At 46.3% G+C, this 71,934-nt stretch overlaps 1 protein-coding gene, 1 long non-coding RNA gene, 6 other non-coding genes and 3 pseudogenes across 9 annotated transcripts; 1 reads left to right on the top strand and 10 right to left on the bottom strand.

Moving 5' to 3' along the window:
• The first annotated feature begins 35,353 nt into the window (after positions 1–35,353).
• LOC123106289 (uncharacterized) lies at positions 35,354–38,147 on the top strand. Its single transcript, XR_006451281.1, has 3 exons — positions 35,354–35,568; positions 36,116–36,199; positions 37,458–38,147. It is a non-coding gene; the product is annotated as an uncharacterized lncRNA (long non-coding RNA).
• A 7,138-nt stretch (positions 38,148–45,285) lies between these two features.
• On the bottom strand, positions 45,286–45,371 carry LOC123109385 (small nucleolar RNA snoR8a). Its single transcript, XR_006452619.1, has one exon. It is a non-coding gene; the product is annotated as a small nucleolar RNA snoR8a (small nucleolar RNA).
• Positions 45,372–45,984: 613 nt separating this feature from the next.
• LOC123109343 (uncharacterized) lies at positions 45,985–46,063 on the bottom strand (annotated as a pseudogene).
• Positions 46,064–46,269: 206 nt separating this feature from the next.
• Positions 46,270–46,364, bottom strand: LOC123109327 (small nucleolar RNA Z101). The gene has a single exon (XR_006452568.1). It is a non-coding gene; the product is annotated as a small nucleolar RNA Z101 (small nucleolar RNA).
• A 196-nt stretch (positions 46,365–46,560) lies between these two features.
• LOC123109326 (small nucleolar RNA Z101) lies at positions 46,561–46,656 on the bottom strand. The gene has a single exon (XR_006452567.1). It is a non-coding gene; the product is annotated as a small nucleolar RNA Z101 (small nucleolar RNA).
• Positions 46,657–47,085: 429 nt separating this feature from the next.
• LOC123109333 (small nucleolar RNA Z102/R77) lies at positions 47,086–47,172 on the bottom strand. Its single transcript, XR_006452571.1, has one exon. It is a non-coding gene; the product is annotated as a small nucleolar RNA Z102/R77 (small nucleolar RNA).
• A 72-nt stretch (positions 47,173–47,244) lies between these two features.
• LOC123109329 (uncharacterized) lies at positions 47,245–47,345 on the bottom strand (annotated as a pseudogene).
• Positions 47,346–47,539: 194 nt separating this feature from the next.
• On the bottom strand, positions 47,540–47,622 carry LOC123109342 (small nucleolar RNA Z102/R77). Its single transcript, XR_006452580.1, has one exon. It is a non-coding gene; the product is annotated as a small nucleolar RNA Z102/R77 (small nucleolar RNA).
• A 116-nt stretch (positions 47,623–47,738) lies between these two features.
• On the bottom strand, positions 47,739–47,824 carry LOC123109338 (small nucleolar RNA Z102/R77). The gene has a single exon (XR_006452576.1). It is a non-coding gene; the product is annotated as a small nucleolar RNA Z102/R77 (small nucleolar RNA).
• Positions 47,825–47,888: 64 nt separating this feature from the next.
• Positions 47,889–47,987, bottom strand: LOC123109330 (uncharacterized; annotated as a pseudogene).
• Positions 47,988–50,748: 2,761 nt separating this feature from the next.
• Positions 50,749–57,476, bottom strand: LOC123106288 (uncharacterized). Of its 2 annotated transcripts, none has more exons than XM_044528496.1 (3): positions 55,907–57,476; positions 55,595–55,813; positions 50,749–51,598 (listed from the first exon to the last, which is right to left on the bottom strand). In XM_044528496.1, exons 1-3 carry the CDS (start codon positions 56,043–56,045, stop codon positions 51,459–51,461), a joined length of 498 nt encoding a protein of 165 aa, XP_044384431.1. In that variant the 5' UTR covers positions 56,046–57,476; the 3' UTR covers positions 50,749–51,458. The 2 variants fall into 2 exon arrangements, with proteins under 2 accessions (XP_044384431.1, XP_044384430.1); XM_044528495.1 differs by having other exon boundaries at positions 56,979–57,476.
• Positions 57,477–71,934: the final 14,458 nt, after the last annotated feature.

The raw sequence follows: 71,934 nt of genomic DNA, 5'->3' as shown, positions 1-71,934 counted from the left end.
AAGTAAGGGCGCAACTAGCTACGAGTTGGTTCCTCCGCGCACAGGTTTTCCATACAAAGTACGGTCGTTCGAGGAAGATAACTTAAAAATTTAAAACTGATTGCTCAAACTTTGGCAACTTAGCTTTTCTGTCGTTTGCTTTCCGGTAAGGCGAAACTTCCTTGAACGATGCCTGGTCCACACCATTATCTTCTCCTTTCCCCCCGGCAAACTTGTGGGCGAGGGAACCTTCCTTTCCTTTTGAGAAAAAGAAAGAAGAGAAAATAAAGATATGGAGCCTTACGGCTCGTTATTGCTTACCGGGGGTAGGCGCTGCACAAAGTGTCAGATAACGCATGCAAAGATAGTAAAAGCATGAAATTGACAAGATGTGCGGAGCACATGAGCTTTACTTATGCACGGGGTCTGCGCCCGGCTTTGTACAAAGGATTACATGCAACATCGGCAAGACTTGTACAAAAGGTGGTTGCCGGAACAGGTTCCGGCAACCGCGCCCTACGGGTAAAACTTACGAAGATGCTCAATGTTCCAGGAGTTGCTCACCGGAATGCCATCTTCGGTCTCAAGGCGGACAGCGCCAGGCCTAGTGACTCGTTTCACCCGGTAAGGGCCTTCCCACTTCGGCGTCAACTTGTTGGAATTCTTGGCGGACTGAACACGCCGAAGAACAAGGTCGCCTTCCTCGAGACTTCTGGCATTAACTTTGCGGCTATGGTAGCGGCGCAAAGCTTGCTGGTATCGAGCAGCTCGTACAGCAGCCTGAAGACGGTCCTCCTCAAGGAGCAGCGCGTCATCTTGTCGCAGCTGCTCTTGCTCAAGCTCATCATAAGCGAGCACTCGAGGTGACCCGTATACGAGTTCCGTGGGGAGAACTGCCTCTGCTCCATAGACTAGAGCGAAAGGTGTCTGGCCAGTGGCTCGATTTGGCGTCGTCCTGATCGACCAAAGAACCACCGGCAGCTCCTCAATCCAGTTCCTTCCGCACTTGTGCAGCCTGTCGAAAGTCCTGGTCTTGAGCCCGCGCAGCACTTCAGCATTTGCCCTCTCCGCTTGACCGTTGCTTCTCGGATGAGCAACAGAAGCGAAGCAGACCTTGGCGCCAAGATCTTGGACGTACTGCATGAAGGTGCGGCTCGTGAATTGTGTGCCGTTGTCGGTGATGATCCTGTTAGGGATCCCGAAACGGCAAACAATCGACCTGAAGAACTTGACTGCTGACTGTGCTGTCACCTTCCTCACTGGTTCCACTTCCGGCCACTTTGTGAACTTGTCGATTGCAACGTACAAGTACTCAAAGCCCCCGACAGCTCGGGGAAAGGGCCGAGGATGTCGAGCCCCCAGACCAAAATGGCCAGGATAAAGGGATCGTCTGGAGAGCTTGAGCTGGCTGGTGTATCTGCTTGGAATGGAACTGGCACGCTTCACACTTGGTTACTTGTGCAGTTGCATCCTGGAGGGCTGTCGGCCAAAAGAAACCTTGCCGGAACGCTTTGCCGGCAAGTGCTCTTGCGCCAATGTGGTGACCACATATGCCTCCATGTATCTCTGCCAACAGCTTTTGTCCGTCTTCCCGGTGAATACACTTCAATTTCACACCGTTGAGTCTTCTTCTGTACAGTGTGTTGTCGACAAACTGGTACATACTTGACTGCCGGGCTACTCTTTCCGCTTCTTCTTGCTCTTCGGGAAGTTCTCCTGTCTGAAGGAAACGGACAATCTGCTGTGCCCATGCTGGAGCTTGCGGCTCGACAACAAGGACTAAAGGCACATCTGCTGCTGCGGGAACATCCGCTTCTACGGCGAGAACCTGCGGCTCAGCCGGAGCTTGACGTTCCCCGGCAAGCTTGCCGGAGCAAAACTTGTCGGGAGCGTCTGCTTCAACGGAACAAACCCTAGGGCTTGCCGGAGCAGACTGCTCCTCAGCACTCTTGGTGTTGATCTTGAGGACCTTCTTGGCGGCGGCTTCGGGGAGCTCTGCCGGAAAATAGTCACCAGAAATCAACTTCCTCTTCTTGCTCTGTCCAGTTGATGGCGTTACAGACGGTTGAGTCAGCTTGAGCACAAAGATCCCTGGTTCCACAGGTAACTTAAGTGCGGCGCACTTTGACAGGCCATCGGCAATGTCGTTCTGAGCTCTTGGAACATGTTCCATCTGTAGGCCGTCAAAGTGCTCTTCTAGCTTTCTCACTTCATCAACGTAGGCTTCCATCAACGGACTCTGATAATTCTTGTTCACTTGGCGGACGACAAGCTGTGAGTCACCCCTGACAATGAGCTTCTTGATCCCAAGGTCTGCTGTGATCCTGAGACCGGCAAGCAAACCTTCATACTCTGCAGTATTGTTCGTTGCTTGCTCCTTGGGAAAGTGCATCTGGACTACGTACTTGAGGTGCTCTCCGGTGGGTGCAACAAGTAGCACGCCCGCACCGGCGCCTTGCAGCGAGAAGGCACCATCAAAGTACATCAGCCACTCTTTGCTTGCTTCCTTGACGGGGATGCTCGTTTCTGGAACTTCTTCATCTTGTGTTGGCGTCCATTCTGCTATGAACTCTGCCAATGCTCTGCTTTGGATAGTTGAAGTGCTCTCAAACTTGAGGCCAAAGCTTGACAGTTCCAGTGCCCACTCGACAATCCTGCCTGTTGCTTCTGGATTTTGCAGTATCCTCTTCAGCGGAAAACGAGTGACGACTGTGATCTCATGTGCTTGGAAGTAATGGCGCAGCTTTCTCGAGGCCATGAGAAGGCCGAAAAGCAATTTCTGCACACCAGAGTACCTTGACCTAGCCCCCTGCAGAAGGGAACTGACAAAGTAAACTGGGCGCTGCACCATTCTTTTCTGCATCTTCTCATGCGCCTGCGCAGATCCATCTTTGTCGGGACCAGAGCTTGTCGGTGAAGTCTCCTGCTTGTCGCTGGATGCATCTGCCGTGGTTGCTGGCTCATCATCCGCCTCCCTCTCCGCTACTAACGCAGCACTAACCACTTGATTGGTTGCCGCTATATATAGCAGCAACTTCTCTTGTGGCTTAGGTGCGACAAGTGTTGGAGTGGAGGACAGGTATCTCTTTAAGTCCTGCAGCGCAGGCCTCCGCTTCCGGAGTCCATTTCATTGGACCTGCCTTTTTCAATATTTTGAAAAATGGCAGGGCGCGCTCAGCAGACCTAGAGATAAACCTGCTGAGAGCAGCTACGCAACCGGCAAGTCTTCGTACATCCTTGACGCGCTTTGGTGCTTCAATCTGCTCGATGGCCTTGATCTTGTCGGGATTGGCTTCAATTCCCCGCTGAGACACGAAGAACCCGAGAAGCTTGCCGGAGGGGACTCCAAACACACACTTCTCGGGGTTAAGCTTGAGGTTGATCTTGCGCAGATTCGCAAAGGTTTCATCTAAATCTTGAATCAGAGTTGCCTTGTCCTTGCTCTTGACCACTATGTCATCCATGTAGGCTTCCACATTTCTGTGTATTTGCGGCTCAAAAGCGTCATGGACTACCCTTGCAAATGTTGAACCAGCATTCTTTAAACCGAAAGGTATCCATACGAAACAGTAAGTGCCACATGGGGTGATGAATGCGGTCTTCTCCTCATCCTCTTCTGCCATGAAGATCTGATGGTATCCTGAGTATGCATCAAGAAATGAAAGCAAGTCACATCCGGCCGTGGAGTCAACAATCTGGTCGATGCGGGGGGTCTTTGGGACAAGCTTTATTAACATCGGTAAAGTCGATACAAAGCCTCCATTTCCCGTTTGCCTTGCGCACGACTACAGGGTTGGCCAACCACGTAGGATGGAGCACTCCTCTGACGAGGCCTGCTGCTTGCAATTTCTTGATTTCTTCTGCGATGAATTCTTGGCGCTCCACTGCCTGTTTCCTGACTTTCTGCTTGACGAGCCGCGCATGAGGACAGACGGCAAGATGGTGCTCGATTACTTTCCTGGGAACACTGGGGATGTCAGACGGTTGCCACGCAAACACGTCGATGTTCGCCCGCAGGAAAGCAACAAGCGCGCTTTCCTATTTAGGGTCGAGAGTGGCACTGATGGTGAAGGTACCACCAGTGCCATCCTCCTTGGCGGACACCTTCTTGGTCTCAAGTGGAGCTACCATTGTTTTCTTACACTTGCCGGTGGAGCTCGATGGTGCGTCCTCGATGGTAGCGCAGCACTCCGAAGAGGTGCGCTTGTCGGAGTGGGCATCAGAACTCTTGCCGGACTTGGTCTTCTTCTTCGCCTCGGGAGCTTCAACGGCAAGTGACTTGCAATCTGTTGCGGCTGTTGCTTCCCGGTAGATCTTGTCGGCGCAGATAAGAGCATCCTTCTTGTCGCCAGGGACAGAGATGACACTTATCGGGCCTGGCATCTCAGCATGTTGTATGCATAGTGAGAGGCTGCCATGAATTTGGCGAGTGCTGGACGGACGAGTATCCCATTGTAAGGCAATGGAAAGTCAGCAACGTCAAAAGTGACCCTCTCAGTCCTGAAGTTCAACTCGCTGCCAAATGTCACCGGCAACGTGATCTTTCCCTTCGGCTTGCTCCTTCCCGGATTGATTCCTTGGAATGTGCCGGTCTCTTCGAGCTCGCTATCAGGGATCTGGAGTTTCTGGAGTACCGCGGAGGAGATCAGGTTCAAGCCGGCCCCGCCGTCAACTAGCATCTTAGTGACCTTGAGGTTGCGGATAGTTGGTGAAACCAACATCGGCAAGCACCCGACCGCAGTTATGCGATCAGGGTGGTCCTCAATATCAAAGATGATAGGCGTGCTGGACCATTTCAGAGGCTTGCGTGACTCGACGGGTGGTTCTGCCGCATTGACTTCCCGCACCCACTGCTTGAGCTGGCGGTGTGAAGTATGCAGAGAAGCACCGCCGTCAACGCACAAAACCTCTGTGGCTTTCTGGAACTCCTGCTCATCGGTCTCGTCATCATCCATATCTTCATCGTCGTCGTCATCTTCATCCTTGTCGCGGCCGCGGGGAGGTCTGTCTCCTTGCCGCTGCTTGGCCTTGCCTCGGTGTCCTCCTCGGCCGGGACGTTTCTTGCCGGCTGCTCCAGCACCTTCCTGGGCTTTCTCCTTGTCGCGTCGCTCGTATTCAGCCTTTTGCTGCTCGACAAGCTGCTCGACCTTCTTGCAGCTCTGGAGGTCGTGGCCCTTGGTGCGGTGGATCTTACAGTACTGCTTGTTGGTGCCGTCTTGCTTGTCGGCGACCGCCGCAGCCTGGTAGTTGGTGCCCGCGGCAATCTCCTTGCCGGAGCTACCTGCTTTGGCTTTCTTGGCGCCCCCTTCATGGCCGGACTGCTCAACGACTAGCACATCTTTGCCTTTCTTCTTCCTGTTGTTCCGCCGCCGGTTTTTCTTTGCCGGGGCAGTCTCCTCACTATCAGATCCTCCTGCTCCTATATTCTCTCCGGGGAGTTTCCTCCCTTCCTCAGCACGTGCACACTTGTCGGCCAGGGCATATAGCTCACTGACGTCTCTGATCTTGCACATCGCCATCTCCTCCCGCATCCTGCGGTTTCGCACGTTCTGATGGAACGCGCTGATTACCGCGGCAGGGTGGACATCTGGGATGTTGTGCTGTACGCGGCTGAATCTCTGAATGTACTTGCGCAGGGGCTCTCCTTCCTTCTGGGCGAGCAGATGAAGGTCGCTCTCTTGGCCATGAGGCTTGTGGCCGCCTGTAAAGGCGCCGACAAACTGATGGCATAGGTCTGCCCAGGAGGATATGGAGTTGTCCGGCAAGTGCATGAGCCAGGATCTGACATTGGGCTTGAGCACCAGCGGGAAGTAGTTGGCCAGGATCTTGTCGTCCCGCCCCCCGGTAGCTTGCACCGCGATGGTGTAGATGTTGAGGAACTCAGACGGGTGCGACTTGCCGTCATACTTCTCTGGTACATCTGGCTTGAAATTCTTCGTGCTGGGCCACTGGACTTGCCGCAGCTCGCGAGTGAACGCAGGGCAACCTACCGCATACGGCAAGTCGCCTGGTTCCCCTGGTGCATGCATGTCAACAGAGGGCCCAGCGCGCTGGTCCGATTGACGCCGCGCTTCTCTTCGGCGCTCGATGCGAGTACGAGCGTCTTCTTGCTGTCGTTCGTGAAGAACTTGGCGCTGATCGCGACGAGCTCGTGGATCTGATGATGCGGTGGAGTCGCTGTCGAGGTGGATCCGGCGAGTCGGCGATCTTGGCCTTCAGGGTGGAGAGTGCATGGTGGTGCACCCCCACCGGTTTTGTCGCCACCGGCTCGTGCCTGGCAGTCCTGCTGCGGCAGCGAGGCACTCGGCTGCCGCGGAGTGTCGCCATTGGCGAAGCCGATGAGACTCTGAATGGTGGCCCTCCATCCATCGATCTTGTCTTCCGTTGGAGGGTAATCCAGGAGCAGTTGAGCTCGCGCCAAAGCTTCTGCTGGAGTGGTGGGTGGCAGTGGCGAACGGTGCGAGGAGCGGGATATGCCTGGACTTCTAACTACGTTAGAAGGAGCAGTATCCCGTCCAGGCGACCGTGTCTCGCTCATGCCAGCACGTTGGCATGCATGCTAGTCTTGAGCACCCCGAGATCCACCAGCTTGATCTTGGTCCAACAAACGTATGGCACTGCGAATACCATGACGCTGTCGATCCTGCGCCTCCTGAGATGGGCGCGGTACATGTACGGACGCTGAGGTCTGCGCGACCTTGTCCTTGGACCTGGCAGCACCGTGAGCTCCCTCGTCGATGTCTGTTCTTCCGTCGGCGTCTGCCCCACCACTCGTCTGCTCCGGTGGTGGTGGGACCAACGTGGACGGAGCAGCTGCCGCCGAAGTCTTCTTCTTTGGTGGCATGTCGATGAAGAAGATGAAGATCTAGCTCGTGTGAACGCCGAATCAGGTTCACACAACCTCGACGCCCCCTACCTGGCGCGCCAAAGATGTCGGGGAAACTGATCCATGAACACCTATGGGACCGGCGGACCGAGCCCCTTTCGGTTCGGCGGGGGGCAGAGATCGCACGAAGGGCGGATCGAGGCGAAGCACACGAGCAGTTTACCCAGCTTCGGAGCTCTCTGGAGAGATAAAACTCCTACTGCTACATGTCTGATTGTATTGAGTTCTTGCTCGAGAGCGCTGAGTGCTACAGTACACACGAGCTGCTAACGAGACCGAGCGTGAGTGTTTTCTGGCTTTTTCCCTCCTCCCCTACGTTGCGTATGGGCCTCCTTTTATATGCTCAAGGGGTCTCCGACAGGTGGCAACGTAGACAAGGGCAAAAATGGAAAAGGAGTTGCGGTTGGTACAACTACCTGCACAGTGTATCCTACCTAACCCTGACGGCAGGGGACAAAGGCATTAAATGCCCGTCTGCGTCACCTGAATAGTGCAAAAAGGACCGTCAAGGATGCCACCGCTCGCCACGATGGCAGTCTTGTCAGCGTCGCTTGCCACCGCGCACCGTTGGCTACACAGCCTTCTGCCACGCGCGCCTGGGAAGGCCCCCGGGCGACACGTTGGTGGATGTGCTGGAGCGCGGGTACGGACTGGTGGCTTGTCGCGGCAAGCGCCTTGCCGCGGCCGTTGTCTTGCCGCGTCCGAAAGCTTGTCGCTCACCGGGCCTTGCCGGGACGCATGGCACGTCGCGGCAAGTTCCTTGAGATGCCTTGGTTGGCCTTCCCGGCAAGATCCTCTTGCCAGGGCCTTGTCTCCTTGGCTTGAATGCTTTGTTCTTGAATGGCTCCAAAGGAACCACGGAGGACCTTGGCGGTCACCCAGCAAGCCTTGCCGCGGGGCACTATAACTGCCCGTGCACAAGTTCGGGATACTAGGGTACCCCTATTCTAGTACACCGACATGAAGCAAAATGTCGCAATAGCAACAAGTTGAATAGATATCCCTGTTTAAACAGATGCAAAAAAGGAAATTACTAGCTAATAAAGGAGGATGAAACATGCGACCACAAAAATGGTAATCCCGCCAATCCCTAACAAGTGTTGCAGTTTTGAAATAAGATTCAGTAGTTAATTCTGAGAGTGGCATCAATTACTGGCTTATAAAGGGAGTGATGCTGAATTTGTTGTAACAAAGCAACAAGCATCATGTCTGGGTTGGTCCCATTTTTGTTCACTGCTTAATGGGAAAAGACAGCAATACAATAGCTTCAATTCAACATTTATATAAAACAGTACCAAAATAAGTAGCACAACATCTCAAAGCACACTGCACATCATGTGGATGAGACCAAGATTTGAAATAACTTGCCATGAAGACTGGAAACAAATCTCGATCTCCTTTTGTGCAGTTCCACCAAAATTAAGCAAAGTCACCGGTGTGACATTCAACTTGAACTACACAAAACACTCTTAAAACATAAGTGTTTCGAGTAGCGAAGCAAAATGTCGCAATAGCAACAAGTTGAATCGATACCCCTGTTTTAACAGAGGCAAAAAAGGAAACAATTACTTGCCGATAAAGGAGGATGAAACAAACGATGATAGAAAGAAGCATCTAACTTATCTTGGATGGAAAACAAAGTAGGATAGTAGCATTTCTAAAACGGTTGCATTGATTCATATTAATAGAGACATTCTCTTGAAACACCATTCATTAAAAAATGTAATTTACTTTTAACAGTGGCATTGCTTCAATTTTCCGGCGGCATTCTTAGATTAACAACAGCAAAATAGTTGTATGGGACATGCCAGCACCATGTGCGTCCACACGTATAAATGGGTGATGCAGAGTATGTAGCCAAGCAGCATATATGCGTTGGTCCTGTATTTGTTCTCTTTGAACATTTTTCCTATGTGAGGGCAGCAAATCTAGTCCTGCACAAACTACCCGACACCCAAGTTTCTTTCCCTTTTCAACAAAGAGATCGGTTCCTTACAGATGTGTGTACTGGGTTACCCCCTTTTTCCCTTTTCGACCAACAAAGCGGCTGGATAGCTAGTCTATACTACTTTCCGTCCCTCCTTTCCTCATTGAACCACGTCCTAGATTCTTGCTCCAGCCCACCGCACCCTTCTTTCCTCTTTGAACCAAGACCTAGATTCGACTACAGATCGAAAAAGATCCAAATGCAGCTAGAGCAACGACGGTTTCAAAGAAATTTATACCTTAGGGTCGTCGGGATGTGGCAAGGCGTGTGGCGGGAGGCCGGATCTTCCCACACTACGTACGACAGCAAGGAAGAAGGGGTCGGTGGCCCTCCCACACAGGCGCTGGGTGAAAGAGAACAGTGCAGCCGACAGTGGATTGCCTCCCTCGCCGAAGGCGATAGAGTGAACGCTGCACCTCCTCCCCTTCCCGGTGCGACGGGATACGAATGCCTCCTTCACCAACTGTGAGGGGGAGAGAGAGAAGAGGCCAACACACTCTTGTTTAGATCTGGTGAAGAGAGGGTGAGAGACTTTGAATATAGCAAACCCTAGCAAATGAACGTTGAGCCTCCATCGTGTATACATATATGTAGTGCGGCAAGAATGTGGAGAGTGCAAACCCTAGTAAACAAGCGTTGAGGCTCCAGCTTATATATATACTAGTGTAGTACGGACTGAGCTCCGGTGCCTTCACTGCACCTGCTTTTTGTTGTATGAAAGGTGAGCCAGACAATTTTGGGCTCACCTGTCATAAACCCAAAGGCAGGTGCACTAAGTCATTGAAGCTGCGTCCATATAGTACTCTCGTGGAGTGGTTTTCTTATTCAAAATATGTAATGCCTATGATCGTGGAGTCCTGTCGTAGCTTCTTGTACTTGTTTGGGCACTTTTTGCCCAGTGCACTCCACGTGTTGTTAAATTGCCAATGCTCTCTGCAGACTAGTCATGTCACCAGTGTCTAATAATACTCTATAAAGCTTCTCGGTCATTCCTTCTGTAATGTAGCGCAAATAGTGACTGCTTCTTTCTGCAAAGTGGAACGACCAACTGGACCCAGTAATGCAGCAGTTTGCCTTGGACACATTGGCTACTTTTGTGCAGTTCAACTAAAATCGAAGTCAGAATAAAACCGAGCTTTAATTTTGATATCCCTGTAAGCAACAATAGGTATAAGGGAAACAATTACTGAGAAAGAACGGTTGATGGCTTGTACTCCCAAAAGAAAAGCATCTACTGATCTACTTTATCTTAATGGGAAACAAAGCAGGAGAGTAGCAATTCTCCATCAGTGTGATTCATTCATATTGACTGAGACATTATCTTAACAATGCCTTGTTTCAACATGTATAAAGAACGACAATGCGGAAAAGTACCATTCCTAAAACAATGCAAGTTATTCATTTTAATAGAGACATCATCTTAACAATACCTTGGTTAAACATGTAGAAAGAACTACAAAGCCGAATAGTACCATTCCTAACAAGTGTTGCAGTTTTGAACTAAGATTCAGTAGTTAATTAATTCTGAGAATGGCATTGCTTAATTTTACCAACGGCATTAGATTAACGAAAAGCATAAACAATTCCAGGGGAGAGTGGGCGCAACAACAATATGTGCTTCCATCTACTTATAAAGGGGGTGATGCAGAGTTTGTTGTAACAAAGCAACAAGCATCATCTCTGGTTTGGTCCCATTTTTGTTCACTACTTAATGGGAAAAGGCAGCAATACAATAGCTTCAATTCAACATTTATTTAAAACAGTACCAATACAAGTAGCACAACATCTCAAAGCACACTGCACAATCATGTGGATGAAGGCCTGTACTGACCTTTCATGAGAAGACCAGGATAAAATATGAATCTGCCAACGCGAATAGGAAATCCAATCTCGTTTTGTGCAGTTGCACTGAAATCAAGCAAAGTGTTTCACATAGCGAAGCAAAATGTCGCAATAGCAACAAGTTGAATAGATATCCATGTTTAAACAGAGGCAAAAAAGGAATCAATTACTGGCTAATAAAGGAGGATAAAACATGCGATCACAAAAATGGTAATCCCGCCAATCCCGAACCAGTGTTGCAGTTTTGAAATAAGATTCAGTAGTTAATTCTGAGAGTGGCATCAATTACTGGCTTATAAAGGGGGTGATGCTGAATTTGTTGTAACAAAGCAACAAGCATCATGCCTGGGTTGGTCCCATTTTTGTTCACTACTTAATGGGAAAAGACAGCAATACAATAGCTTCAATTCAACATTTATTTAAAACAGTACCAAAACAAGTAGAACAACATCTCAAAGCACACTGCACATCATGTGGATGAGACCAAGATTTGAAACAAGTCACCACGAAGACTGGAAACAAATCTCGATCTCCTTTTGTGCAGTTCCACCAAAATTAAGCAAAGTCACCGGTGTGACATTCAACTTGAACTACACAAAACACTCTTAAAACATAAGTGTTTCGAGTAGCGAAGCAAAATGTCACAATAGCAACAAGTTGAATCGATACCCCTGGTTTAAGAGAGGCAAAAAAGGAAACAATTACTTGCCGATAAAGGAGGATGAAACAAACGGTGACAGAATGAAGCATCTAACTTATCTTGGATGGAAAACAAAGTAGGATGGTAGCATTTCTAAAACGGTTGCATTGATTCATATTAACAGAGACATTCTCTTGAAACAACATTTGTTAAAAAATGTAATTTACTTTTAACAGTGGTATTGCTTCAATTTTCCGGTGGCATTCTTAGATTAACAACAGCAAAATAGCTGTATGGGACATGCCAGCACCATGTGCGTCCACACGTATAAATGGGTGATGCAGAGTATGTAGCAAATCAGCATATATGCATTGGTCCCGTATTTGTTCTCTTTGAACCTTTTTCCTATGTGAGGGCAGCAAATCTAGTCCTGCACAAACTACCCGACCCCCTGTTTCTTTCCCTTTTCAACAAAGAGATCGGTTCCTTACAGATGTGTGTACTGGGTTACCCCCTTTTTCCCTTTTCGACCAACAAAGCGGCTGGATAGCCAGTCTATACTATTTCCGTCCCTCCTTTCCTCATTGAACCACGTCCTAGATTCTTGCTCCAGCCCACCGCACCCTTCTTTCCTCTTTGAACCAAGACCTAGATTCGACTACAGATCAAAAAAGATCCACATGCAGCTAGAGCAACGATGGTTTCGAAGAAACTTATACCTTAGGGTCATCGGGATGTGGCAAGGCGTGCGGCGGGAGGCCGGATCTGCCCACACTATGTACGACAGTGATGAAGAAGGGGTCGGTGGCCCTCCCGCACAGGCGCTGGGCGAAAGAGAACAGTGCAGCCGGCAGTGGAATGCCTCCCTCACCGAAGGCGATAGAGTGAACGTTGCACCTCCTCCCCTTCCCGGTGCGACGGGATACGGATGCCTCCTTCACCAGCTGTGAGGTGGGAGAGAGAGACAAGAGGCCAACACAGTCTTGTTTAGATCTGGTGAAGAGAGGGTGAGAGACTGTGAATATAGCAAACCCTAGCAAATGAACATTGAGCTTCCAGCGTGTATACATATATGTAGTGTGGCGAGAGTGTGGAGAGTGCAAACCCTAGCGAACAAGCGCTGAGGCTCCAGCTTATATATATAATACTATAGTATGGACTGAGCTCCGGTGCCTTCACTGCACCTGCTTTAGGTTGTAGACAGGTGAGCCAGACACATTTTGGGCCCACCTGTCATAAACCCAAAGGCAGGTGCACTAAGTCAATGAAGCTGTGTCCATATAGTACTCTCGTGGAGTGCTTTTCTTATTCTCTCCATAACAATCGTTTTAAATTGTGTAAGTACGAAACGAAACTCTTTATTTAATGTAATGTGAAGAAAACTACCAGTACTTCCGATGAACTAACGATCCACGCTCACGCATCCTGGTCGCACTTCCTGTCCTTCACGTGCGGTACACTACCCTCCCTTAAGTGAACAACCACACATGAGCCAAATTATTGGAAACGTGTGAGAGTGTGTACAAATAAAGAATTTTAATTTTAATTATCGAAAAGGTTTGAGATTATTACAAAGTTTTACTTCAGTCAAATCTAATATGCGGAGTAAATAAAAATGGAGGGCACTACGTCCATCTGTGTTTTTAGTCCACACCATTTTTTAAATCAAAGTTAATAGCTGGACAAATAAAACTACAGGCAAGCTGGAGACAAAGTTGTGAGAAGGCTTAGAAATCAATACAAAACGTATGCTCTTAGTACCAACGTCGATCCTTCTTCGAGGAAACATTTGGTTCATAGCCAATTGTGTGACAAAATTGCACCAACGTGAAAGACGACTGCGTCTCCAACGCAACCAAGGTGAACACAAAGGATATCATCTTTGTGCGTAACAAGCAAAGAGCACTGATGGAAGACAGCTTGTTTTTCATTGAAAATCGATCAGCTTCACCGGCCGACGCAACCATGAGGCGCCACCATGAGCATCGATAGGTCATCATGGTGATGCATCATCCATTTGGCATCAAGTTTGGGTGAGGCACCTATGAAGTTCAACAAATCCTCACTGTGGTCTATTTCTTCTCAGTAATCAAGCTCGAGGAAGGAAGAACCACGTGGTAGAGGATAGTGAAGCGGAACAACAATGGCCATCCAATTTTGTGCAGTTCCACTAAAATTGAGGAAGACATGCCCGGGTATGGAGATACACATCGCTGTTTCCAAAAATATAAAAAAGGGATATAGTGTTGTTACTTTGTTTTACAAGATTAGCAACGACATCTCAATTGTCAATAAGAATTAATGAAAAGTACACCAACAAACAGAAGCATCATAATTATCTTGATGGGAACTAAACCAGGATACCCGAGAAAAAAAGCATTTCTTCATTTAACCAGTGATAGTACTACCACCATATGGACAATGACCGCACAACCACCTTGTACTTTTTGTCGAAACAACATGTATACCTCCACCAAGGCATAAATCAGGACAACTTTTCGAGTGGCATTTCCTCTATAATAGTACTAGTAGGTGATGTTGGACCAGCCGACGAACCCTAGCTACTATACATGGGGAGCTGGGGAGTAGTCGCATAGAAGAAAACCCACACGCAGCAACCTGGGGAGCTGGACCAGTACAAGAAGTTATATCTTAGGTTGGCGAGATGTCGTTTAGGCGGGCGGGCGGGATCTGCCCACACGACGGCAGCGAACAAGGGCGCGTAGGATCTTCGTCCACGCCAGTGCCGGCTCCAAGAGGACGGTGCGCGTCCGCTTCCTCTGTTGCCGACGGCGACAACGTCAATGCTGCACCTCCTCACCTCCCGCAGCAGACGGGATTCGGCCGGATCTGTGACCACCGATGAGGAGAGAGATAGAGTGGACACTGTCATCTTGTTTTGATATGGAGAGGATGAGAGAGCGAGACGCGAGAAACTCTATCAAACAAGAGTCTATAATGGAGTAAAAAATCTCTCCATAGCAGTGGTTTTAAATAGAATACGCGTGTTCCCGGAAAATAGAAACGAAAACTGGCGGACAATTTTTTAAGGGTCTGTCTAGGACACATCTAGATGTGACATAGTTATGTCACATCTAAGTTGATGTCCACTCTGTTTGTGGTCTATTTTTTTGTCCTAGTTTTTTTGTTTCTTGTTGCTACATTATATACTTGTGGGAGCTTAGATGAGATATCCTTAAATAACATCTAGATGTGAATTAGACAAACTGATTTTCTAACGTACCAAGAAAGAAAACTCGATCAAAAACACGCCCCCGCTTCCAGGTCGCGAGAGTCATCGCGCGCACACACATAGACATAGACATGCATATCCGTGTTTACGTAAAATTCCATTTCCATCTCCATCCCCAATCATATTTGTCCAACTGGCACATTATTTACATTGTTAATTATATATGCAGCAATATTAACATACAACATCTCTTGTTTGCGGACGTCCGGCCCGCTGCCACGGCCGGTCCGGACCAACCCGAACCCTCTTCATCACCCGCGCGTGCTTCCCGCCCGAAACAGTCAGTGCCACATTCATGCCCAGCCAGAGCGGATGCGACCTCTCACTGGCGTCGGCATTGAAGCGGCACGCCTGCCGAGAGAGCGTCTCCCACGCCACTTCCGGGTGCACGCGGCTGCTCCGTGTTCAAAGGTCGCAATAGCCGGCTACAACATGCATGTAAAAATTTCTTGGGAGTCCATGCTACAGCTAGCTGTCCTCCCTCAACTCGTCAATCTCTTCCAGTAGTGCTAGTACTCCATGGCGCGATCCATCGATAAGTAGGCGGGAAAGTTATCGTATACTCGGTTTGCGGTGAGTGGCATGCCGAGCGATCGTGTGGGGTCGAGCCGTGGAGGAGGGTGAGACACGAACACGACAGACGTGATTTAAACGTTGGTTTTGCTCGATGGCACGATCCAACGAAACGAAACATTGGTTTCTCTCCGTTTCCATTTTTTTCTCCGAAAAAACAGAAACTTTCCACTCCATTTTCATTCCTATTCCAAGGTTGCCCCGTTACAACATTTCATCAAATACAAAGGAAAACTAACACGCATGCTGATGCATCTCAATGATTCACAGATCATAGCCAATATTTACTTCACAACTAAAGAAAAAAGTTGTGAGAGCATGTATGAAAGAAAAACTACTGATGGGGTCACTACGACTTAAACCCTAAACCCTAAACATGATTTAATTTCCTGGCTAGGTAGAACCTACCGAAGGAAAGACGGCTGGTACCCTCGGATCATATGATGCTTTTGTGCAGTTCCACTAAAATCGACCTGAGCATCCCTGATGGCAAAGATATTGAAGAAGTGTGATTAGAATAATAGTACCGGCACTAGTTCATGAGACACAAACTCATCACAAGTAGAAGCCGGTAGAAGTAGATAAAGATCGACATGGAGATGGAGCTACGGCAGTGGAGCAAGCCGGCTCCAAAAGGAAGATGGACTACCTGGGACGTCCGGCTGTAGCTAGAAGGGCGGTTGGGACGCGACATCGACCCATACCGCGATGACCCCTGATTGGGACACACCAACTGTGGGTTTTCTCCCTCGCCGATGTCGACTGCGTCTACGCAGAACATTGTTCCCTTCCCCCAGCTGCGGTATCAAGCCCGTCGTTCTATGCTTGTGAAGAGAGCAACCTAAGCAAGCAGGCTTGTAGCTTAGGCTCCTGCTAGTGGTTTTCTTTTTCTCTCCATATCAACCATTTTATATTGTGTATGTGTCATTGAAGAGTGAAATGATGGTTGCTTCTTCCGACTAACTTACTGTGTGATTTGACTGCTCCTTAGTGGCCCCTACACGTACTCCCCCTACGTGTATGCGACAGTCACACGTACACATGGACACAAAAACGCGCATGACGCCCTAATGCATGCATGTCCGAGAACACGACGGAACACACACGGTCACGCTCACGTGCTCAACCTACACGTGCATGCACACACATACTCAGTCAAGGTGAGCTAGTGACCGTATAAACACCAAAAAATATATATATTGAGCGCAGTGAGCGTATTATGAAGTCCACTGACCATATTTTTACAATATACAGTGACAGACAGTGTATTTATCTCGTTTGAAATTAAGGCATATTAACCGAAGAGGAGGCAGTATGGACTAGCATTACTTTGTTGTGTCCCATCAACTTGCTGAACGAGGAGAAGGTCGCGGGACGGGAGAAGTTTGCGCACGATGGCTCGCAGGACAAGGAGAAACTTTTGACTAATGCAAGCTCTCCCTCACTCAGGCGGTGGACGTGCAACAGTTAATTCGGTGTCAGATTGCCAGAAGCATACACTATACTACTAGTGCTATTATTGTTCGACTTCCTGAATAGGCGAACAACCAAGCGCAAAGTTTACTAGTAGTACTAGTACTACTACTATAGTCTATAGAGGTATGTACTATACTAGTACTAGGAACCGGATGGAGGAGCGTCTGCACTCTTATTATGATTTTAAAATGTGATAAAGCAATCTTTAACACATTTGGTTATCTTTGAGGGTTCTCGCATGTGATAATGGAAGTTGATTTCATGGAACACTCGCCATAATTCTCGCTTAACTCTGGCTCACATCCTGTTACAAATAGGAGTGCCCGGTAATATTTCCTCTTTTTTGTTATTCAGCATGTAAACAGGTCAGCAAACCTTGCGGCGCATCTTCGTGCGAATCGTGCTTGCTGGCCAAGAGCTGGCTTGATGAAACACCTTGCTTCCTACTTCTTTTTTTGCAGGGTACCTCGATTCATAGTGACCAGTGTCTTGGCTGATCATCCTAAGATATATGAATAAAGCTCTCTCATTTACCCACAAAAAAGATTAAGCCATATTAACCGGAAAGGAGGGAGTATGGACTAGCACTACTTTTTGGTGTGTCCCGTCAACTCGCAGAATAAGGAGAAGCTTGCAGGACAAGGTGAAGCTCGCTTATGCCTTTTGACTAATGCAACCTACCCTCGGTGGACATGCATCAGTCCATTCTGTGTCAGATTGTCAGAGGCATACACTGTAGTACGCAACATGCAGGTGTTTGGATGGCAGGGTTAGATGGAGCGCGGATACGGTGAGGCGCCTTCACGGGCGGTGCGAGAGGGAGGGAGGGAGAGGATGAGAAGCTTCGAGGAAGTGGGAAGGGATCTGCCGAGGGAAGAGCGAGAGAAAATTATGTTTTTTAGTGACCCCGAGAAGAACTAACCCAAATAAGCACCTCTTGAGTGGGTTAGATTTTTTGGATGGGTTAGATGCATCAAACCCAAACTAACCCTCCTTTTTGGATATTTTTGTGTTAGTTGAGTCCAAACTAACGCAAACTAACTCTAACATATGGATCCAAAGAGGGCCGTTCGACTTCACGAAGAGGCGAAGAGCCAAGCGCAGTAGTACGAGTAGTACTACTACTAGAACCGCATGGTGGAGCGTCTATACTCTTTTTTTATCTCTAATAAAGTACACGTTTATTCCGGACAAGGGCGGAAAATAGTAGCCCAACATGTAATGAATGATATCGATCAACCAACCATGCTCGAATATATCTTGGCCTCCGTGCGAGCCCGTCTGTGTGTTCTTGCTCCTCGTCTCTTTCAAGGAACGGCGTGTTGGCTCTTTGCCGTCAATTAAGAATGGTTTGCTCACACTCATGTCCCACATGTCAGTGATATGCCAAGAGGAGGTGCGTTAACCGACTGGCCATACACGTACTTGGTTTTGCACCTTCATACTACTCCTCCCTCCGTCACAGTTTACAGGGTGCGCTTCATTATGATGCATTTCTCTCAATGCATTTCCACCACCAGAGAGACTTTAGACGCGTTCGGTTTAATGCTCAATTAATTAGGGCGTGGTAACTGCAATCAGGTCCACAATTTTCTCTCCATGTACTTACTACTACAGAGTGGAGTAAGTGCATGCAAGTGTGTACCTGGGGTGGAAGCACTGCATGCATGTGCGTACGCATTATTTCCTCTAGTAATAGACGCCGTGCTATAACTACCAATGCTATTTTTCAGGCCGATCGCTAGTCGCCTTGGTCCCACCGATTTTTTTCTTTTTTCTGAAGCGCGCTCTATAAACAGTGACGGATGGGCATATTGATGGTTACTTCTTCCGAGCAACTTATAGTGGGAAAGGTGGGGCTTATGATTTGACTGCTCATTACTCACTATTAATGCGGCGCAACGACCGTGCTGAGTCTCCCATGCGGTTGTGCACTACCCCCTCGATTCTTAAATATACTCCGGAGTATTTGTCTTTCTAGAGATTTCAACGAGTGACTACTCAAATATTTGTCTTTTTAGAGATTCAAATGGACTACTCAATACTACATACTGATGTATATAGAAATATTTTAGAGTGTAGATTCACTCATTTTGCTCCGTATGTAGTCACTTGTTGAAATCACTAGAAAGACGAATAGAGTATTTTGGAACGGAGGGAGTACACATACGGAGCAAAATGAGTGAATCTACACTCTAAAATATGCCCATTTGAAATATGTAAAAAGATAAATATTTAGGAACGAAGGAGTATAATTTTGTGCATGGCACATGGACCCGGATGATGAAGAGGCTTCTGGCAATGCTATCAAGCTTCCATCATTTGTTTACATAATTGATGTACTATACAAATAATTTTCCAATGACATGAAATTGTACAATGGTTTGAGCTTTCAGCTTTTGTTTCGTGTGTCTTGCCATCGATGCGCTTTCGAAAACAATAAAAAACTAACTTCCTTGCTAATGCATGTCAATTATTAGCATATTAGAGCTAATAATTACATCACAACCGAAGACAGAGTTGTGAGAAGGTGTTAAATTAAAATTGATCCATGCTTTCATTGGCAGCAACGTCCCCCCAGCTCTGTCTAAATCAACAAGGCATGTTGGGGAAAAAAGTAGTTGTCTGGAGCATGCAACATTCTGATCATTTTGTGCAGTTCCACTAAAATAGAACTGAGCGTCCCTGTTCCAAAGATATTAAAGTGTGATTACGATAATAGAGGACTGCTGATGAAACAACAAACACACAAATAGAAGCCGGTCACCTTTGCAGTCTCTCTTAAGACTAACTAGTTGGAGAAGATTAGGCTCGGAGTTGGATGAGGAGGATAGAGCAAAACCAATCTCCCTTTGTGTAGTCGCACTGAAATGTAGAGACGTTGCCCGTGTGACATTTTAGTACAACTGCACAAAACACTCTTAAGAAAAAAGTGATTTGTGCAGTTCACCAAAAGGTCGCAATAGCAACGAGGTGAAATGGATAGCCCTGTTTGCAAAAAAGAGGTAGAAAGGAAACAGTTACTGGCCAATAACAGTTGATGACACATGCGACGATAAAAAAGAAGCATATTCCTTGTCCTAAGGGAAGATAACAACACGGTTGTGTTTGTCTAAAAAGGTGTGAGGACGAGATTGCAATATGGAAAGTACGCCGGACGAGCTACGTTTTGGGCAAAGAACTATGGAAGATCCACATGCAGTGACGTGGGAAGACGGGCAGTGGAGCAAGGCCAGAGGGGGTACCTGGAGGTCGTCGGGATGTAACTAGGTGAGCGGCAGCGGGCAGAATCTGCGAGCAGGTGGCGTAGGCCCTGCCGCACCGGAGCTTGGTCAGAGAAAACGGCATGTACCGCATATCGGGACGTGTTGCCTTGATGTCGTCGAACAGAGAAACAATGCACTTCCTCCCTTTCCCCCGGCGAACGGGATGCAGCCGGATTGAGAGAGAGACAGGCCACCGCACTCCCTTTCCCCCGGCGGACGGGATGCGGTCGGATCAGTGACCAGCGGTGAGAGAGAGAGAGGCCACCGCAGCCTTGTGTGAGATACTCTGAAGAGCGACAAACCAGGCAGGCAGGCTCCATTGTATATAGTTGAGCGGACTACCTTTTTTTCCATAAAAATCGTTTTATATTCTGTGTACGTGCCATTGAGCGCTATAACTTTATTTAAAAATAACGCGGCAACGTGTCAAGTCGAACTTTGTATCATGCACGCGTGGTACACGACCTCCCTAGGTAAACAACTGCTACCGGCATTCAAATTAGCACGTGGGCTGCCATTTCGTAAAGAAATGAGCTCCACCGTGTACCCGCGCGGGTGTGTCTGGGCACGAAGCGTGAGTACATGCACGGTGCACCTATTCTCTTCTTGTATACGTACACCACCTATGTGGGGTTGTGTGAGAGAGATACAAACCTAGAGAGAGATAGTGTGTGGGTTCTTGAGAGTTTTTTTTGGGGAGGGGGGGTCAATCAAAAAATGTAACATATGCAATGTGTGTGAAATAGAGTCCTGGATATAACATATAGATAGAGGGGGCGATCCACGAGAAGAGAGTGGAGGTATCATCGGCTTGAGGTGTCCATAGAATTAAAGAGAGGGATGATGTGTGTGTGTGTGTGTGTGTGGGCGCGCGCGCACGCGATTGATAAAGAGTGACATCGAATTTGTGTGTGCCCACGTCAAAGATATAGAGTGGCTGGCCTACTGGAACGTGAGAGGGGACATGTGTAGTTTGTCTCTGTGGCATGGATACCTACCTGCAGCGTTCGACTATCGGTGTGTGGTGGGGGAAGAGGGAGGCCCAATTAACTATAGAGGTACAATGGCTGGTATATGTGTGGAGGAGGAGAGAGGCCTACCTCATGTATTAAGAAGATTGATCTGCCTCATGTATTAAGGGAGATCGATCAGCATCCATGCATATGTGCAGGAGAGGAATAAGGTTGGGAGAGAGACAGAGCTAGAGTGTTGGAGGGGGTGGTAGTGGAGTTGCTTCTAACAAATGGTGGGATGGGCTTGCTAGACAAACGGAGGGCACGCCCGCAATATCAATAAGAGAGGAGATGGCTGCTTGTTGTCTGTGCACGTGCGTGTGAGAGACGGGTCAGTAGACATGCACGAATGATGAGGGGGGCGATATGGTTGTAGTAAGCAGGCGTAACTACATAGGAAGATCAATCGCCCTTTGTTAGAGAAAGGAAAGACATAACTTGTGAGGTACGTCGATCAATGGGGGGGGATAGTTCAAGTCGATCTAGGTAAATGTTGGGAGATCGATCGGTATATACATGCATGTGTGTTAGAAGCAAATGAGGCACGAGGAGAACGATAGAGAGAGAGGGATGCATCTAGGAGGTGGTATGAGAGGCATACTATATCAAGGGGGAAGGAGTGTGCGAGTACGAGATCGATGAAAAGAGTGGTGGGAGTGAGGCATGGACGGTGACTGAGGGAGTCATGGATAAGGGGGTATCCGGACAGGCGGACTATGTACTTTGGCCGGACTGTTGGACTATGAAGATACAAGATTGAAGACTTTGTCCCGTGTCCGGATGGGACTCTCCTTGACGTGGAAGGCAAGCCTGGTGATTTGGATGGAGATCTCCTTCTCTGTAACTGACTCTGTGTAACCCTAGCCCCTCCGGTGTCTATATAAATCGGAGGGTTTAGTCCGTAGGACAGGACAACAATCATTCCATAGGCTAGCTTCTAGGGTTTAGCCTCTCTGATCTCGTGGTAGATCAACTCTTGTAATACTCATATCATCAAGATCAATCAAGCAGGAAGTAGGGTATTACCTCCATCGAGAGGGCCCGAACCTAGGTAAACATCGTGTCCCCAGTCTCCTGTTACCATTAGCCTTAGACGCACAGTTCAGGACCCCCTACCCGAGATCCACCGGTTTTGACACCGACATTGGTGCTTTCATTGAGAGTTCCTCTGTGTCGTCGCTGTAAGGCTCGATGGCTTCTCCAACCTTCAACAACGCCGTCCAGGGTGAGACTTTTCTCCCCAGACAGATCTTCGTGTTCGGCGGCTTCGCACTGCGGGCCAACTCGCTTGGCCATCTAGAGCAGATTGACAGCTACGCCCCTGGCCATCAGGTCAGGTTCGGGAACCTAAACTACATTGCCGACATCCGTGGAGACTTGATCTTCGACGGATTTGAGCCCACGTCAGGAGCGTCGAACAATCGCCATGCGCATGACTTAGATTTGCCGTCGGACAGTATTCGGGATATCGCGCCTGCCATGGCTCCGGACTTTGATCCACAACAGATCGTGCCATCTGAGGACGGGTGGATGGACCCCGCCATGGAGGTCGCATACCTATCGGCGTTGGAGCCGAACACAGACTCCGCTTCTAAGGAAATCTATGTCTCCGGACCCCCGGACTTATCTTCGGTCGTAGGTTCCGGACCGCGTGCATCCATGCCCATCGAATCTGATTGGGATCCAGTCATGGAATTCACCGCCGCGGATATCTTCCAGCACTCCCCCTTTGGCGATGTGCTAAATTCATTAAGGTCTCTCTCTCTCTCTCTGTCAGGAGATTCCTGACCGAACTATGTTCGGCTCGAGTGGGAAGCAGGCGACGAAGAAATTCGTCACCGACCCACCACCCACTTCATAGCCACGGTCGATGATTTGACCGACGTGCTTAACTTCGACTCCGAAGACATCGACGGTATAGACGACAATGCGGGAGAAGAACAGGAACCACCGCCCACAGGGCGCTGGACTGCCACCTCTTCATATGATACATATATATGGTGGATACTCCCAAAGAAAACAATGTCGATGAGGCAACAGGCGATAACCCCTCAGGGAAGAAATCAAAGCATGGGCATCATCGGCGCCGCTCCAAGCCCCGCCACAGCAACACCGGCACCGGAGAAGAAAATAACCCAGATGGCGCCGAAGAGGAATACAATCCTGATCATCCTACCTTTGAGCAAGCCAAACAAGAATACGGGAAGGTCAGCCCAGATGAACAGGCGATGGAAGAATACTTGGAGGACGATAACTATATGCCTCCCTCCGAAGACGAGGTGAGCCTTGGTGATGACGAATTCAGCGTACCGGAGGATCCCATAGAGCAGGAGCGCTTCAAGCGTCGGCTTATAGCCACTGCAAGAAGCCTAAAAAGAAGCAGCAGTAGCTCCAAGCTGATCAAGATCTGCTCGCAGATAGATGGACCGAGGTCCTGGCGGCCGAGGAATACGGACTCGAGCCCCCCATCAGGGGATACCCAAAGCACACATCGCTAGAAGAAGAGGCCAAAGAGCTTGAACTACCAGCACAAGATGAGGCTGACCGGCCACCTCATGGCTGGGACAAAACGACGTACCAGCCTGCACCCCCACGCAAGTTCACTATGGCCCGGGGCAATATGCAGGACCTGCGAGACACATTAGAAAACAACGCACGACAACCAAGATCGATCTACGGATCACGAGGGTGCGCCACAACACATGACGATGATCGTCAAGCCGGATACACTAATAATAAATCTGGCCAGGCCAAACATAACCGACCAGACCTAGCCGGACTGCATCGTGACATAGCCCGGCAAAGAGGCGCCGCACACCCCCTCTGCTTCACTGATGAAGTAATGGAACATGAATTCCCAGAAGGGTTTAAACCTGTCAACATCGAGTCATATGATGGCACAACAGACCCCGCGGTGTGGATTGAAGATTTCCTTCTCCACATTCACATGGCTCGCGGTGATGACCTACATGCCATCAAGTATCTCCCACTCAAGCTTAAAGGGCCAGCCAGACATTGGCTGAATAGCCTGCCAGCAAACTCCATTGGCAGTTGGGAAAATCTTGAGGACGCATTCCTCGATAACTTCCAGGGCACCTACATGCGACCACCGGATGTTGATGACTTAAGTCACATTACCCAACAGCCCGGAGAGTCAGCCAGGAAATTTTGGACCTGGTTCCTAACTAAAAAGAACCAAATTGTCGAATGTCCGGACGCCGAGGCCCTGGCGGCCTTTAAGCATAATATCCGCGACGAGTGGCTTGCCCGACACCTCGGCCAAGAAAAACTGAAGTCCATGGCGTCCCTCACGACACTAATGACCCGCTTTTGCGCGGGCGAGGACAACTGGCTGGCTCGCAGTAACACCGTGCTAGGAAACTCTGGCACTTCAGATGTCTGTGACAGTAACGGAAAGCCACGACGCAATAGACATAAGTGTCGGAACAATGGCGACAATGCCGAAGATACAGCAGTCAATGCCGAATTCAGCAACTCCAAATCCGGTCAGCGGAAGAAGCCGTTTAAAAGAAACAATCCAGGATCGTCCAGTCTAGACCGCATACTCGACCGCTCATGCCAGATTCACGGCACCCCCGATAAACCAGCCAATCACACTAACAGAGACTGATGGGTGTTGAAACAGACCGGCAAGATAAATGCCGAGAACAAGGACAAGGGGCTGCACAGCAATGATGACGAGGAGCCCCGGCGTCCGAACACTGGGGGACAGAAGAAATCCCCCCAGGTGAAAACGGTAAACATGATCTACGCCACCCACATCCCCAAACGGGAGCGAAAGCGTGCACTTAGGGACGTCTATGCGATGGAGCCCGTCGCTCCAAAGTTCAACCCATGGTCATCCTGCCTGATCACCTTTGATCGTAGGGACCATCCCACCAGCATCCGTCACTGCGGCTCAGCCGCATTGGTACTTGACCCAATCATCGACGGATTCCATCTCACGCGAGTCCTCATGGACGGTGGTAGTAGCCTGAACATGCTCTATCAGGACACAGTACGCAAAATGGGCATCGATCCCTCACGGATCAAGCCAACCAAAACCACCTTTAAAGGTGTAATTCCAGGGGTAGAGGCCTGCTGTACGGGCTCAATAACACTGGAAGTGGTCTTCTGATCTCCGGATAATTTCCGAAGCGAGGAGTTAATCTTCGACATTGTCCCGTTCCGTAGTGGCTATCATGCACTACTGGGATGAACTGCGTTCGCTCGATTCAATGCGGTACCGCACTATGCATACCTCAAGCTCAAAATGCCAGGACCCCGCAAGGTTATAACAGTCAACGGAAACACAGACCGCTCCCTCCGTACGGAAGAGCATACTGCGGTCCTTGCGGTCGAAGTACAAAGCAACATTCTTCGACAGACAGCCTATTCGGCAACAACAACCTCAAACACCGCCAAGCGAGTCCGGAGCACCCCGCAGCAGGATGGTCAGGGGCGCCAAGAGCTCGATTAGCAATCCGGCCTCCGCAATAGCCCCATTGAGGAGGCATTTGTGCCACGCATACACAACTACGCACTCAAAATACCATGGGCATATGCGGAGGCAAGTCGACGATGCAGCTCACAGTGCGGTTCAGCCCCCACGAGACCCGCACATCCTTCAACTTTCTTTCTTTTCAGGACCCTACTTTCGGGAAGCCCCTTCAGAGAACCGGACTATCGGACTCATCACTGAGGGGAACACCAAGGAGGCAAGAGGCTTTGCACACAAGGGAATACCCAGGTGGTCTCTTTCAATGATCGTTATACCTATTTTTACATACCGGCATGCAGCCTGCCCTTGGATAGGACATGTCAAATAGTCCTATTTTTCTCTACTTAATGCATTAATTGTACACATACGCCTTGCCGTATTATCCAAATAACAACGGGAAATAGTATACAGCGTCAGCTTCTTACTACTATCTTCATAGTTTCCCTTGAATATTTATTTAATGTTGGATCCGAACACTTTGGTACGATCAGTTCGCCAGGGGCTTTCTATTGAGCCCCATAATATGGCAATAAAAGTCCAAACACTTTTGACAATGAGGCACCCCGAACTTATAGCATTATATGCATCAGCTCCGAATCATGTCTTGGGTCAATAGTTGGGTTAGCCCGGCTCCCTTGTTTTGGTACCTTACGTTCCGTTACATCGGCTAAGGTAGCGCAGGGAGAACTACTGCGATTGTGTCCTGGTTCTTCCAGACGAGCACCTTGTTGGGGAACGTTGCAGAAAACAAAAATTTTCCTACTCGTTTCACCAAGATCATCTAGGAGTTCATCTAGCAACGAGTCATTGGATGCATCTACGTACCTTGTAGATCGCGAGCGGAAGCGTTCAAAGAACGGGGATGATGTAGTCGAACACGACGTGATTCGAATCACCGGAGATCCTAGCACCGAACGGACGGCACCTCCGCGTTCAACACACGTACGGAACAGCCACGTCTCCTCCTTCTTGATCCAGCAAGGGAGGGAGGAGAGGTTGAGGGAGATGGCACCAGCAGCAGCACGACGGCGTGGTGTTGATGGAGCTGCAGTACTCCGGCAGAGCTTCGCTAAGCGCTATGGAGTTGGAGGAGGTGTTGGGGAGGGAGAAGGAGGCAACCTAAGGCCAAGGACTCAAGGTATGAGGTCCCTCCTCTCCCCCACTATATATAGGGGTGCCAAGGGGGGGTGGTGCGCAGCCTAGGAGATCCAATCTCCTATGGCCGGCGGCCAAGGGGAGGTTTCCCTCCCCCCCAAGGCACCTAGGAGGTGCCTTAACCCCCTAGGACTCTTTCCCCCCTTAACCCTAGGCGCATGGGCCTATGTGGGGCTGGTGCCCTTGGCCCAAGCAGGCCAAGGCGCACCCCCTACAGCCCATGTGGCCCCCGGGGATGGGTGGCCCCACCCGGTGGGCCCCCGGGACCCCTCCGGTGGTCCCGGTACAATACCGATAACCCCGAAACTTGTCCCGATGCCCGAAACAGGACTTCCCATATATAAATCTTTACCTCCGGACCATTCCGGAACTCCTCGTGACGTCCGGGATCTCATCCGGGACTCCGAACAACATTCGGGTTACTGCATATACATATCCCTACAACCCTAGCGTAACCGAACCTTAAGTGTGTAGACCCTACGGGTTCGAGAGACAAGCAGACATGACCGAGACGACTCTCCGGTCAATAACCAACAGCGGGATCTGGATACCCATGTTGGCTCCCACATGCTCCACGATGATCTCATCGGATGAACCACGATGTCGAGGATTCTATCAACCCCGTATGCTATTCCCTTTGTCTATCGATATGTTACTTGCCCGAGATTCGATCGTCGGTATCCCAATACCTCGTTCAATCTCGTTACCGGCAAGTCACTTTACTCGTACCGTAATGCATGATCCCGTGACCAGACACTTGGTCACTCTGAGCTCATTATGATGATGCATTACCGAGTGGGCCCAGTGATACCTCTCCGTCATACGGAGTGACAAATCCCAGTCTTGATCCATGTCACCCAACAGACACTTTCGGAGATACCCGTAGTCTACCTTTATAGTCACCCAGTTACGTTGTGACGTTTGGCATACCCAAAGCACTCCTACGGTATCCGGGAGTTACACGATCTCATGGTCTAAGGAAAAGATACTTTGACATTGCAAAACTCTAGCAAACGAACTATACGATCTTGTGCTATGTTTAGGATTGGGTCTCGTCCATCACATCATTCTCCCAATGATGTGATCTCGTTATCAATGACATCCAGTGTCCATAGTCAGGAAACCATGACTATCTGTTGATCAACGAGCTAGTCAACTAGAGGCTCACTAGGGACATGTTGGTGTCTGTTATTCACACATGCATTACGATTTCCGGATAACACAATTATAGCATGAATAAAGACAATTATCATGAACAAGGAAATATAATAACAATGCTTTTATTATTGCCTCTAGGGCATATTTCCAACAGTCTCCCACTTGCACTAGAGTCAATAATCTAGTTACATTGTGATGAATCGAACACCCATGGAATTCTGGTGTTGATCATGTTTTGCTCTAGGGAGAGGTTTAGTCAACGGATCTGCTACATTCAGGTCCGTATGTACTTTACAAATCTCTATGTCTCCATCTTGAACATTTTCACGAATGGAGTTGAAGCGACGCTTGATGTGCCTTGTCTTCTTGTGCTGCCTCCGAGGCTGCCATGTACTCCGCTTCACATGTAGATCCCGCCACGACGCTTTGCTTGCAACTGCACCAGCTTACTGCCCCACCATTCAAAATATACACGTATCCGGTTTGTGACTTAGAGTCATCCAGATCTGTGTCGAAGCTAGCGTCGACGTAACCCTTTACGACGAGCTCTTCGTCACCTCCATAAACGAGAAACATTTCCTTAGTCCTTTTCAGGTACTTCAGGATATTCTTGACCGCTGTCCAGTGTTCCTTGCCGGGATTACTTTGGTACCTTCCTACCAAACTGACGGCAAGGTTAACATCAGGTCTGGTACACAGCATGGCATACATAATAGAACCTATGGCTGAGGCATAGGGGATGACGCTCATCTCTTCTATATCTTCTGCCGTGGTCGGACATTGAGCTGAGCTCAATTTCACACCTTGTAACACAGGCAAGAACCCTTTCTTGGATTGATCCATATTGAACTTTTTCAATATCTTATCAAGGTATGTGCTTTGTGAAAGACCTATGAGGCGTCTTGATCTATCTCTATAGATTTTGATGCCTAATATATAAGCAGCTTCTCCAAGGTCCTTCATTGAAAAACTCTTATTCAAGTAGGCCTTGATGCTGTCCAAGAGTTCTATATCATTTCCCATCAAAAGTATGTCATCTACATATAATATGAGAAATGCTACAGAGCTCCCACTCACTTTCTTGTAAACACAGGCTTCTCCATAAGTCTGTGTAAACCCAAACGCTTTGATCATCTCATCAAAGCGAATGTTCCAACTCCGAGATGCTTGCACCAGCCCATAAATCGAGCGTTGGAGCTTGCACACTTTGTCAGCATTCTTAGGATCGACAAAACCTTCCGGCTGCATCATATACAATTCTTCCTTAAGGAAACCATTAAGGAATGCCGTTTTGACGTCCATTTGCCATATTTCGTAATCATAGAATGCGGCAATTGCTAACATGATTCGGACGGACTTCAGCTTCGCTACCGGTGAGAAAGTCTCATCGTAGTCAACCCCTTGAACTTGTCGATAACCCTTAGCGACAAGCCGAGCTTTATAGATGGTCACATTACCATCCGCGTCTGTCTTCTTCTTAAAGATCCATTTATTTTCTATGGCTCGCCGCTCAACGGGCAAGTCAGTCAAAGTCCATACTTTGTTTTCATACATGGATCCTATCTCGGATTTCATGGCTTCTAGCCATTTGTCGGAATCTGGTCCCGCCATCGCTTCTTCATAGTTCGAAGGTTCACCGTTGTCTAACAACATGATTTCCAAGACAGGGTTGCCGTACCACTCTGGTGCGGAACGTGTCCTTGTGGACCTTCGAATTTCAGTAGGAGCTTGATCAGAAGTATCTTGATCATTATCATTAACTTCCTCTCTAGTCGGTGCTGGCACCTCAGGAACATTTTCTTGAGTTGCGCCATTTTCCGGTTCAAGAGGTAACACTTCATCAAGCTCTACTTTCCTCCCACTTACTTCTTTCGAGAGAAACTCTTTCTCCAGAAAGGACCCATTCTTGGCAACAAAGATCTTGCCTTCGGATCTAAGGTAGAAGGTGTACCCAATAGTTTCTTTTGGGTACCTTATGAAGACGCATTTTTCCGATTTGGGTTCGAGCTTTTCAGGTTGAAGTTTCTTGACATAAGCATCGCATCCCCAAACTTTTAGAAACGACAGCTTAGGTTTCTTCCCAAACCATAATTCATACGGTGTCGTCTTAACGGATTTCGACGGAGCCCTATTTAAAGTGAATGCGGCAGTCTCTAAAGCATAGCCCCAGAAGGAAAGCGGTAAATCGGTAAGAGACATCATAGATCGCACCATATCTAACAGAGTGCGATTACGACGTTCGGACACACCATTACGCTGAGGTGTTCCAGGCGGCGTGAGTTGTGAAACTATTCCACATTTTCTTAAGTGTGCCCCAAACTCGTGACTCAAGTATTCTCCTCCACGATCTGATCGTAGAAACTTGATTTTCCTGTCACGTTGATTTTCAACCTCACTCTGAAATTCCTTGAACTTTTCAAAGGTTTCAGACTTGTGTTTCATTAAGTAGATATACCCATACCTACTTAAATCATCAGTGAGGGTGAGAACATAACGATAGCCACCGCGAGCCTCAACACTCATCGGACCGCACACATCAGTATGTATGATTTCCAATAAGTCGGTTGCTCGCTCCATTGTTCCTGAGAACGGAGTCTTGGTCATTTTACCCATAAGGCATGGTTCGCACGTGTCAAATGATTCATAATCAAGAGACTCTAAAAGTCCATCAGCATGGAGCTTCTTCATGCGTTTAACACCTATGTGACCAAGGCGGCAGTGCCACAAGTATGTGGGACTATCATTATCAACCTTACTTCTTTTGGTACTCACATTATGAATATGTGTAGCATCACGTTCGAGATTCATAAGGAATAAACCATTCACCATAGGAGCATGACCATAAAACATATCTCTCATAAAAATGGAACAACCATTATTCTCAGATTTAAAAGAGTAGCCATCTCGAATCAAACGAGATCCCGATACAATGTTCATGCTCAAAGCTGGCACTAAATAACAATTATTAAGGTTTAAAACTAATCCCGAAGGGAGATGCAGAGGTAGCGTGCCGACGGCGATCACATTGACCTTGGAACCATTCCCGACGCGCATCGTCACCTCGTCCTTTGCCAGTTTCCGCTTATTCCGCAACCCCTGCTTTGAGTTACAAATGTGAGCAACTGCACCGGTATCAAATACCCAGGAGCTACTACGGGCACTAGTAAGGTACACATCAATTACATGTATATCACATATACCTTTTGTTTTGCCGGCCTTCTTATCCGCTAAGTACTTAGGGCAGTTCCGCTTCCAGTGACCGTTTCCCTTGCAATAAAAGCACTCAGTCTCGGGCTTGGGTCCATTCTTTGGCTTCTTCCCAGCAGCTTGCTTGCCGGGCGCGGCAACCCCCTTGCCGTCCTTCTTGAAGCTCTTTTTACCCTTGCCTTTCTTGAACTTAGTGGTTTTATTGACCATCAACACTTGATGTTCTTTCCTGACTTCTACCTCTGCTGATTTCAGCATAGCAAATACTTCAGGAATGGTCTTTTCCATCCCCTGCATATTGAAGTTCATCACAAAGCTCTTGTAGCTTGGTGGAAGCGACTGGAGGATTCTGTCAATGACCGCATCATCCGGGAGATTAACTCCCAGCTGAGTCAAGCGGTTATGCAACCCAGACATAGTGAGTATGTGCTCACTGACAGAACTGTTTTCCTCCATCTTACAGCTAAAGAATTTGTCGGAGACTTCATATCTCTCGACCCGGGCATGAGCTTGGAAAACCATTTTCAGCTCTTCAAACATCTCATATGCTCCATGTCTCTCAAAACGCTTTTGGAGCCCCGGCTCTAGGCTGTAAAGCATGCCGCACTGAACGAGGGAGTAGTCATCGAAACGTGCCTGCCAAGCGTTCATAACATCTTGTTCTGCAGGGAGAACGGGTGCGTCACCAAGCGGTGCTTGTAGGACATAATCTTTCTTGGCAGCTATGAGGATGATCCTCAGGTTCCGGACCCAGTCCGTATAGTTGCTGCCATCGTCTTTCAGCTTAGTTTTCTCTAGGAACGCGTTGAAGTTGAGGACTACGTTGGCCATTTGATCTACAAGACATATTGCAAAGATTTTAGACTAAGTTCATGATAATTAAGTTCAACTAATCAAATTATTAGTGAACTCCCACTTAGATTAGGCATCCCTCTGGTCATCTAAGTATTACATGATCCGAGTTAAACTAGACCGTGTCCGATCATCACGTGAGACGGACTAGTCAACATCGGTGAACATCTTCATGTTGATCGTATCTTCTATACGACTCATGCTCGACCTTTCGGTCTTCTGTGTTCCGAGGCCATGTCTGTACATGCTAGGCTCGTCAAGTCAACCTAAGTGTTTGCATGTGTAAATCTGTCTTACACCCGTTGTATGTGAACGTCTGAATAAAACACCCGATCATCACGTGATGTTTTGAAACAGCGAACTGTCGCAACGGTGCACAGTTAGGGGGAACACTTCTTGAAATTATTGTGAGGGATCATCTTATTTACTACCGTCGTTCTAAGTAAACAAGATGCAAAACATGATAAACATCACATGCAATCAAATAATAAACGTGACATGATATGGCCAATATCACACAGCTCCTTTGATCTCCATCTTGGGGCTCCATGATCATCTTGTCACCGGCTTGACACCATGATCTCCATCATCATGATCTCCATCATCGTGTCTCCATGAAGTTGCTCGCCAACTATTACTTCTACTACTATGGCTAACGCGTTTAGCAATAAAGTAAAGTAATTTACATGGCTTTTCTTGATGACACGCAGGTCATATAAAAGAATAAAGACAACTCCTATGGCTCCTGCCGGTTGTCATACTCATCGACATGCAAGTCGTGAATCCTATTACAATAGCATGAACATCTCATACATCACATATAGATCATTCATCATTCATCACAACTTTGGCCATATCATATCACAAACCACTTGCTGCAAAAACAAGTTAGACGTCCTCTAATTGTTGTTGCAAGTTTTACGTGGCTGAATTAGGGTTCTAGCAAGAACGTCTTCTTACCTACGTTAAAGCCACAACGTGATTTGTCAACTTCTATTTACCCTTCATAAGGACCCTGTTCATCGATTCCGCTCCAACTAAAGTGGGAGAGACAGACACCCGCCAGCCACCTTATGCAACTAGTGCATGTTAGTCGGTGGAACCGGTCTCACGTAAGCGTACGTGTAAGGTTGGTCCGGGCCGCTTCATCCCACAATACCGCTGAAGCAAGAAAGGACTAGTAACGGCAAGAAAGTTGACAAATCTACGCCCACAACAAATTGTGTTCTACTCGCGCAAGAAGAACTACGCATAGACCTAGCTCATGATGCCACTGTTGGGGAACGTTGCAGAAAACAAAAATTTTCCTACTCGTTTCACCAAGATCATCTAGGAGTTCATCTAGCAACGAGTCATTGGATGCATCTACGTACCTTGTAGATCGCGAGCGGAAGCGTTCAAAGAACGGGGATGATGTAGTCGAACACGACGTGATTCGAATCACCGGAGATCCTAGCACCGAACGGACGGCACCTCCGCGTTCAACACACGTACGGAACAGCCACGTCTCCTCCTTCTTGATCCAGCAAGGGAGGGAGGAGAGGTTGAGGGAGATGGCACCAGCAGCAGCACGACGGCGTGGTGTTGATGGAGCTGCAGTACTCCGGCAGAGCTTCGCTAAGCGCTATGGAGTTGGAGGAGGTGTTGGGGAGGGAGAAGGAGGCAACCTAAGGCCAAGGACTCAAGGTATGAGGTCCCTCCTCTCCCCCACTATATATAGGGGTGCCAAGGGGGGGTGGTGCGCAGCCTAGGAGATCCAATCTCCTATGGCCGGCGGCCAAGGGGAGGTTTCCCTCCCCCCCAAGGCACCTAGGAGGTGCCTTAACCCCCTAGGACTCTTTCCCCCCTTAACCCTAGGCGCATGGGCCTATGTGGGGCTGGTGCCCTTGGCCCAAGCAGGCCAAGGCGCACCCCCTACAGCCCATGTGGCCCCCGGGGATGGGTGGCCCCACCCGGTGGGCCCCCGGGACCCCTCCGGTGGTCCCGGTACAATACCGATAACCCCGAAACTTGTCCCGATGCCCGAAACAGGACTTCCCATATATAAATCTTTACCTCCGGACCATTCCGGAACTCCTCGTGACGTCCGGGATCTCATCCGGGACTCCGAACAACATTCGGGTTACTGCATATACATATCCCTACAACCCTAGCGTAACCGAACCTTAAGTGTGTAGACCCTACGGGTTCGAGAGACAAGCAGACATGACCGAGACGACTCTCCGGTCAATAACCAACAGCGGGATCTGGATACCCATGTTGGCTCCCACATGCTCCACGATGATCTCATCGGATGAACCACGATGTCGAGGATTCTATCAACCCCGTATGCTATTCCCTTTGTCTATCGATATGTTACTTGCCCGAGATTCGATCGTCGGTATCCCAATACCTCGTTCAATCTCGTTACCGGCAAGTCACTTTACTCGTACCGTAATGCATGATCCCGTGACCAGACACTTGGTCACTCTGAGCTCATTATGATGATGCATTACCGAGTGGGCCCAGTGATACCTCTCCGTCATACGGAGTGACAAATCCCAGTCTTGATCCATGTCACCCAACAGACACTTTCGGAGATACCCGTAGTCTACCTTTATAGTCACCCAGTTACGTTGTGACGTTTGGCATACCCAAAGCACTCCTACGGTATCCGGGAGTTACACGATCTCATGGTCTAAGGAAAAGATACTTTGACATTGCAAAACTCTAGCAAACGAACTATACGATCTTGTGCTATGTTTAGGATTGGGTCTCGTCCATCACATCATTCTCCCAATGATGTGATCTCGTTATCAATGACATCCAGTGTCCATAGTCAGGAAACCATGACTATCTGTTGATCAACGAGCTAGTCAACTAGAGGCTCACTAGGGACATGTTGGTGTCTGTTATTCACACATGCATTACGATTTCCGGATAACACAATTATAGCATGAATAAAGACAATTATCATGAACAAGGAAATATAATAACAATGCTTTTATTATTGCCTCTAGGGCATATTTCCAACAGCATTGTCCCGGCAGCTCCTCGAGGGATGCAGATCATGGACATATAGTCCCCAGCAAGTGTTAGAATCAACGACATAAAACCCACGGTCATAAGCTCACTTTTCACCCTGTCGAGGGCGTCAAGCAGGGCCTTATTCTGCCGCTTGCCTACAGCCTTGTTCGGTTACACCCCTTCACAAGAGGATTGGAGGGGATTTGAGAAGGTTTTGACTTGTAGGGGATTAAATCCATTTCAATCCCTGCCAAACCCCCTCCAAATCCCTCCCAGCCGAACACAGCCTACAGGGGCGAACGCAAGTACAGGGTTGTGGGGGCAAATGCCCCCACTCGAATTTTTGGCCCTCTCATACTGGGCCTCTACTCTAGAGCTTTGCCCCCTCTCAGCCCGCTGTCTTTGCCCCCACTTGTTTGTTTTTTCTGGTTCTCCTTCGAAAGCCCATACTCTCAGAGACAACCAGCCCACCTAGGCAATGGCCTTGTCACATACGAACATCCATCAACCATCACGCATGTATACACGAACGTATTACTTTGCACGAAGCGGCGTCTTTGACAGTTTCGTGAATCACACGAACTAAGACCTGAGCCCTAGCTAAATGAAACTCGCCGCCTGCCGCCCAGACAAAACGCGATGCGCCCTTCCAAGCGCATCTCCCTTCTCCGGCAATCGCCTTGGATCTGCGTTGTGCAGGCTGGCCGGCCGGCCGGCTTGCGGATCTATGGCCCTTGCAATTTGTATCTGGGACGCTGTTTCTGCGCGATCGAGGTAAGTCCTAGGGCATGTTCATCTTTTCTAGATTCAGTTCAAATTTATAAATTGTTGTCTTTTTCGATTTCCATGTTAGTAATTGAATGAGTTTTATTTAGGATATATACTCTGTACAGCATACCAATTGATAATCAGGTTGATTGATTCTAGCATCATGGAATATTTTTTTACAAAATAAGTTTGAGTATGCGAGAGTGGAATAAATCTATAGGGACTATCTGCCTTCATGTATGATATTTTATTTAATGCCTCAACTTTGTGATTGGCAAGGGAGCTAATGGAGGTTTCTCTTAGGTTCCTCCGAATCCATCTAAAAGTAAGAGAATATACAGATTTCAATCGCAATCATCATAACAAATTAGGAGATAGTACTTTGCATGGGGAACTTATGAGCCTCATGCATCCAAATTTCAACCTAGAATGATTGAAAAAACCTCCCCCATCCATTGAGATTGTTCTCGCTCTGAAGTTCAGGAATATTGCTTTACGTAAGAAGATGTGAGTGATGATTCTTTTCTGAGTCATAGCCTCATTTGCTTTGCAGAAGTGAAATCTTGGATACCATCCCTAATGAATGATAGTTAAAGCTTCCATGGAAAAAATTGTTGTGCGATGAAATGGAGGGGAGGTAATGGGCTTAAATGTATTTATTTATTCATGTTTAAATTCTACCTTTTTGCCTGTGAATTCTCCCTTGTTTTGAACATGTACCTTTTCTCTTACGGATTGAAGGCTAGAAATTTTGTTCAAGAAGATTAGGAACAACATATTGCTATTTTTCAAGTCACTGTGTCTTAAATGGTTAGTTTACTTTGACTTTGCAACAAACTTGTCGTAGTTATGTGTGTGCAGAAATTATATTGTAAGGAAATATATATTTTTGCTTATTATTCTTAGTCACTATACATGCTTGTGTGGTTGTGTGGTTACTTTTTAAACTGATCTAACCATTAGTTTGTACACATCTCTCCGTAAAACAAAGTTCACTACACATCTTTGCCCCCTCTCAGTTTTCATCCTGGATCCGCCCCTGCTTGCCTAGCCACTAAATCAGCAACAAACAAGCGAACAATTAATCGCCAATAAGTAAATAGGCAATGAATTGCTTAATACTAGTACATCATATTTAGTTTTCTTTTTTCTTTTTCTTTTTGTTTTTTGAAAGTAGGATGACAGGACTAAAATTAGTACTACTCTCTCTCTCTCTCTCTCTCTCTATATATATATATTCCCACATGTGTAAGGTGTGTTTGATTGTTTTCACTATATAAAATAAAAAAAACGGCAACAGAGATAAAGTGCGCTCGTGGCTGTTGGTGCTGCGTGCGCCATGAATGCTTATCAGTCTGAGCCTATCACAAATGTTTAGTAATGTTTAGTAATGTTTGCTGCACTGCCTTTTGATGTTCTTAAACATTCACAAATGTCATATGGTGCTTTTTTCTTCTGTGAGAATAGTATCTTCGACAATGAATCTAGTGAAAAATAAGTTCCTAGGTCCATCACTGCATCATATTTAGTAATGTTTGCTGCACTGCCTTTTGATGTTCTTAAACGTTCACAAATGTCATATGATGCTTTTTTCTTCTGTTAAAATAGTACATTCGACAATGAATCTAGTGAAAAATAAGTTCCTAGGTCCATCACTGCATCATATTTAGTAATGTTTGCTGCACTGTCTTTTGATATTCTTAAACATTCACAAATGTCATATGATGCTTTTTTCTTCTGTTAAAATAGTATTTTCGACAATGCATCTAGTGAACAATAAACTCCTAGGTCCATCACTACATCCACCTCGTCCTTTCCCTCAATTCCCTCCTGCTTTCCAGTATTCGCTGGTTATTCATCACCCGTTGATCCCAATTCGAGTATTTTCCCTGCAGCACGATGGCCGAAGAGGACGTTGACTGGACATAGGTGTTTGATCGGGGCGCACACGACCGAATATCATCTGATCCAGCAATCTACACGCGGCAAGCACCCAATGGAGATCTCCGGTGGAGCCTTCCATGACTCTTCAATGGCCAGATCAATGAGGAACGACATCAAACAGAACACCGTCTTGGCGCTAGAAGAACCCTAGGACCAGCACGGGAGGGGAACAGATCTGGGTCAGGAAGCCTAGATCCGCCGCCAACCAGCAACCATGGTCGGCCCCCACGCTGCCCTCGCAGCCGTGGTGGCACAGCCGCCGCCGGATCCCACGGGTCCGTCGCCCCAGCGCTCCATCTCCGCCGTCATGCCGGGCGCCCATGGGCGCCACCATGCCTTGGCCAGCGGCCCCCACACGAGAGTGGGAGGAGAGCCCGGCGTCCGCTGTTCGCCGGGCGAGCTTTGCTCACTTGCCTCCTCCGGCAGCAGCGGGGAAGGGGGATCGGGGGCGGTGGCGGCGGCTAGGGTTCGCCCGAGCCGCCCCCCTGAGGTGACGCGAGCGAAGGGTGAGAAGTTGTCCCTCACTTAGGTTTTCAAACTCAGAGTCTATATATCTAATATCGAGAGTTTCTAAAAGGCCGATTTAGGATAAAATGATAGTCAGATCATCTCAATTTTCTGCCACTGCCACATAAGCAGAACTCCAGTACTACCAACCAAAAAGCATCCCAGTGCTCTCTTTCAAAAATCCCTCTCTGGTAGCCACCCCTTCATAAATTTAAACTTGTTCTGCAGGAGTTTGCATTTGGATTAGACTTTTTTTTTGCGGGCTCATTTGAATTAGACTTGGTCTCCGGCCAGGTAACTCGTCCCATCTCGAGTCGATAGGTAATACCAAATACGGAGTAGTTTCCAATAGTTTGAGGGGTTGTTTGAGAATTGAGATGTCTCCGGCTACTTCTCCTGTTCCGTAACAATAATTACCCTGCCCGCCGCCACGCTTCTCGCGACGCCGTTCGCCGGGTTTTCGCCTTGTTTAGAGCTTGGGCTCTCCTTTAGATCTCTTCCTGTGTGTTTGTGCTACCTAGCCGCCGTGAGCATAAATCCCAATGGCCACCGAGACTTTGGTCGGCGACGTGGACTTCGAGGGAGACGTCATCACCACCACCGTCACGTCCTCCGGCGCCGCAAGTGGAGAGCTAACTTTCACGTACCCTTATCCATGACTAGTTTTTTGGTGATATTTTAGTCCTTTATATCCCTCTTTATGAACTCCTCTCTTGCCATGTTTATTCTACCTTGATCTCTCTTGGCATTATCAACCCATTTTAAGCAGCCGTTATGCATTGGCGCATGCGTTAAAAAAAGGAAACCGATAAACCCACAAACAAAAAAGCAAAATACTTAACCAGACCTAAAAAAAAGAAAGAAACAAAGAAAACCAAATATAATGAAGAAAGAAAGTAAAACTGAGAGAAAAACATTCAAAAAACAAAGAAAACCAAAGTAAAAAAATAAGGAACAAAAGATTAAAAAACATGAAAAAAAATAAAAATGCAAAAAGGAAGCAAAGAATGAAAAATTGACGAAAACCGGACCGATCGAACGTACGGCAATGGTACGAGTCGCAGCAACTACTGCGCTAAATGGGCTAACCCACTATTGTGTTAAACATAGGCGATTCCTATTCGAACGCGGTACGGGCGACACATAGCTGTCGCATGGTCAAAGCAACGAAACGTTGTGTAGACATACAAATTGGCCAGTCCACTCGGGTGGAAGACCTTCGCTTACATGGGTGATAGCTCTTTACGGAAAACTCTATTTGCCGCATCCTATTTAGCGTTGAAGGCGTCCCTTCCTTCGGCACCGACAATTAGCGAACACAGAAGCACCTATGGCAACATAGTGTCCCAATCAAGATTTCTCACATCACCAGTTTAAGGAACCTTTTAAGGTTCCCTTCGGATTTTTTAGGCTGGTCTCCCTGTTTTCTCAAAATACAATTGTCATGATGATTTTAATTTTTGAACATAAAAATCACAAACAATTCTCAAACATATGGACATTTTTCAATTTCATGATTTGTTTTTCAAATCCATGTATACATTTTCAAATTTATGAATATTTCTCAAATCCATGAACTATTTTAAAATTTGTGAACTTTGAAAACACAATGAACTTTTTATGAACCTGTGAAATTACCAAAATACATGAACTTTTTATAATTTCATGAACATATTTTCAAATAATCAAAAATGTCCATGTGTACAAGAAAAACGTTTGGTTTGTGCCCTAAAAATGTACATTATATATTAAGAAAAATATAATTTTTTTTATAAAAAACAAAGCTGATTAAACCAAAAAAATAACAAACAAAAAAGCAAAACACTGAAGAAAACACAGAAACAAATAAAACCAAATATAATGAGAAAAGTAGGAAATCCATTTAGGAAACAAAGAAAACCAAAGTAAAATTGAAGAAAAACAGAAAAGAAATATCAAGAAAACGAAAATATAACACAACAAAAAAACAGAAAACATTTTTTTATATTTTTTATATTTCCATCCCCACCAAAAACAGAAACTTGCTGCCAAGACCCTAACATTTTGCATTCAACACCCTAAAACTTATTTTACCTCACAAACAAGGACAAAATTTCGGCCAGAAATTTCGGCAGCATAACACATGTGGTGGAAATTTGAGAAGTATCGAAACAATGGAACTATATATCACATAGTGTTTGCGAGTAGAAATACAACAACCCGAGTGCTTTGCCTCATCCTATACCATCCATCAATACCACTACCAGGATGGATGATATCCAAGTACCTACCTACCTACCTATCTACTCCAATGCATCCATCCTACCAACACAGCACAACAATTCTTGAAACAACTAATCTCGACGAACAGCAACAAACGGTTCCATCCATCATGTCCTCGGGCTTCACCACCACGACCTCCGTCGGTCCGTCCTTATTCGGTCGCACCACAAGATAACAAGAGCCCAACAGCAACTGGGCGACGCCAACAAAGCTTTCGACGCATCATTGCACAGGCACCTGCACACCAGTCCGGTCCGGTAAACATTAGTACCTACCGGTTTGCAACATATATGATATTATAGCATCGACAGGACAACATCAGCAGCAGATGTCATATTACCCAGCAAGCTACATTTTACTAGATGACAGTCGCACAACCAGACCACAACCTGTACGTACCAGTTGAGTTTAGTTTAGCTCCTTCCTTAAATCAGTAAGTAAATTTTCCTATATATTCAGGCAAGACATGTATATACTACGTTGGTAGTGGCAGCATACATCAATCATCCTTTCACTGTGGAGATTTAGTTGGGGGCTGATTGATTAATCCAGTCTAGCTCTTCTAGCTGGAGTGCATGCAGCACAACACCCAACTACAGCAGCAAAAGAGAAGCTCACAGGAACATAACATGCCAAGTAACTTACTCCCTCCGTTCGGAATTATTTGTCTTGGATATGGATGTATCTAGAACTAAAATACATATAGATACATCCATTTCTGCGACAAGTAATTCCGAACGGAGGGAGTACTTGATAAGGACAAGTCTGTTTACCAATAATGCTAGAACAAGGCCCTTTGTAAAACTAAAACATACTAGAAATGAGGCCTTCCGTAGCCAGAGACAAACGAGACAGTGAACAACAAGCATCCCTTTCACGGGAGAAAACTGAGGCCCTTGTACTGACAAAATAAAGCATAGATTGCACTCCAGTAGTGAACTGCTAAACACTAAAGATACGACAAACAAGCCACATTGAAATCAATGTGAAGTGGTAGCCCGTTACATAAGCAGATTTATTTTTGATCAAAATTGCTTTTCACACAAGCACTTGCAAGAAAGGGAAGGAAGGAGAGGAGGACATACCTCCGCTGGGACCTTGTCTACGACATGCAGCTCGTCGGGAAGGGGTCGGAGATGCTGCTGTTGTAAACTTCCGGTCTTCTATGGGAGGCCGAGGCACCACGTCGAAGGCCAGCAAGAGGGTGCATGTATAGGCCTGAATCCTGGCGACAAACACAAACAAGAGGAATCACATGACATAGGCATAAAGGAAGGGCAGTATCTATCTAGTTGAGATGCCGCTGCCAGCTAAGAAGCAGTCAAGCTATACAAAATGCAAGTAAATTATCTGCAGAAATAGCCATTCTTAAAACAGTGAGGATCTCCCCTAAAAAACTGTGAAAATTACTCTTGTGGCCAATGTTAGCAAACTACTCTAGAATCTAACAAGGACATCATGAATTCGTTATATGCAACATCACGGCACACAAAGAGAAGCAATTCGTAACTTCAAAACATAGTTGAATATCAGAGCAGCACTTTTGGCACTCAAACTGGCATATGTCTTTGTGTAGGCCTAGGGTGCACCAACTTGTAATCTCACAATTGAACAAAACAGCAACGTTCCATCTCAAGAAGCGGAGCCTAAGACCATATCAAGTGTCAAACAAAACAAAAAGCTAAAAAGAAAAGCAAGCAGCTCCAGTGGTCGATAGCAACAGCAAGAACGCACCATCTATCTAAACATATGAACCAACAAAATCAAAAGAATCAGCAGAAAAGCAATCTATCTTCTCTAGAGAATGAAACGGTCAACCATGGCCTCGAAAAATAGATCCCAGTCACCGGGCAAAAATTTTTAACAAGCCGTGCGTACATTGGCTCCCAGCTGCCTTCCACTCCCCACCCCTCCCTATTCCACTACACCCATAAACCGCGACCCGAGCCGCCAAACACACACAGATTCATTTCATTTCATTGCTATCAAATTCATTATTGTCCAGATTTTATCATAAATCTGTTAGTTGATAACACGAAATAAAGGTATATATGATCCATCTATGCATGGCATAAGTGACGAGCATAACAATGGTGGTACAACAGGTGAATTTTTCGTTTCCCGACCTATACAATCAATACCAGTACCGAGATGGATGATTTCTTAAGAGATACTACGACTCCGATCTCATTTTCCTACGAAAGCGTTCACAATTCAGAAAAGAACAAGACAAACTAACTTACTTGACGGCGACAATGCTCCATCCATCATCATGGCCTCGAGCTTCACCATGACGACGTTCATCTGTCCTTCTTCACTCACACCACAAGCTAAGGAGAGCCAGACAGCATCACTTGAATACAAAACACCAACCCATCAATCAGGCCCGAGTCGGGAACACCACCAGAACATTCAGCAGCAACCCAAAATGCACAAGCTCAGTTTTACACCATCCATCCATCTTCTTGCCCTCCGCAAGAACAGTCTCCCCCTACCTGGGCAGAGAGAGAAAGAAAGTGAGATTATTATACCAGCCCATCCAAAACTTCCCTATGTGTCACAATAAAAGAAAACAATGAGACCTTTGTCTACACTCCCAAAGTCGGCCATAAAAACATAAATAGGAGAGCGCCTAGTCCAAAAGCAACAACAGAAACACTGGCTGATTCAGCAAAATAATCAACGACATTGAGCTAGGGAACAAGAACTAGAGGATGCAACCTGAAGACTAAGGCATCGACTACAAAATAAACTTTCGCATACTATAGCGAGCAGAAAGCCGATTCGCCACTTGATGCATCTCAGCAAACAGAAAAATATTGGCGACACTAAGTCCCATTCTACATGGATTATCATTGGTGACACTCAATGACAAGAGGATAAAAATGACCTAAACATGGGCACTCCATTTGAACCAGGGCACCATCATAGCGTTTCAGTCTAAAATCATCATTTCACTATTGGTAGTGGCAGCATACATCAATCATCCTTTCACTGTTGAGAATTAGTTGGGGGCTGATTAATTAATCCAGTCTAGCTCTTCTAGCTAGATGGACAAGGAAAAACTGGGTGCACGCAACACAGCACTACCCAACTACAGCAGAAAAGAGAAACTCACCGGAACATAACATGCCAAGCAACTTACTTGATAAGCACAAGTCTGTTTCCCAATAATTGCTAGGACAGGATCCTTTCATAAACCAAAAACATACTACAAATGAGGCCTTCCATAGCCAGAGACAAACGAGACAGTGAACAACCAGCAAGTGGGAGATAAACTGACATGATATGGAACACTAATGATACAACAAACAAGCCATGTTGAAATCAATGTGAAGTGGCAGTCCGTTAAATAAGCAGATTTATTTTTGATCAAAATTGCTTTTCACACAAGCAATTGACAGGAAAGGGAAGGAAGGGGAGGAGAAAATACCTTGACTGGGACCTCGTCTACGACCTGCAGCTCGTCAGGAAGGGGTCAAAGATGCTGCTCCTACTGCAAACTTCCGGTCTTTCGTCGGAGGCCGACGCACCACAGCAAAGGCCAGTAAGAGGGTGCAAGTATAGACTTGAATCCTGGGAACAAACACAAACAAGAGGAATCAGGAAGGTGCGACGCAGGTTGTAGTTGAGGCAAAGGTACGAACTGGACCATGCCAAAACTCACAAATCAGAGCACAACATCCAGCATCCATACACAGAAGAGAAGAGGCATGATAAAATTGTCACAAAATCTATCAAAGATGTGAAGCGAGAGCACTAAAACTTCAGACTGGAGAAAACACCACATACTATTGAAACTCAATAGTTTCAGCGGCAGCCAAAAGCTTATCCAAGGTTTACATAACGTCAAAGAAATAGCCGCGAAATAACCTGGAGGTACTCCAAAACAGTACATATAGTTTGAGCTATCACAATGTTGACCAAACTAAAATTTGAAAGCAAAAACTATGTTCTGGACTATCAAAACTTTGACGTCATTGTGTACATGAAGTAGCAACGCAATGGCTGAGGGTAGCATTGCCAGCGTAAGTATGAAACTGCCAGGAACAAGTACTTCGACCAGTATTGCTCCACTCAAGCCTAGAGAACCCCGTTTGGAAAATGTATAGATGGCATATAATCAAGCAGGACGTATATGTGTGTGTAACGAGACAAAACATAATGCTCTGACAAATAAATTTACCTAAAAATACTGGATCCACACAAGTTCACATCATCGGAATCACCAAGACAATGGGATGAAACTGCAATTAAGACGTGAAAAATAGATTGATTGGGGTGGGTACAGGATCATAGGAACACATGGTCTTGAAAGAAGAAGGCCAGCATGTCTCTGGGCCAGAATAAATTATAATGAAACAGTGAGTGTCTTCAACAAACAAAAAAAAGCGACTGCACCTACACAATTGTACTCTTCTTCTAGAACCAGTGATGCTGCCACCAAGGGAGCAAGAGTTCCTAACATGGTTGTATTGAATGAGTTACTACAGGTTGAACAAATCAAATTGATTTCTAGAACTATGTAAGGTTGTGTTGCATCAAATTCACTTTCACATGCCACCAAAGTAGATTCCAAGCAAGTAAAAACACATATAAAAAAGAGACAAGGTCACCTCATCTGGACGGTTTGGGTTTGCAGCAATCTATGGCAAGCATTTGGCAGCTTCAGTTTAGCCTTCGCTAGCTGCTCTTGCCAGCGAATTATTGACACCATTCACATTAGCTCTAGCCTATCAAATGTACATGCAGAAGACAATATAAACATAGTCTCTCCATACAAATAGAAGATCATAGCTGATACAAGCAACCATAGCATAAGTAGTTAATCATACACAGAGCCTATCTTGCAAAAGAAGATGAAACTAGAAAAGATGAAACCAGGAACAACCAAGCAAAAACATGAAACCAGAATAATTTACCTTCAGATTCAGACTCCAAAAGCAAAACATTCTCGGGGCAAATAAACACAAAAAACAAGAATCCAGTGAAACCAGAAGTACTGTTCAGTGGTGATCAGATTCTATGGGTGTATAGGAGTCATTCATGGGGATCTCCGGTAAGTACGAGGAATGTTTCATAATCACTGCACCACCAAAGGGCAAATCAGAAGTACCATAAGAACGCAAATGATAGAAGCACAGAGATTAAACTAGAATTTGGCGCGTGTGTAACACAAGATCCATGTAGACGGATTTGTGCTCTAAGAAATATCTGAATACAAAAACACCAGAAATAAGCTCATTCTTCTTGTAACATTCCGTCTTTGATCTATCATGTTCAGTCAGGTTAAAAGATTCATCGGTTTGGAAGCAAACATTCTATGCCTAGTTTGCACATGTATATTAAGACCACCTTACTCGGTAGCGACCTAATCCAACATATTCAGACCCATCTAACGATATTTGGAGTGAGAATCGTGATATAAACTCCTAGGCCTGAGATGGAGCTAATACTTCTCCGTTGCAAAAAGGGCGTGACATCACAGAGACACCTCAGACACAAATTACCCATAAAACTTGTGTCTCATCTGCGTCAACAATGCTCCTCCTAGAAAGAGCAGCGGGAACAAGAAAAACAATAGATTTCGAAAGAAACTACATCATGAAAAGAATGATTTCTGGTACCAACTTACAAAGAAAAACTGCGACATTTTCAACAAGAAATAGCTAAAAACAAACCCGTTACTTTCTCATAACGAAAAAGGGATGATGATCAGGTTCAATTCAGTACTGTGGCCATCATGTTGGCAAATCAAACCAATGTGGGAATTAATCATTTATCATCTCGCCTCCACCGATTAAATTAGGAAATGAAGAGATGAAATTACTCTACATTGAACAAGGCAAGCCAAGCAAAAACAGTTTGGCTTTTTCATGGAAAGAGGATGATCGGATTCGGTTCAGTAAACGTCTCATTCTTGGACAATTAATCTAAAATCCAAATCTTTTTTTTAAAGAAAGGTACCAAGAGCGCAAAAGAAATAAATGATGCAAGATGGATGAGATCTCCAAGGTGAAAAAAGTGACATCACAGAAATGCCTCAGGCGCAAATTACCCATAAACTCATGTCTCCTCACCTGCGTCAAGAGAGCCTATTTCAACAACAACAAAAATTGAAATTCTCCGATATGAGAGAACAAAACTCGGTAGATCATATGATTAGGTAGAGCTAATACGTGATTCCATGGACATCATATGGTCCATCAACGAAATAATTCAATCCTCATTTCACCCAAAAAGAAACAAATTAGGGAAAAATCACATAGGAAGAGAATATTATCAAGGATGCATCATATCTCCAAGGTGAAAAGAGTGACATCACAGGGACGCCTCAGATGCAAATTACCCATAAAACTTGTGTCTCGTCATCTGCAAAAACAATGCTCCTCCAAGAAATAGCAGCAAGAACAAGAAAAAGAAAAAAAACTAGAAATACCAAGAGAAACTACAACCAGAAGAAAGGAATAACAGGCATGCAAAGAATGACAAGTCTTGCAGCACAGCAAAGGTTTTCGTTGAGGCTCGCTACTAAGCTCATTTCTAAATTCAAAGATACAACCTTTATGGTTTATTTTTAGATTATTACACTGAAATAATTTCTTTCAGTATCAACCCAGGGACTATGATCAGATTTGGTTCAAAATTCAGACCATCAAGCATGCTAATAAAACCAGTAGAGAAACTAATCATTCATTATCTATCTGGCTATTAACTTAGAAAATAACCATCTATAGAATAAATGAAATTACTCTACCAAAAACATCGGATTTAGGAAACACACATTGGTTTTCTTTTTTGCGGAAAAGAGGATGATCAGATTCGGTTCAGTATTTGAGGCCATCATATCGGCCAATCAAACCAATAGGGAAATTAATCTCATTCATCATCTCATCTCTCACCAATTAAACGAAAAATTATTATTATTTAATAGAAATTACTAGGAGGGAAAAAATAAAACAGTGAGGGCACCGACATCAGATCTCCAAGGTGAAAAGAGTGGGACATCACATAAATGCCTTAGAAGCAAATTACCCATAAAAACACGTGTCTCCTCATCCGTGTCAGCTACGCCCATTTCAACCAAAAAACTATCAAATTCAATTAGAAAACAAGGTTTCTAATTTCAAATATCATACATTGCTAGTTAGTTTTACAACAGCACTAAAATAATTTTTGGTACCATCCTGGAACAAAAAACACCATATCTTTGAAGCTGGAAAAGCTTAAAAGAAATTCATTTCTTTTCATATCAAACCATAGAGGATGATCAGATTCGGTTCAGTATTTAGGCCATCATGTTACCAATCAAACCAGTAGGTAAATTAATCATTCATTATCTCATCTCCGTTTATTGAACTATGAAATAAGTCTACTGAACAAACGAAATTGCTTTACAAATAACATGGTTAAGGAACATGATGAGGGCAAGCAGAAACACATTGTTTTTCGGGTAAACAAGAAGATGATCATATTCGGTTCAGTATTGAGGCCATCATATCGCCCAATCAAACCAATAGGGAAATTAATCCCATTCGTCATCTCATCTCTCACCACTTAAAACCCATTTTTTAAAAAAAGATAAGCACCAAGAACACAAAAAACGCGTGTCGGGGATGCATCACATCTCCAAGGTCAAAAACAGTGTGGCATCACACAACTGCCTCAAGACGTAAATTACCCATATACTTGTGTCTCCTCATCTGCATCGACAACACTCTTTCAACAACAAAAATAAAGAAACTGACAACAAATTAAATAAGAAAAATTAGACAAATTGCAAAGTTTTCTTTTATTCAAGACACAAAATAAAAACCAGTATGGGATATGATCAGATAGAGCTAATGCATGATTCATTGGACATCATATCATCCATCAATAATGTAATTATATCCTCATCTCACTAGCCAGTGCAACTACATATAACAGGAACATACTTCATCACACGTGAGAGACATAAGTGTTCATCATACACAAACAAACAGGGAGAAAAATTCTTCATTTTCCTTAACCAAAAGATGCTGATGCGTATTCATAGAAATTGAACATCGGAAAGGGACGCGTGCTCCAGTTTTAGTCAAAGTTTAACCATGATCACTTATTCATGGTAATGATAAAATATTAGAGCAAGCAGCAGCACTAACACATCAGCATATATACTTAGGCTTTCATCCTAGACAATTTCATCATTATACAAGGTACATATGACAAGATTAGATGAACAGAGGAGTGGAAACACCACGATCAAGTACAGTACCTAGTCTGTTCTTAGACAACTCTACATAGACTGGGGCAAGCAAAGAGAAGAAATATGTTGCTTTTAGACTCGGGAATTCATTCAGTTTGATTTGCAAGCAGTTCAAACAAGCAGGACAGCATGGAGTCCACGGCTTAGATTGTTGAGGTGCGCTTATGTTACTGCCAGCATACCTACACAAGATTCCTCTTGGCATCAGGTCTCCTCTTTCTCCGCATATTTGCCAACTCCTGGGATGTCCCAAAATGCGACTATCAGGCCATTACTGTCAACAGCTCAACAAATAATGGTGCAACAAGAAACATGAGTCGCAATGAAGAAAAACCTGTTCTGAATTCTGATTCAAATGTGAAGAGGTTCCAATTGACTGATGAAGCATGAGGTCTTGCGCGCTTCCGTTTGGTTCTGAGGTACCTACAAGCATCCATAACATTGTATACCACACATGAATGGTCCTGTCAAAGTGGGAGATGAATGAATGAACTTGCTAACACATGTAAACACAAACCTGGAACATCTGCTGGTAACATCACTGGCATCAAAACACCATTTCCAAATGCCCCTCTGAAATTATAAATAGGCAAGAGTTAACTTTACAGCACGTGTTTTGAGAAATAATGTAGTCAGGAACTATGCATGATGCAGATGAATACGGGCAAGTGTCGAGTAGTACAGGCTATGGTTTCTAATGTTGATGTAAGAAAAGCCACCCGAGTATGCCGAAGATCTGTTTTTCTTGTGGTCGTGGTGCTTGCACAATGTGGCATTTTAGCCGATAAAGTCAACCATGTTTTAGACACAAAAGATTGAGGCCGAAGCACGAACCACAAGTGGCGCCACACAAACATGGACAAGTCATCCGTGTTTGTCACATGCATACATGGCTAGAGTACTTTGCAGATGGATATGAGCTAGCTAGGATAGGACCTCTCCTCTCTGAACTGAAGAAAGAAAGTTTCAGTTTAAAGAAAGTTTCAGTTTACATGTACGCCATGTGCAGTAAGCAAATTGGATTTCACCCAACCAGAGCATAGCATGAGAATGAGAGGGAGCAGAGAGATACCTCCCATGGCACTACGGTCATACAACACAGGTACAGGAAAAAGTACACCAAAGATTCAGTTAAGCCACACATTGCCACTCAGGACTAAGAACTACTCCCCCCGTGCTGAATTAATTGACTCAAATTTGTCTACATACCGATGTATCATCTAAGTCAGCTAATTTGTGACGGAGGTTGTAGATTGCAAGAATTTGATGCCATTTTGAGTGAACAATCCCAAGTGAGTGCTCTAAACAGAGCACCAAAATTCATCACAGATTCATTCGTCACCTGACTTAAGCATCTTACATAATCTCACAGCCCACCTCACTTGGGTCGTCTCTGTTGCACATCTGCTCGTGGCATCAAAGCGCCATTTTGAAATGCCTCTCTGAAATTATAAATAAGCAAGAGTTAACTTGACGGCACGTGTTTACAGAAATGATGTACTCGGGAACTATGCATCATACAGATGAATTGGGCAAGTGCTGAGTAGTTACGGGCTACGGAGCCTCTAATGTTGATTAAGAAAAGTACACACTAGAGCAGAGCGGCAAAAGAGAGGGCAAAATCAATAACCATTATTATATATACCAGAATCATCACGAGAAGCACAACGTTATATATACTGTTTCCCACTGAGGACAGAGAACCTGTTCGTACATGTAGTAGCCGCGCGTGCACACACATAGAGTGGTTAATATTTTAGATTTTTCATAAGAATGAAGAAAAGCTAAACTTTCAGTGCGTGCATGTCATGGTATGGGTAAAGTAATTTTCAGGTACGTGTGTGCACTTTGAGATTTCTGAAGAAGGAAAGTTTCAGTTTTCTGCAGTTTTTATTCTTCACGGCTCAGTTGTCCACTCTTCTCTGAGGAAGGAACAGAAGTTTCAGTTTTCTCCTCTCTGTATAAGTTGCAGTAAGCTTGCAAATTGGTTGGGCATAGACAACCAGAGAGAGCATGAGAGCGGAGAGAGAGACCTTCCATGGCGTTGGAGCAGCGCCAACCCAGGAAGAAGCAGACCCATCAGAAAAGAAGCGGTAGCCTTCCCTTCCTTGTAGGTGGTGCCCCTGACATGCGAGCATCAGGGAGTGAGGGAGGGGAGTGGCCGAGTCAAAAACTAGCAGAAGGAAGGGGAGTAGAAGAGGGACCTTGCATCTTGTGGACCTCTCTGAAATTATGAATAAGCAAGAGTTAACTTGACAGCAAGTGTTTTCAGAAAAGTTGTACTCAGGAAGTATGCATCATGCAGATGAATATGGCCAAGTGCCAACTAGTACGGGCTATGGAGCCTCTAATGTTGATGTAAGAAAAGACATCCTAATGTTGCTAACACTCGAGCGCATGCATTTACAGCGCCCAACTAGACCAAAGTGGCAAAAGAGAGAAACAAGCTTGAGTGAAAAATCCACTAACTATTATATATACCGGAATCATCACGAGAAGCACAAGATTATATATACTGTTTCCCCCTAAGGACTAAGAACTTGTTCATTTTTCCAACCGGGCTCTCACCCCTTTCCATTAGTTTTTCAATCAACGAAAATACAGCAGTTTTTGTAGCCAAATATGTCTAGCAGTACAACCACCACACCTAACATAACGAAGCAAAACGCCCAGAGCGCAGATGAAACCGAAAGGGGAGAGCGAGTTGGCGCATCGTCAGAAAACCCACCGCAGGATGATTCTGGAACGAACCATCCGCCATGGGACGAAAACCTGACGACACAAACATCCACAGCTCAACTATGAATCCAAAAAGTCCCAGGACAATTCAAGCTGGAACATTACTGTAACTAAACGGAGAATAACTAGGAGACAAAAGACCCAGCGGGCATCCACCCCCAGTGGGAGATGACTAAGCAAAAGACGCAGAACTTCATCATCCAATCTGGATCCCCTCATTGTCTCCTAAGAGGAGCCTGCCTCGAGGAAACGATCTGTCCGCCAGAGCAGCAGCCGCATGCGCTAGCCTCTTCACTCCGGCCTGAAGCTTCTCCCTATCTTCTCCCTTAAGCAGACCTGCTCAGTACAACAAAAACGAACAGGCAGTGAAGACAGCCTCTAAAGGCGAACGAACAGTATGATTATCAAAGGTAACTTTATTGCGGAGTATCCAAATCCCCCAGCATATCGCAACAATAATCATCATATAAAAATGATTTCCGCCTGGAAAGAACTTATAGAGCCAAGCGAAACTTTGCCAAAGCGAGCGGGGGCAACATGACGCCCCAGCCGTCATGCCCAGCACCCCCCAAACTGAACGGGCAAGCGAGCATGTGAAAAACAGATGATTCGCTGTTTCCATATTAGTGCAAAAGGAGCACATGGGATTCCCAGGCCAGTTCCTCGCACGCATATTGTCACGAGTAAGAACTGCATTCTGGAACAACTGCCAAAGAAAGATCTTAATTTTCAGAGGAATAGGTGCTTTCCACACCATCTTATAATTAGGGCTTGATAGATCTTTTTCCAACCATTCATATAATGATTTAGTATTAAATTTCCCTTTGTTGCCCCAGGCCCACATAACTTTATCTGGGGAGGTGCTCAACGAGAGTTTTCTAGCTTCCGTAACCATCCAGTCCCACTGTTCTCCCAACACCCCAACCAATCTACGCCTAAAGCCAAGGACATAATTGTTTGCCACCCAGGATGCAACAGTGCAATCCTGCTCCTGGCATATACCAAACAAATCAGGAAAGTGATTTTTTAACACAATATTCTCGATCCACTGGTCATGCCAGACTCTAGCAAGGTTTCCACTCTCGATCACAATTTTTCTACCCGCCATATATGAGTCCTTTCATAATCGCTTTCCAACAGGGAGAATCTGAAAAGCGACTCTGTACGTTAGCCACAGTTTTGTTCCTGAGGTAGCGAGCTTTGACTATACGTTGCCAAAGCCCATCTCTCGTATCTAATTTCCACCACCACTTAGCTAATAAAGCAACATTTTGCTTATGGAGATCTTTAATACCTAGCCCTCCTATTTTTTTCGATCGGCAAACTCTTGACCATTTAACCATATGGTAACCACGTTTCTTATTTTTTTTTCTCCTCCAAAAGAAACGTCTACGATGTTTATCAAGCTTCTCAATGAAAGTCCTATTGAAAAGGAACATTGACATGAGGAAGGAGGGAATTCCATCCAAACTAGATCCTAACAGCGTCAATCTGGCTCCAGAAGATGCCGCATAAGCTACCCAGGCATCAAGCTTTTTGATAATTTTCCCATCAAGGAAGTCCAGATCCGCATTCCTGAGAGCAGAATATGTAACGGGGACTCCCAGATATTTCATAGGCAGAGTGCCCGCTTGACAACCAAACATGTCAGCATAAACCAAGTCAGTATCATTATCTCCCCCGATACTGAAAATCTCACTTTTTTCAAAGTTAATCTTAAGCCCTGACATAAGTTCAAAAAGATATAGCAAGAGTTTGATATTAACAGCTTTGCCAATATCATGCTCAAAACAAAGAACCGTGTCATCTGCATACTGCAGGATACTAACACCATTATCAATAAGATCAGCAGCTAATCCTTTAATGAGACCATTCTTTTGAGCAGCGAGAACCATTTTGGTCAAGCAATCAGCCGCAATATTGAACAAGAAAGGAGAGTGAGGATCCCCCTGCCTCACCCCCTTGGCACTTTGGATGTATGGTCCCACCTCGTCGTTAATCTTGACACTAATCGTGCCATCTTTTAGGATTTGAGAGACCCATCCACACCACTTAGAGTTAAATCCATGCTTCTTATGACAATCAAGCAAGAACTCCCAATTGACTTTATCGTAAGCTTTCTCGAAGTCAAGTTTAAGGACCACTCCACACTGTTTTTTGACATGGGTATAGTGCAGAATTTCGTGGAGGGATAGGATTCCATCCACTATGTGTCTCCCCTTAATAAAAGCATTTTGCTGGATACTAAACAGTTTATGCGCATATTTGCTAGCCCTAATATCCATAACTTTGGTGAGCAGTTTGTAAGGGCAACGGAGAAGACAAATAGGTCTATACTGCCGAATACTTTTAGCATCTGACGACTTAGGCAACAAAGTAATGATGCCATAGTTAAGTCTTCGAACATCTAGCTTGCCTGCATGAAACCAATCGAACAAGCATAGGAGATCACTGGCCACCACCTCCCAGCAGTGTTGATAAAATTCAGCAGGAATATCGTCTGGACCAGGGGCACGGTTAGATTTCATGTCGAACAGAGCATTTTTTATTTCCTCCAACGAGAAAGGACGGGTCAAGTCCTCATTGTCCGCTGGAGTAATCAACTCGTCCTGAGACCACAAAGAGGCATCAATCTGACACATGTTGCCAGGAGCCGGACCAAACAGGGTTTTATAATACTCAGTGGCATGGGCAAGTAAATTTTTAGTACCTTCAATAAGAGTGGACCCACACTCCAGGGAAATCATGGAATTTTTTCTACGACGACCATTCGCCACTTTATGAAAAAAATCAGTGTTGTTGTCCCCTTTCAATAACCACCTCTCATTAGAGAGTTGATGCCAGTGGAGCTCTTCTTCCACATACATATTATTCAGCTCAACTAGAATATCCAACTTCCTAGTATAAGCGTCCCCACATAAACCATCAGTTTCTTCCAGTTTTTCAAGCTCCTGCAAATCAAGCTTAATAATGTTCTTCCTAATCTTGTTATGACCAAACAAATTGGAGCCCCAGCCCTTAAAGAATTTCTTAATTCTCTTAAGCTTAATATTCAAGGAATCGATGGGGTTTAAAGTATACACTGGCTTAGTCCAAATCTCAGCAACCAGAGGGAGAAAGTCTGGATTACTGAGCCAGGCGTTATCAAACTTAAAGCATCTGCTACCCGGCGATCTAGATGAGGCATTCCCACCATCAACCAACAAAGGATTGTGGTCTGATATTTCTTTTGTCAACTTATAAACAGAAGCGAGAGGATATAAATCTTCCCAGTCAGGAGACATGAGAACTCTATCAAGTTTTTCTAGAGTCGGGTTTTTTTGTTTATTGGACCAGGTGTAACAACCACCAGTCATATAGATCTCTCTCAACCCAAGCAGGTGTATAACGGAGTTGAACACATCCAAGAAATGGGACATAGATGTTTTTTTGTTTTTTTCCCCACAATGTCTAATGATATTAAAATCTCCCCCAACTAGATACGGAATGTTTGTACTGTGACACATAGATGACAGTTCCGCAATGAATTCAGGCTTCTGTTCATCATGTGCCGCACCATAAACAATCATCAAAGCCCAGCTACAGTTCCTGCTCTTATCGAACAGGGTCAACTGTAGGATGTATTTACCACATTTGGTCATAAGGATATCAAACTTATCCTTGCTAATACCACACAGGATGCCACCTGATTTCCCCCTAGAGGGATTCCACTCCCAACGAAATTTATGATTCGGATCAATCTGTCTGAAAAATGCAGGATTATAGACCTTCTTCATAGTCTCTTGAAGACCAATGAAATCTAAAGCATTGACATTGATCATGTCAATTAGGCAGGTGGACATACCTTTTTTTCCCACTCCTCTACAATTCCAAAAAAACCCTTTCATTTGTATCTTTCAGGTTTTCCTCTCGCTCTGGTAGGTCTGCCAGGATCCATAGCAGCCCTACCCATCTCGTTATTGTGCTGACTTCTAGTCACAGGTCTACTGGACTTGTTAGGGGATATAACTATCACCGTTTTCCTGCGATGATTTTTCTTTCTTTTGTTTTTAGACTGAACCAGGATAAATGGTTCGTCCATATTTCCACTATCATCATCCCATGTTAAAGAGAGGGGCACATCATTACCCAATCCATCATTGACAGTTATTTTCTGTGAATTAGCATCAATTTTTTCATGCAACGAATTTCTAGAGATTTCTAATTCACGCAGGATATCAACAGTAACAAAGTCATCATCGGGGATTTGCACTCCCATCAGAGCAGCACGCAATATAATAGCAGAATCAGATAAGGCAGAGAATTGATTTTTTGACTCGGATATATCCATACCTTCCAAATTACGTTTCCTCATTCTGTTTGCCGCCACATTCTCCACCCTCTCCAGCTTCTGCTTCTGTCTGTGTGAAACTTCCTTTTCACCACTCATGCAGTCATGGATTGGTGATCCAGAAGGAGATTCAACTGTATAAACACTACAGTTTTCTCCCCCTTCCACAGTTCCCTCCTCAAGAGGTACAATATGTGGAAGAGAAGGCCAAACCACATAATCTGACAAAGGAGGAAAAGCATTTCCATAAGTACATCCATCACGATACATAAACAAAGGTGAGGGAGGAATAGGAGTAATCATCCCCCAAGCACCTTTATGTATGCTGTTCACATTGCTGTGATATTCATTTATTTCATCTCTATCCAGATCTTCAGTCATTTTGTCACAGGAACTTTTATCAGATTGAGAGCCACAATAAGATATTTTTTCAGCTGCATGTTCTCTGGCCATCGTCTCAATCAGAAGCTCTGTGGTGTTACCTTCCTCACTATCCTCCTCTTCTTCACTCTCAACTACTGCAGGAAGCCTCTGTATTCCCTTATCATAGTTCTGGGGGGGGGGGAAGCACTAGTCTCCCCCTGCCCCGTTGAAGAAGCAGGATATGAATCCATCCTTGCTTTCTTGGGGACAGAAGGTGATGCACTGCTGTCCACAGCAGTATAGGCTTGACTTTTCCCAGCACCCATAGTCACAACTTTTTCAACTTCATAAAAGAAATCATATATTTGCTCTCCCAGCACTCCTTCAGCTGAAGGAGGGATTTTCTCAACATCTATGCAGCCAAGAAGAATTCTAGCATACTCTGGTTTATGCACAGTCGATTCATCCACCTCTAATGTAATCCCCACTAGAGCCCCGGCATAAGCCACATGTTCAGTGCACCTTTTCTCTATGGGAATGTTGCGAACCCTAACCCACGCTTTTTCCAGCATGCCTTTAGCTCCAATCGAAGCGGTCCAAGGAGTAATGCATACCACAATATTCCCCTCTTTCAGCGGCAAGCGTTTCCCATAACAGCATGCTCTCTCAACTTCACTAGCATTAGGAAATCGCATCACATATTGAGCAGGGCCAATAGAACGGGCAGTACAACGCCATTTCCTTTTCCCAGGTTTTTTGGCAAATATAGCATTAAATTCCTGCTCAATATCCTTAACAGTAGCATCCCCTTCAACTACAGTAATCACCACATTATTGGGTTTTCCACACTATGCTTAGCTGCACACATATCAGGTATATAAAAGAAACCCTGACCAGGAGATTGAAAACCACACATGAAGGGGGTACACTCCCAAGGCCTCAGAACTTGGCAAAGTTGAGCCATATGACCTAGTTTGTTACACTTATCGCAGCGAATGGTAGGGCAACGAGGAGCGAAATGACCTGGGAGGGAGCAATTGATGCAGAGCTCGGTGTTGCCCTTGGTCGCCACATGCCCAGATGTTGGTGGTGGAGGCGGTTCCTTGGCGCCCGCCATCTTCTCCTTGCTCGCATCACTCATGGCCCGAGCAGCAGCTTCCCATCTGTCCGCAACTTCGCCACCACCAGATCTCGAATCTCCCGACGTCGCCGGTGGCGGATCTGGCCGCTGCCATACCATATGACGAGATTGGTTTGGCGGCGGAGCCTTGCGACCGCCACCGAATCCACCCCGCGCAGTGTTGTCGCGCCATCCGCCAGATCTCCCCCCGCCACGGTCACCCATCACGGTGCGCGGCACGCTCCCTGCCCGCTCAGCTCCAGCAACTTGGGCGAAGGATCGAACGTCGCCGCCGGCCTTGCCCCTCCACCAGCCAAAGGAATCAGGAGGGGATGAATTGGGAATGCAAACCCTAGGACGCTCCCATAGGTGCTTGAAGAGAGGAGCGAGGTGTGCGTCTCGTGTAGTTGGGGTAGGTGGGGAAAGTGAAGCATCTCCCCTCGCCTCCTCCGCACTAGAAGGCTCCACGCCAGATCCGGTGCTGGGTCCCGCCTGGCGGTCAGGTGGCCATGGAGATGTTCCCACGCGTCCTGCCGCCATTAGCGGATGGTTGGTGAGGTGCGGGGCCACCCCGGGCCGGTCCACGCCCGCCTGAATCTTCGTGAGCCCCCCGTGCACCGCGCCATGGACCGTGCACGTCTCCAGAGACCGCGCCTGAATTCTCGCAAAGTGACACGGTAGCGAGACGATGTCGCCGACGTCGATGAACTCCCCCGCCCGGAGAAAACGTGCATCCACCGTGACTCCGCGGTCATCGATCAGAATAATACGGAGAGCATCCCGCCGGAGCACCAGCTCGCCGTCATAGAACGTGAGCGAGCGCAGCTGCAGATTGGCAGCGTACAATACGCGCCATCTCTCGTCAGGTGTGTCGCCCTGTGTGTCGCGTGAGCACGACGCGCGGTGCGCCATCTTCTCAAGCTCGATACGGGAGTTCACCTGAGTTCACCTGAGATCTTCTCAAACTTGTTCATACATGTAGCAGCAGCACACAGAGAGTGGCTAGCTATACCAGTAATATTATTGATTTTCAGAAGAATGGAGAAGAGCTAAACTTTCAGTGCGTGCATGGCATGGCTAGAGTGCTTTGCAGGTGCGTGTGAACACTTTGAGTTTTCTGAAGGAAAGTTTCTGTTTTCTGCAGTTTCATTCTTCATGGCCTAAGAGGGAACCAAAATTTTAGTTTTCTGCAGTTAATAAGTTGCAGTGAGCCTGCAAGTTGGATGGGCGTGGAGAACCAGAGAGAGCATGAGAGGGAGAGAGAGCGGAGAGAGCATGAGAGGGAAGAAGCAGACCCATCGGAGCGAAGCGGTGGCTTTCCCTTCCTTGTAGGTGGTGTCCCTGACCTGCGAGCATCAGGGAGTGAGGGAGGGGAGCGACCGAATCAAAAACAAGAAGGAAGGGGAGTAGAAGAGGGACCATGCCTTGCATTCTGTGGTGTCGGAGTTCCCATGTCCTGTGAAGATGGCCGAGGTGGATCATCTTCCGGTGGCATCAAAACGCCATTTCCAAATGCCTCTCTGAAATTAAAAATAAGCAGGATTAACTTGACAGCACATGTAAATGATGCAGTCAGGAAGTATGCATCATGCAGATGAATACGGGGAAGTACCAACTAGTACGGGCTATGGAGCCTGTGGTGTTGATGTAAGAAAAGCTATCCGAGTACATCTTGCACAATGTGGCATTTTAGCCGATAAAAGTCATTCGTATTTTAGGCACAAAAGAAAAAGATTGAGGCTGAAGCACCAACCACAAGTGGCGCCACACAAACATGGATTAGGGAAACACTCGAGCGCACGCATTTACAGCGCCCAACTAGAGCAGAGCGGCAAAATTGAGAAACAAACTTGAGGGCAAAATCCAGTAACTACTATATATACCGGAATCATCACAAACCATCAGCACAAGATTATATATACCGTTTCAACAATAAGGACTGGAAACTTGTTCATATATGTAGCAGCAGCACGCACGCGCATAGTGGCTAGCTTTGCCACTAATATTTTTGACTTTCAGAAGAATGACGAAAAGCTAAACTTGCAGTGCATGCATGGCATGGTGCGTGTGAACACTTGAGTTTTCTGAAGAAGAAAAGTTTCAGTTTTCTGCAATGAACAGCAGCTTATAAATAAGCAAGAGTTAACTTGACAGCATGTGTTTTCAGAAATGATGTAGTCAGGAACTATGCTTCATGCAGATGAATATGGGGAAGAGGAATCAGAGACATCAAGCTTTATTTTTTGTTCGACGGCTTGTCAGGGATGCTATTGGACTTCTCATCAAATTAATACGTCCCCGTCAACCAGGTCTTCGTAGAACTGCGGATCTACAATGGAGTATCACATATCCACGACCATTCTTGGATAAAAGCATATTGGCAAGAATGGAGTTGCCGAGTAGTACGGGCTATGGAGCTTGATGTAAGAAAACTAGAGCAGAGCGGCAAAAGAGAGAAACAAAGCAAAATCCACTAACTACCATATATAGCCGAATCATCATGAGACGCACCAGATTATACATACTGTATCCCCCTAAGTACTGAGAACTTGTGCGTATCTGTAGCAGCAGCACACACGGAGTGGTTAATAGAGAAGGCTTAGCTTTGCCACTAATAATTTTGATTTTTCAGAAGAATGAAGAAAAGCTAAACTTTCAGTGAATGTGTGTTAACACTTTCAGTTTTCTGAAGAAGAAAAGCTAACTTTTCTGAAGAGTTAACTTGACAGCACGAGTTTTCAGAAATGATGTATTCGGGAACTATATATGCATCATGGAGATGAATATGGGCAAGTGCCGAGTAGCACAGGCTAGAGAGCCTCTAATGTTGATGCAAGAAAAGCCATCGAATATGCTGGAGGTATTCTTTTCTGCTGCTCTTGGTGCTTGCACAATGTCGCATTTTAGCCAATAAAAGTCATTCGTGTTTTAGACACAGAAGAAAAGTTTGAGGCTAAAGCACCAACCGCAGGCGGCGCCACACAAACATGGAAACACTCGGGTGCACGCAGCACGACGCGCAACTAAAGCAGAGCAGCAAAAGCACATACCGGGAACATGACGAGAAGCACAAGTGTTTGCAACACACACAGTCAGCACAAGATTATATATACTGTTCCCCCCTAAGGACTGAGAACTTGTTCATCATATATGTAGCAGCAGCACACACACGCACTGTAACGCCCTCGATGCGACTATATCTCCCACGTGTCGAGACACGACTTAGAGGCATAATCGCATTTAAGGCATATGTCGCAAGTGAGGTAATCTTCACACAACCCATGTAATATAATAAGAAAAAAATACATAGTTGGCTTACAATCGCCACTTCACACAATTACATGAATAAAGCATTACATCAACCAGATACAATCAAGGTTCGACTACGGAACCAAAATAAAAGAAGAACCCCAAATGCGACAAAGGTCCCCGATCGACCCTAACTGGGCTCCACTACTGATCAACTAGAACGAAGTAAGACAAAGGACAAGATCTTCATCGAGCTCCTCCTGAGCTTGGTTGCGTCATCTGCACGGACTCATCGGCACCTGCAAGCTGGTTTTGGAAGTATCTGTGAGCCACGGGGACTCAGCAATCTCGCACCCTCGCGATCAAGACTATTTAAACTTATGGGTAAGGTAAAAGGTATGAGGTAGAGCTGCAGCAAGCGACTAGCATATATGGTGCCTAACCTATTCGCAAAAGAGAGCGAGAGAGAAGGCAAATCACGGTCGATAAAAGTATGATCAAGAAGTGATCCTAAAACAACCTACGTCAAGCATAACTCCAACAACCGTGTTCACTTCCCGGACCCCATCGAAAAGAAACCATCACAGTTACACACGCGGTTGATTCATTTTAATTAAGGTCAACTTCAGGTTTTCTACAACCGGACGTTAACAAATTTCCATCTGCCCTTAACCACGGGCACGGCTTTCGAAAGTTCAAATCCCTGCAGGGTGTCCCAACTTAGCCCATAACAAGCTCTCACGGTCAACGAAGGAATAGACCTCCACCCGAGACGTTCCGATCAGACTCGGTATCCCGGTACAACAAGACATTTCGACAAGGTAAAACTAAACCAGCAACACCGCCCGAATGTGCCGACAAATCCCGATAGGAGCTGCACATATCTCTTTCTCAGGGCACACTCAGATTGTCTTAGGTACGGGTAGGCCAGCCCAGAGTTGCCCCTGGTGGCCACCGGCAGCTGACAGGTGGACCAACACTCAGAGGAGCACTGGCCCGGGGGGGTTAAAATAATGATGACCCTTGAGCCGGCCGACTCAAGGGATGAAAAAGGCTAGGTGGCGAATGGTAAAACCAATGTTGGGCATTGCTGGAAGAGCTTTACTTAAGGCGAACTGTCAAGGGGTTCCCATTATAGCCCAACCGCGTAAGGAACGCAAAATCCGGGAACATAACACCGATATGACGGCAACTAGGGCGGCAAGAGTGGAACAAAACACCAGGCATAAGGCCGAGCCTTCCACCCTTTACCAAGTATATAGATGCATTAATTAAATAAGATATATGGTGATATCCCAACAAGTAAACAAATGTTTCAACAAGGAACGACATCTCCATGTTCCAACAAGGAACAAACTTCAATCTTCACCTGCAACTAACAACGCTATAAGAGGGGCTGAGCAAAGCGGTAACATAGCCAATCAACGATTTGCTAGGACAAGGTGGGTTAGAGGCTTGGTTCAACAACATGGGAGGCACGATAAGCAAGTGGTAGGTATCGCAGGATAGGCATAGCAAAAGAGCTAGCAACCAGCAAGCAAAGATAGTAGTGATTTCGAGGGTATGATCATCTTGCCTGAAATCCCGTAAGGAAGAAGAACGAGTCCATGAAGAAGACAAACGGACGTAGTCGAACGGGTCCGCACAAACGCGACGTTAACGGAACCAACCCAAAGAAGCAACACCGGAAAGGAGCAAACAACAAAGTAAAACATCCACCACAATAAACATGGCATGATGCACAATCAAGTATGATGCATGTCTGGTTTAAGAAGCATGACATGGCAAAATGCACAAGCAAATTCTACAAATTAAGTGGAGCTCAATATGCAACGAGTTGCATATTGACGGACATCACAATAATTATTTAGTTCTCTCTCGTTTATGTACCCAACAATATTAAATGTTGTTTAAACATGGCAAGAGGTGGAGCATAAGTAAACTAAACATTTAGGCAAGTTTTACATGAGGCCGGAAATAACCAACAACAATTCCGGTAAATCCCCATATGCATTTAGCAATTTAAAGCCAACAATAATTTTAAACGTTTTAAATGTTATTATCATGATGCGGATGGCATATGCAAGTTTTAAGCAATTTTATGAAAATGTTGATAAGAGCATTATGAAGCATTTGTCACCGTGGTGGAAGGAAAGGGGTGCCACGGCAACAATAACGGTAACGGTGCCATGGCAACGTTCCGATTCCGGTACTCGATTGAGATGCCGGTGCAAAAGGAAAAGTGACGGGGCGTGTCATGCAAGGATGGTGGGGTGCTCCCGGATACCGGGTTCCCACGGGTTAGTGGCATGGAAACGAGAGACAAATCGGACACGGTGCAAACACGCGGTTCATCTCATACACCACACACGGGCGTCGTCTCGATGGTTATACTTCCAAGGGAGCATTCTCGAGCGGTTCGAGTCATAGAGGAAGTAGTTGTTCTCGTGGCGGTAGTGGAAGTAGGGGTACATGACGACGTAGAGGTACTCGCGGCGGTAGTCGTTCACGTTCACGTTACACGGGTCTTCGGCGACGATCGTCGTACATGGTTCGGAGTGGTACTTGCACCTTCAGACTTGACGAATCCGAGGGCTTCGGGCATCGTGGTACTTGGCGCAACACCGTGTAGTCGTACATTTGAAGAGGAACTTGGCCATCCGAAGGTGTACTTGGCGAACAATGGTCGTCGTGGTACTCGTCGGTCCACGGAGTCATTCTCGTAGGACTTGGCGTTTCGTTCGGTACTTGTTTAAGCATCCGTTTGGTCTTGTCGGTCCAATCTTGGTGTAGATGTACATCGCAAACGTAGTGGTACTCGCGGACTTCGGCGCCGGTAGTCGTACACGGTTCGTAGGGGTACTTGGCGTTTTCGTGTAGCCGAACTTGAGGGGTCTCGACATCATGGTATTCGGGTCTTGACATGGCTGACAGCAGGTCGGAGCTGATGGTCAACGCAGTCGCAGGGTCGCGGGGAGGGCTCGGCGACGCTCCTGTTGCCGCTCACGACGAAGAAGGGAGGACCATGGGCGCGCGAGGGGGCACTGCCTCGCGGCTGGAAGGACTTGGTGTTGCGGAGGTCAGCAGCGGCAGCGGTGGCTGGCGAACTTGGAGCTCCGGGCGAGGCGGAGAAGCGGTGGCGCGGGCGCGGTGAAGGAGGGCAGCGGCCCTGGCAGGTCGGGTCGTCGGCGCGGGCGCCATGGCCGGAGACGGGGAGGCAGCGGCGATGTCTTGCGGCGTCCATGGCGGGGCAAGGCAGGAACGCGAGGGGAGGAGGCTGCTGGAGGCGGCGCTTGGCGGCGGTGGAGCTCCAGGGCGGCGGCGACGCATCTGTCGGCTCCTGGGGCTGGTGCTTGACCGCGGAGGGAGGTGGGTGGTGCGAGGTGGAGGAGATGAGCGCGAGCGTTCATGGCGACGGCGGCCTGCGGCTCGCCCAGTGGCTGGACTCCGACGACGAGGAGGGAGAAGGCAGGGATGACGAGGATGGGATCCGGGCTCCTCGACTAGTGTGGCGGCGTGAGGGAACGAGGGAAGGGAGAGGGATCGAGGGAAGGAGGGGGGTTCGAGCGCACGGGATGGGATCGGGCTCCTCCCTGACGGCGTTAGCAGGGAACATGAGATGAGGAGGGGATCGGGGCAGGGCGGCTAGGGTTAGATAAGCGCTGGGCTGGGCTTGACGCAAATGGGCCGGCCTGGCTGCAGGTTGCGGCTGGGCTCTCTCTTCTCTCACCCTCTTAAGCAGAAAAAAATAGAGAGAGTTCAAAAGAATTAGGAGAAGAGGCCATGATCAAGAATAAAATGATGGAACATATTTGTAAGGCTTTATGGAATATTTCCAACCCAACAAAAATGGTTCCAAAAAATAGGGGAAGTTAAATACAAAATTATTTAACTTGCCCCGAAGGAGTTTGAATGGAGTCTAAACTTTAGGTGTGTCGAAAAATGTTAAAAATTTAGGAAGAGCCTCGATAAAAGGAAAAGGAATTATTGGCAAGGTTAGAGAGTCAAAAATTGAAGACGAAAAGACCAAGGGATTTATCAGGCACGTGTGTTAAGGTGAATTCCAAATAAATGAAATATTTATAATAGCTCCATAAATATTAGGAGGATAATGTTATAAAGAGAAGTCACTCTTCCCTCGATTTAAATGGATCGAAGATCCACACAAATTATTTAGTGGGTTTTAAAACGGGTTGCATGATGACATGATGACATGATGCAAGGCACATGATGCAAAGGGGAAAGCAACAAGCAAAACAAAACACATGACGAAACCCGGAATCCATGGATGGCATATGAATCTCCGGTCTTGGTGCGTTACAACACTCCACCACTACGAGAGGATCTCGTCCCGAGATCTAGAATGGCACCGGAGGGAAAAACGGAGGAGAAAGAGAAGAGGTAAACTAAGTTGCTTCTTTTGACAAACAAGTGAAACCAAAGAACCTTGCAAAGGTTAAGCCATTTCGAGAAAAGAATACAACGGAGATGAACGAAGTTGAAAACACCCCGTTAGGAAAGAGGAACAAGGAAGAACAAATCCGGCCAGCACTCCGGTTGAAACGGAAGTCAAAAACTTGATAAAATAAAAAGAACTTGAGCAAAAGGGCGCAACACTCCGGTTAAATGGATAAGCCAGAGAAGAGCACGACCCAAGATGATGAGAGAGAAGAGCAACATCACGATGCCTCCGGAACGAAGGGAAACAAGATCTTGAGAGAGCACGGTTACAACAAATGTTAGAACGGAGTTGTTGAAAAATCAACAACGAAAAGAATAAGTTTGGTATGGTCTTATGGAATACATCTCAAATTATGAGGTGACAGCCTGCCACTCATGGGAAAAGAAATGGATTGATAAGAACAAGGATAGGAGAAGCTTATTTCACCGAGAGGATAAAAGAAGGACTTGGGTCCTTTATAAGCACCATAAAGCAACAATCCTTAAAGGAAAGCTTTAGGTGAAATATAACCCAAGATAAATCCAATGACGAGTTTGATGGATTTAAAATACCTCATTCTTAATAACAAGTGAATCATGAAACATGAACTCAAATTATCAAGAATGGCATAATACCACCTCCAATAATATGATAGAAAGAATGCACTCCGGATTACAATATGAAGAAAGCTTGAGTTTCTTAGAAAATAATCTTGATGAACACTTCGAGAAGGAATTAAATCCTTGAAGAACCATCATGTAGAACCTTCATGAAGAACTCCGGTAATAAAAGAATGATCAAAACGGAAAGAGAAGTTGAAAACACAAGCGAAGCCTTGCAATGATTTAGATGAATCTCCGTGATGATATAATTGAGAGAACTTGGAACTCCGGGAAAGAAAAGATGAAACAAATGAAACTGAGAATTTGATAAGCCTCCGGAATAAGGAATTAATCGCTTGGATGAAACACGAATAAGAATTACGTTATGCTTATCCTTCACCAATTAAATTGATGACAAATAATGGATTTGGCATACTACTCATTCTCGTATCAAGGATTAAGAGAGATATAACATAAACTTAATGGACCATCGGTAGGATTGAAACAACGAATGAATTGATATGATGAAGAAAGAAGAGAACACTTGAGCGAACCACCGTAAGAATTAAAAATGAACAAAGAAAAGCTAAGGAAGACACCGGGAAGAATTATGAAATGAACGAGGATACTTGAAAGAAACTAGATACATGAGAACGAAGGGATCACGAACTGATTAGATATCACTTGAACAAAGCACCAGTAAGATTGGAGAATGACAACTGAAAGCTGAGAATGAATACATCTGAATTGATGGACTCCGGATAATCAAACTGAAAAGACTCTTCAATTGCTCCGGAAGGGTGAAAAGAATTCTCACGATCAAAACAATTACGAAAGGATGGCAACAAGCTAGAATCACGAATCTTGAAGAGAATGGAGCAAGATTAAAGAGAAACTCTTTTTCGGTCTTCAAAAGCAGAGAATGACGACGAGAAACACCACCATGAATTATTTAGACACTCCGGAATGAAGAATGGGAAGGTTGAGCCAACGATGAAAAGGTTTTGACAGATCTTGGAGAAAAAACATATGACAGATGATGAATCATTCTTACGTCAAACTTTCAAAAGTATTTGATTATAACTTCGGAAAAATAAGAAGATTCAGGTAAGATCCTGGGAAAAGACCTGTGGGTTAGGGCCCACTCAAAAGATACACCGTTGAATGATTTAAAAGAGAGAAAGCACCGGTTGAATTAAATGGCTTGAATGAGATAAACAACCTCGAAATAGGTTGAACGGATCTTGAATGACAAGACGAGCCTTTTGACATAGCTTGAGCATGCCTGAACAAATGAATAGTGAGAAGTGAAAGATTAAGAATTGCACCTGCTTGAGAAAGCATTGAAACAAGGAAAGGACATGATCAAACACCAAAAGCTTGATTGGATCCACCGGCGAAGAAAACGAGTGATGAGAGACGAACTTGAAACTTCATTAGCATCTTCTTGAAAATCAGCGGATACGAATATTGACGGAAAAGGAATGGAGAAGCTTCCCATTAATAAGATGGATACTTGAGTAAGAAATCTGAGTCCTTGACGAAAAACAAGGGTGGGAGGGTGGGAAAACAAAGACAACTTGGGATGGATGAACGAACACCGTTGAGAAAGCTGAGATTGGATCTTGCGGATGTTGAAATGTTCGGATCCACTTGAAGAGAAACACACCGGATGAAAAGGATTGACATGACAATCTCGATTATCATGAGGGATAAGTATTCAAATAGGAGTATGAGAATACCGCTTAGGAAAAGGTATGGAATCAACATTTGACTTCGAAGCAACTCGAATACCACAACTGAAAACAAAACAAAGGATTGGCTTGCAGAATAAGCCGGAACAAACATATGGTAGAGATTTCGTCCGAAGTTTTTGTGGTGGGGCCTACACGGGCTCGATCGTACAGCACCATCATGTACAAGGCAGTGCACATGACATACGAAGCGTCCCCGAGTCGGCATAGCCAAGGACTCTTTAAGACACAACGAGACCACTGTAAAATCGACCGTGAATAGGCGGACCACTAGACGTCGAACCCCAATTTCATATCATACATCTGTCGGAAAGGATATCCTAAGAGCTACTTGAATTCCCACCTATGAAACTCCCGAAACTTTCCGGTTATGCAATCAGGTGTTGGGGATACAGGGGAAGCATAATATCTCACCCAAACTAGCAATACCTACATCCAGTTGTATCCATCCTTCAACACATAACCAAGAAACCTTCGGAAACCATCTACCTCAACCTTCGAAAAGCATCCGTTATACAAGTTATGGCGATACTCCCGAACTCCCGCCCCGGTACTGGGTGGCGTCGATGTTATCTCACCAACGAACTGCATAAAAGAGATTTTCGATGTCGGCGAACTAAACTCAGGTATTCCAGAACTGCAATGGTAAAATTATGACGACAACACCTCAGAGCTCAACTCCCCGGGACACTTCCACAAAACCCCTGACAGGAGGCACCAAGACAATGTTCTCATCATAAAACCATCGGAACGATTCCAAGATACCCGTGTGATCCTAAAAAAATTAGTGAAATTTGAGAAGAGAAGAGTCAAAACTCTACGTCAGGATGCCTTACCAGAGCGATGAGGAGACTGGGAAGTAAAAAGAATTCCTAAACTCTCCGATATATAATTCCTAAATGACTCAAAACATTTTTCTAGACACAACTCGGCCGCTAAAAACGATCAATCAGTGGGGCTCCTAAGGTCGGGGAAGGCTCTGATTACCAACTTGTAACACCCTCGATGCGACTATATCTCCCACGTGTCGAGGCACGACTTAGAGGCATAATCGCATTTAAGGCATATGTCGCAAGTGAGGTAATCTTCACACAACCCATGTAATATAATAAGAAAAAAAAATACATAGTTGGCTTACAATCGCCACTTCACACAATTACATGAATAAAGCATTACATCAACCAGATACAATCAAGGTCCGACTACGGAACCAAAATAAAAGAAGAAACCCAAATGCGACAAAGGTCTCCGATCGACCCTAACTGGGCTCCACTACTGATCAACTAGAACGAAGTAAGACAAAGGACAAGATTTTCATCGAGCTCCTCCTGAGCTTGGTTGCGTCATCTGCACGGACTCATCGGCACCTGCAAGCTGGTTTTGGAAGTATCTGTGAGCCACGGGGACTCAGCAATCTCGCACCCTCGCGATCAAGACTATTTAAGCTTATGGGTAAGGTAAAAGGTATGAGGTGAAGCTGCAGCAAGCGACTAGCATATATGGTGTCTAACCTATTCGCAAAAGAGAGCGAGAAGAGAAGGCAAAGCATGGTCGATAAAAGTATGATCAAGAAGTGATCATAAAACAACCTACGTCAAGCATAACTCCAACAACCGTGTTCACTTCCCGGACCCCACCGGAAAGAGACCATCACGGTTACACACGCGGTTGATTCATTTTAATTAAGGTCAACTTCAGGTTTTCTACAACCGGACGTTAACAAATTCTCATCTGCCCACAACCGCGGGCACGGCTTTCGAAAGTTCAAATCCCTGCAGGGTGTCCCAACTTAGCCCATAACAAGATCTCACGGTCAACGAAGGAATAGACCTCCACCCGAGACGTTCCGATCAGACTCGGTATCCCGGTACAACAAGACATTTCAACAGGGTAAAACTAAACCAGCAACACCACCCGAATGTGCCGACAAATCCCGATAGGAGCTGCATATCTCTTTCTCAGGGCACACTCAGATTGTCTTAGGTATGGGTAGGCCAGCCCAGAGTTGCCCCTGGTGACCACCGGCAGCTGACAGGTGGACCAACACTCAGAGGAGCACTGGCCCAGGGGGGTTAAAATAATGATGACCCTTGAGCCGGCCGACTTAAGGGAAGAAAAAGGCTAGGTGGCGAATGGTAAAACCAATGTTGGACATTGCTGGAAGAGCTTTACTTAAGGCGAACTGTCAAGGGGTTCCCATTATAGCCCAACCGCGTAAGGGATGCAAAATTCGGGAACATAACACCGATATGACGGAAACTAGGGCGGCAAGAGTGGAACAAAACACCAGGCATAAGGCCGAGCCTTCCACCCTTTACCAAGTATATAGATGCATTAATTAAATAAGATATATGGTGATATCACAACAAGTAAACAAATGTTTCAACAAGGAACGGCATCTCCATGTTCCAACAAGGAACAAACTTCAATCTTCACCTGCAACTAACAACGCTATAAGATGGGCTGAGCAAAGTGGTAACATAGCCAATCAACGGTTTGCTAGGACAAGGTGGGTTAGAGGTTTGGTTCAACAACATGGGAGGCACGATAAGCAAGTGGTAGGTATCGCAGGATAGGCATAGCAAAAGAGCTAGCAACTAGCAAGCAAAGATAGTAGTGATTTCGAGGGTATGATCATCTTGCCTGAAATCCCGTAAGGAAGAAGAACGAGTCCATGAAAAAGACAAACGGACGTAGTCGAACGGGTCCGCACAAACGCGACGTTAACGGAACCAACCCGAAGAAGCAACACCGGAAAGGAGGAAACAACAAAGTAAAACATCCACCACAATAAACATGGCATGATGCACAATCAAGTATGATGCATGTCCGGTTTAAGAAGCATGGCATGGCAAAATGCACAAGCAAATTCTACAAATTAAGTGGAGCTCAATATGCAACGAGTTGCATACTGACGGACACCACAATAATTATTTAGTTCTCTCTCGTTTATGTACCCAATAATATTAAATGTTGTTTAAACATGGCAAGAGGTGGAGCATAAGTAAACTAAACATTTAGGCAAGTTTTACATGAGGCCGGAAATAACCAACAACAATTCCGGTAAATACCCATATGCATTTAGCAATTTAAAGCCAACAATAATTTTAAACATTTTAAATGTTATTATCATGATGCGGATGGCATATGCAAGTTTTAAGCAATTTTATGAAAATGTTGATAAGAGCATTATGAAGCATTTGTCACCGTGGTGGAAGGAAAGGGGTGCCACGGCAACAATAACGGTAACGATGCCATGGCAACGTTCCGATTCCGGTACTCGATTGAGATGCCGGTGCAAAAGGAAAAGTGACGGGGCGTGTCATGCAAGGATGGTGGGGTGCTCCCGGATACCGGGTTCCCACGGGTTAGTGGCATGGAAACGAGAGACAAATTGGACACGGTGCAAACACGCGGTTCATCTCATACACCACACACGGGCGTCGTCTCGATGGTTATACTTCCAAGGGAGCATTCTCGAGCGGTTCGAGTCATAGAGGAAGTAGTTGTTCTCGTGGCGGTAGTGGAAGTAGGGGTACATGACGACGTAGAGGTACTCGCGGCGGTAGTCGTTCACGTTCACGTTACACGGGTCTTCGGCGACGATCGTCGTACATGGTTCGGAGTGGTACTTGCACCTTCGGACTTGACGAATCCGAGGGCTTCGGGCATCGTGGTACTTGGCGCAACACCGTGTAGTCGTACATTTGAAGAGGAACTTGGCCATCCGAAGGTGTACTTGGCGAACAATGGTCGTCGTGGTACTCGTCGGTCCACGAAGTCATTCTCGTACGACTTGGCGTTTTGTTCGGTACTTGTTTAAGCATCCGTTTGGTCTTGTCGGTCCAATCTTGGTGTAGATGTACATCGCAAACGTAGTGGTACTCGCAGACTTCGGCGTCGGTAGTCGTACACGGTTCGTAGGGGTACTTGTCGTTTTCGTGTAGACTAACTTGAGGGGTCTCGACATCGTGGTACTCGGGTCTTGGCATGGCTGACAGCAGGTCGGAGCTGATGGTCAACGCAGTCGCAGGGTCGCGGGGAGGGCTCGGCGACGCTCCTGTTGCCGCTCACGACGAAGAAGGGAGGACCATGGGCGCGCGAGGGGGCACTGCCTCGCGGCTGGAAGGACTTGGTGCTGCGGAGGTCGGCAGCGGCAGCGGTGGCTGGCGAACTTGGAGCTCCGGGCGAGGCGGAGAAGCGGTGGCGCGGGCGCGGTGAAGGAGGGCAGCGGCCCTAGCAGGTCGGGTCGCCGGCGCGGGCGCCATGGCCGGAGACGGGGAGGCAGCGGCGATGTCTTGCGGCGTCCATGGCGGGGCAAGGCAGGAACGCGAGGGGAGGAGGCTGCTGGAGGCGGCGCTTGGCGGCGGTGGAGCTCCAGGGCGGCGGCGACGCATCTGTCGGCTCCTGGGGCTGGTGCTTGACCGCGGAGGGAGGTGGGTGGCGCGAGGTGGAGGAGATGAGCGCGGGCGTTCATGGCGACGGCGGCCTGCGGCTCGCCCAGTGGCTGGACTCCGGCGACGAGGAGGGAGAAGGCAGGGATGACGAGGATGGGATCCGGGCTCCTCGACCAGTGTGGCGGCGTGAGGGAACGAGGGAAGGGAGAGGGATCGAGGGAAGGAGGGGGGTTCGAGCGCACGGGATGGGATCGGGCTCCTCCCTGACGGCGCTAGCAGGGAACGTGAGATGAGGAGGGGATCGGGGCAGGGCGGCTAGGGTTAGATAAGCGCTGGGCTGGGCTTGACGGAAATGGGCCGGCCTGGCTGCAGGTTGCGGCTGGGCTCTCTCTTCTCTCACCCTCTTAAGCAGAAAA

This window comes from Triticum aestivum, chromosome 5A (genome assembly GCF_018294505.1).
Source record: "Triticum aestivum cultivar Chinese Spring chromosome 5A, IWGSC CS RefSeq v2.1, whole genome shotgun sequence".
Classification (NCBI taxonomy): Eukaryota; Viridiplantae; Streptophyta; class Magnoliopsida; order Poales; family Poaceae; genus Triticum; species Triticum aestivum.
The sequence above is the reverse complement of the archived record's forward strand: the minus strand, read 5'-3'. Positions and strand labels throughout refer to the sequence as shown.

Bases quoted from the DNA above. Each gene is read 5' to 3' on its own strand.
- LOC123106288 (XM_044528495.1), bottom strand. From the start codon at position 57,300: ATGGGTGACCGTGGCGGGGGGAGATCTGGCGGATGGCGCGACAACACT. The intron at 55,814-56,978 runs GTCATTTCGCTC...CTCCTTTGTCAG, and splicing joins CATCAATTGCTCCCTCCCAG to ATTATGTGGTTTGGCCTTCT. The intron at 51,599-55,594 runs GTATGGATATAT...TGTACTGAGCAG, and splicing joins GAGGAAACGTAATTTGGAAG to GTCTGCTTAAGGGAGAAGAT.